Here is a 72,089-nt window from a genome sequence, read left to right as displayed (position 1 = left end):
GCACAAACTGGGATACAAATCGAAAGAGGCGCAGGCCTCCTGCCTGGGATCCTCCTAAACTAGTCCTGGTCGCCGTCAGCGGGCTGCACGTAGTAGTAGGCACCTCCCGAGTAGTAGTAGTCGTCATCGACAGTGGCGTTTGGCTCCTGGGCTCCATCATCTAGTCGCAGCAATCGAGTATAGAAAAAGGGAAAAGAGGGAGCAAAGCAACCGTGAGTACTCATCCAAAGTACTCGCAAGCAAGGAGCTACACTACATATGTATGCATTGGTATCAAATGGATTAATGGTATCATATGTGGACTGAACTACTGAATGCCGGAATAAGAGGGGGATAGCTAGTCCTTTCGAAGACTACGCTTCTGGTAACCTCCATCTTGCAGCAGTAGAAGAGAGTAGATGGTAAGTTCACCAAGTAGCATCGTGTAGCATAATCCTAACCAATGATCCTCCCTTCGTCGCCCTGTGAGAGAGCGATCACCGATTGTATCTGGCACTTGGAAGGGTGTGTTTTATTAAGTATTTGGTTCTAGTTGTCATAAGGTTAAGGTACAACTCCGGGTCGTCCTTTTACCGAGGGACACGGCTATTCGAATAGATCAACTTCCCTGTAGGGGTGCACCACATTTCCCAACACGCTCGATCCCCTTTGTTCGGACACACTTTTCTGGGTCATGCCCGGCCTCGGAAGATCAACACGTCGCAGCCCTACCTAGGCACAACAGAGAGGTCAGCACGCCGGTCTAAATCCTGTGGCGCAAGGGTCTGGGCCCATCGCACATTGCACACCTGCACGTTGCGTACGCAGCCGGAGAGCAGACCTAGCAACCTCCATTACAAAGGAAGTTGCGTTACGCGGTCCAACCCGGCGCGTGCCGCTCAGTCGCTGATGTCGCGAAGGCTTCCACTGATACCACGACGTCGAGTGCCCATAACTGTCCCCGCGTAGATGGTTTTTGCGTATAGGCCAGTAGCCAGACTCAGATCAAATACCAAGATCTCGTTAAGCATGTTATTTTGATATAACCACGGACGCCGACCAGGGCCAGGCCCACCTCTCTCCTAGGTGGTCTCAACCTGCCCTGTCGCTCCGCCACAAAGTAACAGTCGGGGGCCTTTGGGAACTCAGGCCCATCTCTACCGGGATGGAGCCACCTGCCCCTTCAGCCCCCAACATCGGAATCACTCGCGGGTACTCCTACGAGCCAACCCGACTTTAATCACCACCTGTATAGCATGTATATATATGTATAAGTATATACCCGTGATCACCTCCCGAGTGATCACGGCTCGATAGTATAGCATGGCAGACGGACAAGAATGTAGGGCCACTGATGATAAAGTAGCATCCTATACTAAGCATTAGGATTACAGGTAAAGGTAACAACAGTAGTAGCAAGGATAGGCTATGCATCAGGATAGGATTAACGGAAGCAGTAACATGCTACACTACTCTAATGCAAGCAGTATAGAGAAGAGTAGGTGATATCTGGTGATCAAGGGGGGGGGGCTTGCCTGGTTGCTCGGACAAGAAGGAGGGGTCGTCAACACCGTAGTCGTACTGGGTAGCAGTGGCGTCGGTCTCGGTGTCTAGCGAGAGAAGAGGGGGAAGAAACAATAAATATAATGCAAACAAATGCATGAAGATGCATGACATGACAAAGCGTGATGCTAGGTGTGCCCTAATGCGGTACGAGGTGGTACCGGTGAAGGGGAAAACATCCGGGAAAGTATTCCTGGTGTTTTGCATTTTAGGACAGATGAACCGGAGGGGGAAGGTTGCGTGTTTGCTATGCTAGGGATGCGTGGCGGACGAACGGACTGCATATTCAGATTTATCTCATCGATCTGAGTAACTTTCATGTTCAAAGTATTTTCATCCGAGTTACGGTTAATTTTATGAATTTTCAAAGTTTAAAAGATTTCTAGAATTTATTTAACTCGAATTATAAACGGTGAAATACTTTGCCACCTCGCAGTATTCTAGCCACAATGTATGATAGTGGGGCTAGTGGGGCTGGGTTGAACCAGTCAATATTTGACTGGTCAACACATGAATAGTAGAAGTGGATCCCACATGTCATAGGCTATACCTAAACAAATAAATAAATACTAACCTAATTAATGGGGTCCACATGTCATCTATTAGTAGCTAACCTAAATACTAATTAACCCTAAACTAATTGAACATGGGGCCGGCCTCACAAACACAGAACACACACGCACACACACAACTAGGGGTTAATTATGTTCTTTGTTAACAGAAGATAGCCTTTTGTGATTTTCATACGATTTAATCCGTTCATCGAAAGGATTTGGTCCAATGGGATAAAATGAAGTTTTTCAAGTATACTTTCTACTCATAATTTTTCTTGGCCTATTAGTAGTTGTTTACCCGCTGATTAGAGGCTGTGAAGGGGGTTAATCAGCGTAATATTCGCAAAGCTAGCCATAGATACGGTAGCATTCAGCAGCAGTAGTACGTTCAGAGCAGCAGCAGTCTTCCACATGGCACGGAGGCAGCCAGGCAAAGCCGTGCATGGCCGGATACGGCCCGGGCCGCGTTGTCGGATCAAGTGGCAGGCGGAGGCGGAGGCAAGAGTTCCGGCGGGCGCGCGCAGGACTAGCAGGGGCGGCGGCAGCGTCGGCAGCTGCGGCGAGCGCATGTGTAGGAAGCTCGAGCGGCACGGGCGAGCATGGCCAGGCGGATGGGAGAGGCTAGCAGGTGCGGGTGACAGGGCAGCGCGGGACCGTCGGCGGAGCGCCGCAGTAAAGCATTAGTAGCAGTTGGTGCGCGTACATGGAGCTCCGGCCACGGTCGCGGGATGGCGTCAGGCGCAGCAGGGCACGCACGCAGATGGGGACAGCTCCGGCCAAGGTGGGTGACGACCGGTGAACGGGCGGCGCGGGCGCAGACGGCGAGCAGGGGGTCAACATGGCACGCGGCTACGGCAGCAATAGCAGGGCGGTAGCTGTGCAAAGCACCAGCAACTAGCGGAGAAGCTAGCAGGAGTAGCAGCGACAGTATGCATGTATGTACATACGCGGCAACTCGGATGAGCTCGGGGACGGCGGTTACGACGACTAATCGACAACAAGGAGAGGGGGTTTGGAAGAGTGTCTCACAGCGGTGCCGAAGACATGGTCGGGTGGACCGGAGTGATGGCATCGACGGCGAGTTGGTGACAGCCGGTTGAAGAAGTCGATGATGGCGGTGGTTACGCAGCTCCCTGGCTTGAGCTGGTCCCCGGAACGGACGAAGCCGAGCACAACGATCCTCTAGGACATGCCGCCGAGCGACAGCGACAACGGTGGCCGCGGCAACAAGGGCGAGGCAGTGGTGACATCGAAGATATCAAGCTCGATTTCGAGCAGAAGAAGAAGGGGGCAATGGGGGAATGAGGGGGAGATGGACGCGCTCGATCTAGGGTTTTCATTTGGCATAGTGAAAGGGCATTTCCCTACTTTATGTTTTGGATGATGATGACAACCCTTTATGGTCTAATCGTGTGCTATATGTTTCAGGTTCTCGATGCTTAGGCTTACATCGGATTGCTATTGCCTCTCGAAGGAAAAGATCAAAGACGTGTACTCCATGCTTTTATTTTCTTTGGTCGTAGAGTACCCGTACTATCAAGAGGGAATCCTCATTAGGAAGCTCTGGGGAATCAGTTCACGTACACTTTTCTCACCCTCTCTTTTCCTTCCTCAGGTGTGTGTGGGAGAGAGAGTTTTCCTTGCCTCTTCCCCTCTTTTCTGCTCACTGTTTCTGCCCAGCGGTTGTACCGCTCTCTGGAGCGGTTGTACCGCTGGATCTTGTCGCTCACCAGCTTTGCTCGAGCGGTTGTACCGCTGCCTCCGGGCGGTGGTACCGCCACCATGCTCTGCAACAGCTGGGGCGGTGGTTCCGTCCATGCACCGCTCAAGTACCGCTCTCGCTTCTGGTTTGATGCGGTTCTTGGGCGGTAGTGGCCCGGTTGGTCCAGTCGTTCCACGATGACCGGTACCACCGGTGGTCCGAGCGGTTCTTCCGCTCAATACTTAGCCGCCCAAGAGGTCAAGGCCATGCGGTTGTTCCAGCCAGGCACCGCCCAAGTACCGGTCAAGCTCCTGTTTTGATGCGGTGGTTGTGCGGTAGCCAGGTGGTTAGTCCGGTTATTTTCCTTAGCCGGTACTACCGCCCGCCTATCCGGTTGTACCGCTTGGTAGCGTTCTGCAGTTACACCGTGAGTCCCGGTTGTACCGGGACGAGGACCGGTTGTACCGCTGCAGTGCAAAAAACGCAGTAACGGTTGGAAATGTGGGTGACTATTTAAGGGGGCTTCTCCCACCTACCACTCCTACCTTTGAGCTCTCTCACTCCACCATTAATGCCCTTCAAGCTCTCTTGCCCGATCTCTCTCTAGCCACTCAAACTTGTTGATTTGCTAGGGATTGAAGGAGGAGACCTAGATCTACACTTCCGATTGGGCGGGAGACAAAGTGGATAGGAAGTCCACTTCCGGAGGGTGCCAATTCCTTGGTTGCTCTTTGGTAAGTTGGTCTTCCAAAAAGCAAAGTTGTGTGTCTCTCTCGTCCACTGAGGCGGAGTATGTTGCCGCCGGCAGTTGTTGTGCTCAACTCCTATGGATCAGGCAGACTTTAAAGGATTACGGTGTCACTTGTGACAAAGTGCCTCTTTGGTGTGACAATTAAAGTGCCATCAAGATCTCTCTCAATCCGGTGCAACATTTCAAGACGAAGAATATTGAGATCCGGTATCACTTCATCCGGGATCACATTAGACGAGGAGAGATCGAGCTCAACTATGTCAACACTCATGCCAACCTTGCAGATATTTTCATGAAGCCCTTAGATGAAGCAAGATTTCGCGAGTTAAGGCATGAGCTAAATATCATTGATTCGAGCAATGTGGCTTGAACCCTTGCACACCCTACCACGCTCAATTTGTTGTCTAGTTTAGGTGTAGGCATGGACATAGGGGGAGTGTTGTTCTCTCAATGAACTCTCCCTCCCCCATTATGCATAAATTGATTGTGTCTTTCACATTAGCCATATTTGATGGTACTTGTGCTTCAAAGACGAGTTTTGGTCATGGACCCAAGGATAATTCTTCGCGGTGCCATACCAATTGACTCAAACATAGGTGGCCTCGGCCACCGTCCTCTCTTCGGGAGGTTGGAGTTAGCCTTGTTGTTCTCGTGTTGTTTTCTCTCTTTCTCTCTTTGCTCTTTGTGTTAGGTTCTCCTAGGGTGTTGTTTCTCTCCTGTTTTGTGCCCCTTCTTCCTCCCTTCGGACTGCACTCTTTTGATCTTGGCTTGGGCTTAGGTGGTCGGGCGGTACAACCGGTACCACGAGCGGTTCTACCGCTGGTACCGGGTTGTGCCATCCCAAGGGTCTCCGTTCGGTGCTTGGGCGGTTTCACCGCACAAACCCATGGTAACCCACGTCCGGTACTACCGGTCGATGTCGTGCGGTACTACCGCTGCCTCCCAGGCACCGGAAGTACCGCCTCCATCCACCGGTCTGTACCAGACGAGCGGTACAACCACTCCCCTAAGCGGTTCTACCGGGGCGTGTGTACGGGCCTATATATACTCGACGGGGCTGAAGGGTTGTCTTTTTCCCTTCGTCCTCGTTCCTTTTTTTTGCCCTAGCCGCCGGCCATCTCTACCCCTGCCCCAGAGTTCGTCTCGCGCTTCGGATCCTTGGCTCTCCGTGGAGGCCTCCCGATCTCTTCCCATGGATGGTGGTAATGCCTCGTGTTCTTTGCCTCTAGATTTTTTTAGGGTTCTTCCTTGTCTAGGGCTTTTCTTATCTTTCCGCGTTTAGTGTTCGATCTATGGCTTAGAAGAGTTCTTTGTTAGCCTCCTATCTTGTTTGCATCACTTAGAATTCGGAATATTACTTGTGTGATTCGTATGCCTCGGTTAGATCTATCTTCCCTGGTAGTGCCACTGTCAGCGGTTCTACCGCCCCTACGGGCGGTACAACCGCTGGAGCGGTACTACCGGCAGAAGATCCGGTACAACCAGAGTATATCAACCACTAAGCACTGTTCTATCTTCTCTGTTGTTGCAACTTGTTCCTTTTCTGCTAGTGGGTGCAATCCTCTCATCCTTGTTGGGTTTTTGTGTGTTCTTCTCTTGTGTGTGTTTAGGTGGCATTCGCCCTCATGATTTTCCTGAGTCCATGCCTAAGGAGAAGCTTGCCCCTCTGTACATTCGGGGCCGTGGGATTATTGGAGAATCCAAGGATTTGGAGAAGGTCTATGACATCATGCACCGAGTGTTCCGCAATGTGCTCTTGCCCAAGGTGGGCAATCAAGATGAGATTCATGGCTATCTGGTTGATTTGATGGTTGCTATGAAGACCATGGTGGGGACAGGGGCAACGTTTGATGTGTCAAATTGGTTGTGGCATGAGATGTACAACATGGTCATCTACCGTAAAGTCCCAATCTACGCTCCGTTTGTCATGTGCTTTCTGAACTCTGTGTGGGCTGTTCGTCGTCCTGGAGAGCTCCTCACTTCTCCAGACAACCTCACTGTTCATGAGGTCAAGCTCCTTAAGAAGAAGAAGCATGCCGAGCCTCGCTTCCCTGAACATGCTCCTGAGGATGTCTATGCTACTTCTGACGATGAGGACTTTGAGCTGGAGCCAGGGGCCCAGCCTTCGTGGGTGGCTAAACTTACTGCCAAGGTGAAGAAGACCTTTTGTCTCCAGGCTGACATCCAGAAGAAGATGTATGAGGCACATGTCAATGAGAAGCTTGCATGGCGTCGCCAAATTGCAATGATGAAGCACCTCAACATGCAGGTTCAGAGTGGCTCTGAGAAGAGCATCACCCCAGAGGAGTGTTGGATCTCTACCCATAGCACCTGGACTGATGATGAAGCCCCTCCCCAGCCATCATCCTTGTTTGCAGCAGCTGACAATGCCATGGAAGAATCTGATCACGACGACGATGACGACTCTGATGATGAAGATCCAGATGCAACTGAGGAGTCAGAGGAGGACGCCTGAGCTTTGGGTCTCTAGCTTCGCTCTTTTCCTTTTTGGTGTCTTGATGCCAAAGGGGGAGAGGGTTCTATAGGTCTTGGGGATTTTCTTGGGTTTTTTTTCTCGTGTTTTGTGTTTGGTTGTGGACCTGTTTCATGAGACTTGTTACTCTGTTTACCTTTCCATTCGTAGGTCATTATCGTTATTATTGCCTATCCTTTTGAGCTCAGAGTGATGAGTCTATAAAATCTAGGGGGAGTCTAGTCCTGAACGTGTGCCCATGCTTTCTATCAGCTAGTACTTGTTGGGGCACACATTCAGGGGGAGTTCCGTCTAGATTTCATTGACTTATCTCTTGCAAATCGTGTTGTTGTCATCATCCACCAAAAAGGAGGAGATTGAAAGGGCATTTCCCTACTTTATGTTTTGGATGATGATGACAACCCTTTATGGTCTAATCGTGTGCTATATGTTTCAGGTTCTCGATGCTTAGGCTTACATCGGATTGCTATTGCCTCTCGAAGGAAAAGATCGAAGACGTGTCCTCCACGCTTTTATTTTCTTTGGTCGTAGAGTACCCGTACTATCAAGAGGGAATCCTCATTAGGAAGCTCTGGGGGAATCAGTTCACGTACACTTTTCTCACCCTCTCTTTGCCTTCCTCAGGTGTGTGTGGGAGAGAGAGAGTTTTCCTTGCCTCTTCCCCTCTTCTCTACTCACTGTTTCTGCCCAGCGGTTGTACCGCTCTCTGGAGCGGTTGTACCGCTAGGTCTTGTCGCTCACCAGCTTTGCTCGAGCGGTTGTACCGCTGCCTCCGGGCGGTGGTACCGCCACCATGCTCTGCAATAGCTGGGGCGGTGGTTCCGTCCATGCACCGCTCAAGTACCGCTCCCGCTTCTGGTTTGATGCGGTTCTTGGGCGGTAGTAGCCCGGTTGGTCCGGTCGTTCCATGATGACCGGTACCACCGGTGGTCCGAGCGGTTCTTCCGCTCAGTACTTAGCCGCCCAAGAGCTCAAGGCCATGCGGTTGTTCCGGCCAGGCACCGCCCAAGTACCGGTCAAGCTCCTGTTTTGATCGGTGGTAGCCAGGCGGTTAGTCCGGTTATTTTTCTTAGCCGGTACTACCGCCCGCCTGTCCGGTTGTATCGCTTGGTAGGGTTTTGCAGTTACACCATGAGTCCTGGTTGTACCGGGACGAGGACCGGTTGTACCGCTGCAGTGCAAAAAAACGCAGTAACGGTTTGAAATGTGGGGTGACTATTTAAGGGGGCTTCTCCCACCTACCACTCCTACCTTTGAGCTCTCTCACTCCACCATTAATGCCCTTCAAGCTCTCTTGCCCGATCTCTCTCTCTAGCCACTCAAACTTGTTGATTTGCTAGGGATTGAAGGAGGAGACCTAGATCTACACTTCCACCAAAGGATATTTGCTTCCCCCATACTTTCTTGTGTGGATTTTGTTACTCTTGGGTGTTTGAGCACCCTAGACGGTTGAGGTCACCTCGGAGCCACATTCCATTGTGGTGAAGCTTCATGGTTTTTGTTGGGAGCCTCCAATTAAGTTGTGGAGAGAGCCCCAACCTTGTTTGTAAAGGTTCGGTCGCCGCCTTCAAGGGCACCAATAGTGGAATCACGGCATCTCGCATTGTGTGAGGGCGTGAGGAGAATACGGTGGCCCTAGTGGCTTCTTGGGGAGCATTGTGCCTCCACACCGCTCCAACGGAGACGTACTTCCTCTCAAAGGGAAGGAACTTCGGCAACACATCCTCGTCTCCACCGTCTCCACTCTTGGTTATCTCGTGCCTTTATTTGAGCAAGCTTACTTGTTTCATATCTCTTGCTTGCTTGTGTACCTATCCTCGTTGCATCATATAGGTTGCTCACCTAGTTGCATATCTAGACAACCTACTTTGATGCAAAGTTTAAATTGTTAAAGAAAAGCTAAAAAATTTTAGTTGCCTATTCACCCCCCCCTCTAGTCAACCATATCGATACTTTCACATAGTTATAGGACGATGGGGAGGACGTGGAGGCCATCCATGGCCAGGATGCCATGGATGCTCGACACGGAGGCACTCTGTCTCCCTGTGAACAGAACGCTTGAAGAAGAGGCCCTAGGTGGGTTGGGCTCCTACTGTAGCAATGGGCCAAGTGCAAAATTCCACTCCGTGTTTTTCTTTCGCTAAAACAATAAGTAGTTATTGTCTCCTAAATAGTTTAGTGATCAAAAGAATTTTGTTACTTATGAAACTTTGCACAAAAATGGTATGCAATATTCTAGGGTTGCATAAAAAGTTTGAGGGCATTTACAATTATTTACATTTGTGTTTGAATTTTAAACGGCCAACTTAAATGCTGCTGATCCACTTTAATAATTCCCAGGGGCATTTTTGGAATCCAAATGAGGTTGGTTTCATCATGACAAATACGTATGGAATATTTTCTAAAACGTGAACTATTTTTCAGACATGTTTGTGAAACTTTAAATTTCACTTACAATTTGAATCTTGAACTTGACTAGGGTTTGGGAGTTGAATTATTTCTTATGGAAATTTAACTATGATGATCACGATGACATGGCCATTAGCATGGGATTACTATAGCATGATTCTCGGGGTGTTACACATGGCCGGTCCTGACCAACCCAAACCCTCTTCATCACGCGCGCGTGCTTCCCGCCCGAAACGGTGAGTGCCGCATTCATGCCCGGCCAGAGCGGACGCGACCTCTCACTGGCGCCGGCATTGATTGTGGCGCGCCGGCCGAGAGAGCGTCACCCGCGCCACTTCCGGGTGCACGCGGCTGCTCCGCGTTCAAAGGTCGCAATAGCTGGCTACAACATGTGCGATCTCTTCCAGTAGTAAGTTCTTGGGAGTCCGTGCTACAGCTAGCTGTCCTCCCCCAACTCGTCAATCTCTTCTAGTAGTGCTAGTACTCCATGGCGCGATCCATCGACAAGCAGGAGGGAAAGTTATGGTATACTACTCGGTTTGCGGTGAGTGGCATGCCGAGCGACCATGTGGGGTCGAGCCGTGGAGGAGGGTGAGACACGAACACGATAGAAGTGATTTAAATGTTGGTTTTGCTCGATGGCGCGATCCAATGAAACGAAATGTTGGTTTCTCTCCGTTTCCATTTTTTCTCCGGAAAAAACGGAAACTTTTCCACTCCATTTTCATTCCTATTCCAAGGTTGCCCCATTACAACATTCCATCAAATACAAAGTAAAACTAACACGCGTGCTGATGCATCTCAATGATTCATAGATCATAGCCAATATTTACTTCACAACTAAAGAAAAAAATTGTCAGAGCGTGTATGATAGAAAAACTACTGATGGGGTCGCTACGACTTAAACCCTAAACCCTAAACATGATTTAATTTCCTGGCCAGGTAGAACCTATCGAAGGAATGTGCTAGAGGGAGATTCTTTAGTGAGAATGTCAGCAACAATAGAAGCAGCACTCTTTGGTTCTCCACCTTCTGGTACCTCTTGTTCCATAGCACTTTCCTTGTCGGGAAGGAAAGACGGCTGGCACCCTCAGATCATACGATGCTTTTGTGCAGTTCCACTAAAATCGACCTGAGCATCCCTGATGGCAAAGATATTGAAGAAGTGTGATTAGAATAATAGTACTGGCACTAGTTCAGGAGACATAAACTCATCACAAATAGAAGCCGGTAGAAGTAGAGAAAGATCGACATGGAGATGGAGCTACAGCAGTGGAGCAAGCCGGCTCCAAAAGGAAGATGGACTACCTGGGACGTCGGGCTGTAGCTAGAAGGGCGGTTGGGACGCGGCATCAGCCCATACCACGGTGACCCCCGATTGGGACGCACCGACTGTGGGTTTTCTCCCTCGCCGATGTCGACAGCGTCTACGCAGAACATTGTTCCCTTCCCCCAGCTGCAGGATCAGGCCCGTCGTTCTATGTTTGTGAAGAGAGCAACCTAAGCAAGCAGGCTTGTAGCTTAGGCTCCTGCTAGTGTATATATAGTGGTTTCTTTTTCTCTCCATATCGACCATTTTATATTGCGTACGTGTCATTCAAGAGTGAAATGAAGGTTGCTTCTTCTGACTAACTTACTGTGTGATTTGACTGCTCCTTAGTGGCCCCTACACGTACTCCCCCTACGTGTATGCAACAGTCACACATACACATGGACGCAAAAACACGCGCGATGCCCTAATGCATGCATGTACGAGCACATGACGGAACACACACGGTCACGCTCAAGTGCTCAACCTACACGTGCATGCACACACATACTCAGTCAGGGTGAGCTAGTGACCGTATGAACACCGGAAAATATATATATTGAGCGCAATGAGCGTATTATGAAGTCCATTGATCGTATTTTTACAAATATATAGTGACAGACAGTGTATTTATCTCGTTTGAAATTAAGCCATATTAACCGGAGAGGAGGCAGCATGGACTAGCATTACTTTGCTGTGTCCCGTCAACTTGCCGAACGAGGAGAAGGTTGCAGGGCGGGAGAAGCTTGCGCGCGGTGGCTCGCAGGACAAGGAGAAACTTTTGACTAATGCAAGCTCTCCCTCGCTCAGGCGGTGGACGTGCAACAGTTAATTCGGTGTCAGATTGCCAGAAGCATACACTATACTACTAGTGCTATTATTGTTCGACTTCCCGAATAGCCACGCGCAAAGTTTACTAGTACTACTACTGTAGTCCATAAAGGTGCGTACTATACTAGTACTAGGAACCGGATGGAGGAGCGTCTGCACTCTTATTATAATTTTAAAATGTGATAAAGCAATCTTCAACACATTTGGTTCTCTTCGAGGGTTCTTGCATGTGATAATGGAAGTTGATTGCATGGAACACTCGCCACAATTCTCGCTTAATTCTGGCTCATATCCTGTTACAAATAGTAGCACTCGGTAATATTTCCTCTTTTTTTGTTATTCAGCATGTAAACAGGTCAGCAAACCTTGCGGCGCATCTTCGTGCGAACCGTGCTTGCTGCACTTTGAATGTGGCCGAGAGCTGGCTTGATGAAACACCTCGCTTCCTACTTCTTTTTTTGCAGGGTACCTCGCTTCCTAGTGACCAGTGTCTTTGCTGATCGTCCTAAGAATGCTTATATATGAATAAAGCTCTCTCATTTACCCGCAAAAAAGATTAAGCCATATTAACCAGAAAGGAGGGAGTATGGACTAGCACTACTTTTTGGTGTGTCCCGTCAACTCGCAGAACGAGGAGAAGCTTGCAGGACAAGGTGCAGCTCGCTTACGCCTTTTGACTAATGCAACCTACCCTCGGTGGACATGCATCAGTCCATTCGGTGTCAGATTGTCAGAGGCATACACTGTAGTACCCAACATGCGGAGTACCATCATTATTCGACTTCACGAAGGGGCGAAGAGCCAAGCGCAGTAGTACGCGTACTTGGTTTTGCACCTTCATACTACTCCACCCTCCGTCACAGTTTACAGGGCGCGCTTCATTATGATGCATTTCTCTCAATGCATTTCCACCACCAGAGAGACTTTAGACGCGTTTGGTATAATGCTCAATTAATTAGGGCGTCGTAACCGCAATCAAGTCCGCAATTTTCTCTCCATGTACTGTACTACTACGGAGTGCATGCATGTGTGTACCCGGGGTGGAAGCACTGCATGCATGTGTGTACACATTATTCCCTCTAGTAATAGACGCCGTGCTATAACTACCAATGCTATTTTTCAGGCCGATCGCTAGTCGCCTTGGTCCCATAGATTTTTTTCCTTTTTTCTGAAGCGCGCTGTATAAATAGTGACAGATGGAGTAGTACGAGCGGATTCAAAGAAGAGGGTATTGATGGTTGCTTCTTCAGAGCAACTTACAGTGGGAATGGTGGGGCTTATGATTTGACTGCTCATTACTCACTATTAATGCAGCGCAACGACCGGGGTGAGTCTCCCATGCGGTTGTGCACTACCCCCTCGGTTCTTAAATGTACTCCGGAGTATTTGTCTTTCTAGAGATTTCAACAAGTGACTACTCTCTCTCTCAAATATTTGTCTTTTTAGAGATTTCAAATGGACTGGCACATACGGATGTATATAGACATATTTTAGAGTGTAGATTCACTCATTTTGCTCCGTATGTAGTCACTTGTTGAAATCTCTGTTAAGACGAATAGAATATTTAGGAACGGAGGGAGTACACATACGAAGCAAAATGAGTGAATCTACACTCTAAAATATGCCCGTTTGAAATTTGTAAAAAAGACAAATATTTAGGAATGAAGGAGTATAATTTTGTGCATGGCACATGGACCCGGATGATGAAGAGGCTTCTGGCAATGATATCAAGCTTGCATCATTTGTTTACATAATTGACGTACTATACAAATAATTTTCCAACGACATGAAATTGTACAATGGTGTGAGCTTTCAGCTTTTGTTTCGCGTGTCTTGCCAGCGATGCTCTTTCAGAAACAATAAAAAACTAACTTCCTTGCTAATGCATGTCGATTATTAGCAGATCAGAGCTAATAATTACATCACAACTGAAGACAAAGTTGTGAGAAGGTGTTAAATTAAAATTGATCCATGCTTTCATTGGCAGCAATGTCCCCCCAGCTCTGTCTAAATCAACAAGGCATGTTGGGAAAAAAGTAGCTGTCTGGAGCATGCAACATTCCGATCATTTTGTGCAGTTCCACTAAAATAGAGCTGAGCGTCCCTGTTCCAAAGATATCAAGTGTGATTACGATAATAGAGGATTGCTGATGAAATAATAAACACACAAATAGAAGCAGGTCACATTTGCAGTCTCACTTAAGACTAACTAGTTGGAGAAGATTAGGCTCGGAGTTGGATGAGGAGGATAGAGCAAAACCAATCTCCCTTTGTGCAGTTGCACTGAAATGTAGAGACGTTGCCCGTGTGACATTTTCGTACAACTGCACAAAACACTCTTAAGAAAAAAGTGATTTGTGCAGTTCACCAAAAGGTCGCAATAGCAATGACGTGAAACGGATAGCCCTGTTTGCAAAAAGAGGTAGAAAGGAAACAATTACTGGCCAATAACAGTTGATGACACATGCGACGACAAAAAAGAAGCATATTCCTTGTACTAAGGGAAGATAACAACATGGTTGTGTTTGTCTAAAATGGTGTGAAGACGAGAATGCAATATGGAAAGTACACCGGACGAGCGACGTTTTGGGCAAAGAACTATGGAAGATCCACATGCAGCGACGTGGGAAAACGGGCAGTGGAGCAAGGCCGGAGTGGATACCTAGAGGTCGTCGGGATGTAACTAGGTGAGCGGCGGCGGGCGGAATCTGCGAGCAAGTGGCGTAGGCCCTGCCGCGCCGGAGCTTGGTCAGAGAGAACGGCGTGTACCGCAGATTGGGACGTGCTGCCTCGGCGCCGTCGAACGGAGAAACGATGCACTTCCTCCCTTTCCCCCGGCGGACGGGATGCGGCCGGATCAGTGACCAACGGTGAGAGAGAGAGGCCACCGCACTCCCTTTCCCTCGGCGGACGGGATGCGGCCGGATCTGTGACCAACGGTGAGAGAGAGAGGCCACCGCACTCCCTTTCCCCCGGCGGACGGGATGCGGCCGGATCAGTGACCAATGGTGAGAGAGAGAGAGAGAGGCCACTGGAGCCTTGTGTGAGATACTCTGAAGAGCGGACTACCTTTTCCTCCATAAAAATCGTTTTATATTCTGTGTACGTGCCATTGAGCACTATAAATTTATTTAAAAATAACACGGCAACGCGTCAAGTCGAACTTTGTTGCGTGCACGCATGTTACACGACCTCCCTAGGTAAACAACCGCTACAGGCGTTCAAATTAGCACGTGGGCTGCCATTTCGTAAAGAAATGAGCTCCACCGTGTACCCACGCGGGTGTGGCTGGGCATGAAGCATGAGTACGTGCACGGTGCACCTATTCTCTTCTTGTATACGTACACCACCTGCGTGGGGTTGTGTGAGAGAGATACAAACCTAGAGAGATATAGTGTGTGGGTTCTTGAGAGTTTTTTGGGGGGGGGGTCAATCAAAAAATTTAACATATGCAATGTGTGTGAAATAGAGTCCTGGATATAACATATATATAGAGGGGGCGATCCACGAGAAGAGAGTGGAGGTATCATCGGCTTGAGGTGTCCATAGAATTGAAGAGAGGGATGATGTGTGTGTGTGTGCGCGCGCGAGCGATCGATAAAGAGTGCCATCGAATTTGTGTGTGCCCACGTCAAAGATATAGAGTGGTTGGCTTACTGGAACGTGAGATGGAACATGTGCAGTTTGTCTCTGTGGCATGGATACCTACCTGCAGCGCTCGACTATCAGTGTGTGGTGGGGGAAGAGGGAGGCCCAATTAACTATAGAGGTACAATGGCTGGTATATATGTGGAGGAGGAGAGAGGCCTACCTCATGTATTAAGGAGATCGATCTGCCTCATGTATTAAGGGAGATCGATCGACATCCATGCATATGTGCAGGAGATGAATAAGGTTGGGAGAGAGACAGAGCTAGAGTGTTGGAGGGGGTGGTAGTGGAGTTGCTTCTAACAAATGGTGGGATAGGCTTGCTAGACAAACGGAGGGCACGCCTGCAATATCAATAAGAGAGGAGATGGATGCTTGTTGTCTGTGCACGTGCGTGTGAAAGATGGGTCAGGAGGCATGCACGAATGATGAGGGGGGGCGATGTGGCTATGGTAAGCAGACATAACTACATAGGAAGATCAATCGCCCTTTGTAAGAGAAAGGAGAGACATAACTTGTGAGGTACGTCGATCGATGGGGGTAGTTAAAGTCGATCTAGGTATATGTTGGGAGATCGATCGGTATACATGCATGTGTGTGTTAGAAGCAAATGAGGCACGAGGAGAAGGATAAAGGGAGAGGGATGCATGTAGGAGGTGGTACGAGAGGCATACTATATCGAGGGGGAGGAGTGTGTGAGTACGAGAACGATGAAAAGAGTGGTGGGAGTGAGGCATGGACGGTGACAAGAGAAGAGGGGAAGCTTGTGTTTGTGCTAGGCACACCTGGCTAGAGAGGCATATCGATAGATGTGTGCCGTAAAGAAGGAACTGGGGGCCTACACACACCGTGGGTGAACGACCTAAAGTGAAAAGACGAATTTGCGCGATGGAGCTAGAGAATGCCGAGGGAGGGTGAGAGGGATGCGGGCGTGTGCATGCACAAGAGAAAGTTAGCGCTAGCTACAAAGATAAGAGGGTTGTGTGGGTGTAAAAGACGGATAGAGATCATATATACTTCATTATAAAAAGTGAATTCGGATATTTGTAGAATTTATCATAGTGTTTCAAACCGACGGATGTGTGAATATATATAACGGTGATACACATGGTGTGGTTATGAACATGGTATACTACATTTAATATGTTTTATCTCTACTCTTATAAAAAACGGAGTTGTTGATGATGGTGTGCCTGCCATCCTGCATTATAGGCCGTCTGATTTATATCTGGCGGATAGCAAGGAAACTATGATGGTTGAAGTTGGCAACAATCATGATTGTAGATTCTTATTGAAATAGAGAAATGAATTCAAATTTAGTTCGAATTGCAGTGGTAGTATAGACATTTGGAACGCACTAAAATGTTGGTATGAGTAGGTTACATGCATTATACAGCAAGCGGAAAAATTTAATCGGACATAACATGGATTCATACTCCCTCCTTCCATCTATATAGGGCGTAATGAGATTTTTAAGACCGCCTTTGACTATTGACAAGATTAATAGTACATGACATGCACAATGTGAAAATTATATCATTGAAAGAACCTTTCACAGACGAATTTAGCAGTGTGCTTTGTGTAAGTTTCATGTCATATATCATTGCTCTAATATTTGGTCAAAGTTAGCATTGAAAAACGCATTAGGCTCTATATAGATGGAAGGAGGGAGTAGCTTTGAATAGCATTTGTATAGTAAAATGGGACAAGACTCTCTCTTTGTGTGGTGTGAATAGTTTTATTTTTTTGTTTTCTTTTTGGTTGAGGGAAGTGCGAATTGATTTGGTACGTACAAGTACAATATTACTACATGTTAGGCTTGTCCCTGAAATTCAACCCGTGTCTTGTTATATCCCGAAAATTCAGATATCGTGCTCCCAAAACTGGCGCCTTCACAACCCGCACCTTGCTATCCCGAAATTACAGCGCGCGCGAAAACTCCCTCCAGCTGCCAAATCCCGACATGCAAAATCCCCCTTCTAACCCTGAGCCGAAAGGGCCGCTAGTTCAAATCGGTGGGGAGTACTTTTGTAACACACCCTACATTTTGGACAAGCGCGTTCCTAAGTCATGCTTCACCCCCTCCCATCGCCCCCTTTTCGCCATTCGAAATCCCAGGCCGCCATAACCTCTCCAATCCAGCCGCGAAACCCCACCCTCCTCTGTCCGCCACGTCACCGCTGCCCAGCCGGAGCCTCTTCCCCGACGACATCGTCCAGCGCAACAGCACGACGTCCCTCGTCCACCTCCCCGGATGAGGATCCGTCGTCCATCTCGCCGTCACGCCGGTTCAGCCGCCCCGTCCTCCACCTCCAAGGAGCTGCTCCAACGATCGCCTCGTCTATCGCGGCTGCTCCATCCCCACAACGCCGCCTTAACCTGCTCCACTGGAACCGTAGCATCCTCACCGACTCCTCGGACGAAGCCGAGGCCTACTCGGCGCCACCAAAGAGGTTGTACACTCATCGCATCGCACCTTCTCCTTAACTCGACCTCCCGGCGCCGACGGTGCTCCATCCTGCACCACCATGGAGCGGCTACCTTGAAGCCGGCGCCGCGGGCGACATCTCCACGGCGGCTCTCCCCTAGTGCGAGGCCCGTTCAGCGGCGGCGTCCATACCAGCTGGATCTGCTGCTGCTGCTCCGGCTCTCGCTTGATCGCTCGCTCGCCCAGCTGCTGCTGCTGCTCTCCCCCTCGCTCGTGTTGCTACTCTGCTCCAATTAGGCCACACATCAGTCGACTGAATCAACTTTTGGGTCAGTCGATTTTCAGGGGTTGGGGTGCTCGCCGGAGTTAAGGAAGAACCACCCGCAGTGGGAATGGGGGCTCGCCGGAGAGGTACCCCACTATCTATCTTAGGGTTTAGGGTGGGGGCGGGGGGCCTAGAGGGCTGGCCAGGGCGGCGGTGGCGAGTTGTTTCGGGGCGGCGAGGCGGCGCTGGGGCTGGCGGTTCGGCCGGTGGTGGCTGGGGCTCAGGGGGGTGCAGGTTGAAGATGAACTGTAGGCCCTCCCTAAACTACATGTCAAGTGCCTATCTACTACCATTGCGTTCAGTTTTGACAGTAGCATTCAGATTCCACAGTAAATTTCAGTTTCAACAATTAAGTTTAGAGTCAACATTTTTTACCTCATCTGTTGCAGTCAGGTGGTTTTTGGTGATGTTAATTTTACATCCATTTTACATCATCTATTGGAGATGCTATTAGAATCCCACTTGAGATTGACGATGTATGTCTTGTGCTGCTTCAGCCTTGACGTCTTACGGCTCACCGGAGCTGCTCCAACGACAGAACGATCCGTCACAATAGAGCAGTGCCCTGGACGCCGTCTACAGATTCCTCAGATCTTCCTCCACACCTCTGACAGCCACCTCTGCCTCAACTGCTTCAGCGAGCAACCCAATGATGCTGAGGTTGACACGGCTACGGCAAAGAGGTTGTACACTTGTTGCATCACTTATTACTATACATTCACGTCGATCCATTAGGGCTATTTTGGTTCAACGGAAAAACATTGATCCACTGGTTGTTACCATCACTCTAAATTTCTGCATGCTCTCCTTACATAATCACACCATATTTTTTTCGTATGCATGTCAGATATTGTACACAGTTGCTGAACATGTAGAGAAAAAGAGAAGAGTTTTGCGCGGCAATACAATGTCATGCAGACATCGCTCCATGGTGGGTTCAATGGCAAACCCTCCCCACCCCTCTCCAGATTGTAATCCAGAGGAAGATATCTGTTCTAAGGCGGATTCGGACGCCGCTGACCACTCCTATTTACCCCCCAAGGTGTTTGCTCTACCTTGGCATGATGATGTTAGTCATATCATGCATATGTTGTCTTGCAGTGCCTACTTTTGACATCATATATGTCATCTGCTTAGTTTAGACATGTTCTGTATTGCCACCTGTTTAGTTTCTATATCATATATGGGAATTATGCAGTCTCATGTCTTTTAGCCAGCCATAATATATGTGAAATGTGCAATGCCATCCTGTTTAACCAGACATCATATATTTGAATGATATCTTGCCCATCCTTTTCTTCATTACATTTCCATTTGTCGACAATGTTTGTACATTAAACTACTCTTCCTGTGAATCAGCCATTTGGGTGGGAAATGGAAAAATCTGGAGTGAAAACAAGACCTTCAGAGCAGACAGTGCTACCTGTCGAAGCAGATCTCTTGTTGGGTCCCGATAGCTCCTCAGAGATGGATTCAGAGACAGATGAACAGTCCAATTCCCCCACTGAGGTGTATGCTCTAACTTGGCACGGTTATACTGCTCATATCATGCATATGGTGTCTTGCATTGCATAGTTTAGACATCATATACACAATATTCAACACCATGTTCTTAGTTCAGACATGATATTGAATGCCCTCTATTTAGCATACAAATCACATATGTGAATTAAATGATGCGATCCTGATTACTTAGATAACATGTAGGTGAATTATGTCATGCGATCCTGTTTAGTTATTCATCATATCTTTGAATTATGTTATGCTATGCTATCCAGTTTAGATAGACATCATATATGTGAAATTATGTCATGCTATCCGTTTTAATTAAACAATATACATGTCAACTATTTCATGCCCTCTTTTTTCCACACTATCTATTGCATCTGTCTCTCATACAATGTCTGTACATTCAACTATGTTTCCTGTTTATCAGCCATTTGAATTGGAGCGGGTGATGCCAGTATCTAGCGAACTAAAAACACGGTCTTCAAATAAAACAGTGCTACCTCTTGGTGGAGATAGCACCCCGGTTGTACATGCACAAGAACCAGCCCTACCACACATAACCCAAACTCTCGCAGATTGTAGCCCTACTACGATGGACAGAGAACCAGCTTCACCCAATCTAACCCCAACCCCAGCCGATAGTAACCCAGTTCCTGTTGACACATCACCATCTCCACCACAGAGCTCCCAAACAAGAGCAGTTAGTAAGGCAACTCCAGTGCCCATAGGGCCAGTACTATCACGGCGAACCCCAACTCCACCAGTTAGTACGCCTATTCCTGTGGAGGAAGCACAACCAGCTAGTCGTAGTTTAGCATCTATGGCATTTGATGTTGTTAAATTGTATGTGCGTATCTTCCCATCTTGGAAATATTATACTGAAGATGAAGGAAAATGCCAGTTGCAGGTGTTTGTCTAGGAGTTATGTGTAAGTAATGTTATTCATGGCAATTACTTTGCTTCGTCCCATATATCCTACCTCCATGATGGTTATAATACAACAAATTTTCCCATTTTTCTCTATAGAGAAGGACCGATTTGGAAACTCAGGATGAGGTAACCTGTGCTAATACCTCTGCTATCTTCAAGAATGCTTGGTGGCAGTATCGAAATTACCTGAAGAAGACATACTTCACCGGCAAAGAAACTCGTCAAATTCCCTTACGTTCTCCTGAGACACATTTACTGGACGATGACTGGGAACGCCTTGTTCTGTACTGGTCCCGAACCAAGAATGTGGTAAGGTCTATGAGCTCATTTTCTATTTTTAAGTATTATATTCTTGCGTCTTACTGTACTCTGTTCATGTAGAACAAGTGCCTAGACCTGAAGAACAACTGTTCTAATTTAAGATTCCATTGCTACCATAGGACATAGATATATGTTTGTTTGATGCTTTTATTATGTACTAGTACTTGGCAATAGAAGACTTGGTAGTTTAATCCTGTCCACCTTACTAATGAACTGGTTCACCGAAATGAGTTTCATATACTAGTACATGCTAAACTTGTTATGTGTCTGCTTGTTTCTTCTTTTAGAATGCTGACAGAATATTGGGGAAGAGTACCTTATTAAGCAACGGTAAAGGAAGTAATGTAGATAAGGTTCAGGATAGTGACACATCCTGTCTTGGTTTAGTGTTGGAGTTACTGGCCACTACCGCTTGCACAAGCTATTCAAACTCATTGTATGAATCAGTTCGGTTTCTTGAGTCTCCACTACAAGCTGAAAGACATCGATCAGCTGTGCTGCGAAAAGAAGCGGAAGGACTGCGGAAGTCCCTGGAGCATTCAGATGCATACTTTCTGGTGCAACAGAAAGCGTTGGAGGATTTTAGCGCCAAACAGGACAAAGCTAATCAGCTTGCTAAGCTTATTTCCAGCATGGTGGATACCCAGGATAACGTTTCTTGAGCTCTTCTGAAGTTGTTTCAGTTATGCTCTTGTTTTGCTGCCGCGTTTATTTGCACTGGTGGCCAATTTTGACGGCCAGTGTATATGATATGCTGCTTTGTTCCCTATATTTGCACTGGTGGCGAACTTTGATGCCCAGTGGATGTAATATGTGTAATAGCCGTGATAGCCTAGCGTTAGTTGCTTGCTTATTTATTTCCTTGTTGTCTTGTTTCTTTGTTTGCTTGTAGTCATTGCAGTTCTTTTTCCGCGGTTAACTAGTGGCTGCAATAACCTATTTTTTAAAACTAGGCCACAATAACCATGGGCTAATATTTACTGTAGTGACACTGGGCCTCCTACAGGCCGTAGAAACAGTGGGCCTTCTACGGGCCATAGAAACAGTAGGCCTTCTACAGGCCGTAGAAACAATGGGCCTTCTACGGGCCGTATCATCAATGGGCCTTATACGGGCTGTATGATCGATTGGCCAAACATGGGCCAATAACAGGCCGCATTATGGTCGTAAACGGGCTAGAGTTGGAATCGTCCGTTCATGGGCCGACCGTAACGGGCCATCGTTAATAGGTCGTATTTGATGACGCTATGAAAACGGCCCAGCATATTAACGGACCACAAACGGGCTGACTGTAACCACGGGCTGAATTTGACCCACAAGCAGAAAATGACAGTAACGGGCCGTAAGTAAACGAATGCCGAAAATGAGCCCAAGAATAAATGGGCTCTGAGAAGGCCGAAAGATAACATGGGCTGGAAACGGCCCAACGGAATAACGGGCCATTAATGGGTATAAAGTGATACACTGTTCATTACGGGCCAGTTTCACCATGGGCCGTTAATGGGTGTAAAGTGATACACTGTTCATTACGGGCCAGTTTCACCATGGGCCGTTAATAGGCCAAGAGTTACATAGGGCCTCATATGGGCCGAAAGACGTCATGGGCCATACATGGGCCAGAAGTGAAAACGGGCTGGAATCATATTGGATGGCCCAGATGACGCTACTGGGCCTAATTCGGATAGGGCGTAACGGGCCTTGGGTTAGCGGGCTGTAAATGGGCTATATGCGAACAGGCCGTTAATAGGCTTTCCATGGGCCGGCCCGCCACCTTTTGACCAAGTCAAACGGGCCGGCCTTTTCACAGGAATGGGCCTCTGTTGGGCCGTGCCACGTGTCGACATATCATAGGCGCCTCCCGTCCAATGAGTGGTTGACATCTGTCCCAACGATGAGCCGACACGTGTTTCCTCCAGCCAATGATGATTTTACACATGGAAAATCCCCATTGGTCGGGGCTGTTAATGGGTTATCGGATCCAAAACCCGACCCGATAGCTTAATGGTGTTCCGTTATGGTGGATGCCACGTGTCGGTCACCCTTGACGAAAGCACTTCTGTGACGCACGATTTATCATCATGGAAGTGGACACTTCCGTGATGATAATTTTGGTAATGTCATGGAACACTTCTATGACAGCACAGGTATGACTATCTTGATTCTGTCATAAATTTGTCATGGATGTACATGCATGACAAAAAAGCGACCTACTGTGACAAACACGTATCATCACGGAAGTGTATTTTTTTTGTAGTGCCTACACCATGTGTTAATGCTTTGATCTGGTTCTCTATTAAAATGAGGCATTAATTACCCTTGGATTTCCTTATGGACCCCGCTGCCATGGGAGGGTAGGACAAAAGATGTCATGCAAGTTCTTATTATAAGCACGTATGACTATATATGGAATACATGCCTACATTGAATTGATGAATTGGCTATTGTGTATCGCTCTAGATTGTGACTGTTACATGATGAATGTCATCCATACAAATAGCCATCGCTGATCCAATGCCTACGCTTTGCTCATATTGACTTTTGCTAAGTTATTACTATTCTTGCTACGGTTACAGTTACTACAAAACTACTACTATCATTGTCACTATTACTATTGCTACCGCTACTATCAAAACTATCATACTACTATGTAACTAAACATTTTACTGCAGAGAATTAACTTTTCAGGTGTGGTTCAATTCACAACTCGACTGCTAGGGCTTATAAATATTCTTTGGCTCCCCTTGTGTCTTTGCTGAAATACTACCCTCGAAGACTGTTGCGATCCCCTATACTTGTGGGTCATCAATGACATCCTCCAGGCCTTTCGGACCACTTGCTCAACCTTTCTGATGAAATTCCTCAGGCTGCCCCTTTCGGTCACGCAGTTCAAGTTGATTCATTTCCAACCGCTTAAGGACAATGTTGCGGGCAAGCTCACTCCATGGCTTGGGAAGCATCTTGCATTGGATGATCGTGTTGTTCTTATTAAGATGGTTCTCACTATGATTGCTATTTACCACATGACACCGCTCGAGCTTCGGGTGGATATTTTGGATTTTATTGACAAGCTTCTTCAAACATACTTGTGGGGTGGTTGCAACAAGGTGTCGGGCGGCAAGTGCAAGGTCAACTTGGAACAGGTGTGTAAGCCTCAATCTCCCGAGGGTCTGGGTATTCTCAACCTTCGCAAGTTTGCAACCACCCTTAGACTCCAATGGATTTGGTTTGCTTGGGCAGAGCTGGTCAAAGCTTGGGCTATGTCATCAACCGATTGCGAAGGGGGGCCCGAATCTCAGCACTTTCTATGCTAGTCCATGGATCAATAGCTGACATGCAAAACTGATGATGAAATACCAAGAATACAACACATGTCATAGTATTACATCGTAGATCAAGTGCTTTACAATACACACTTGCTTAGCTCATGGGCTAGCTTAGTATACAATCATGTAGCGAGATAATATTCTAGTATTTTGGCGTCCGTCCACTCACAGGCAAGAGTTGAGTATAGCATCGTAACCCTAGTTCATACCTCTCCTTCGATACAGTAAGCTTGTTGTAACATGATACGTTGCAGCCGCAAGGGTTAATACATTGAATGTATTAGCAAGCTGCACCAGGATTGGCTTGTTGGGACATTAAACATGCAATTTGGTGTGACTATGTTTTATTATGTGTGAAAATAGCTTTCCTACCTTTGTAATAGTGGTCTATTCTAATAGATAGACACACCGCATCACACAGTGGTCCTGAACAGATTGTATCATGCGATCATCCAAAAATAAGCATTTGAGTATGTGGGCCTCCACATCACACAACCACCCTAAACCACTCCCAGATGATCCCTCCGGTATCCCGTTACGCATTTGAGTTGGTCCATACTCCCCTTTTGTCCATCTCATCAATTTTATTAGAAGAGGTGATGAGATCAAGCTGACAATTCTCCAATGAGTTACTCAAAAGTAGTCTGTAACCAGGGACATGACTAATCATGATTAGTTTTATACACTATAGATGTTTGTGTACTTTACCCATGATTCCAATCACACCCTTCCGCTACTAAACTTCACTCGTGAAGTATCTAGGTAGATCAAGACAAGACTTTTGGGAAGTAGTAGCCCTCTCAGAAACGGCAAACCCTGTCCAATTTCCCTACATGCAAAATCTACACCTGCTGGTCATGCCCAGGAGAGTTCCCACAACTTACTTGGTCCAGACAAAGCCCATATTGTCTCATGGTTACACATGGAAGGTACTCAACTTTGAACTCGTACAATCCCTTTGATACCTGGGTGGCATTCCCCATCACTGAATACACTCCGGTGACCCAATCAAAACTAGTCCACCCAGATCGATTCATTAATTAAGTGGTAGTTAACTAGTCAAGCATATAGTAACCTTTTGTATGTTGATCCCAATCCACGTAATAGCAGCTAAGCAACTACTCGTTGGTTACAAGGTCAAGACATAATGGACCTACATTTCTTCTATTGGGTTCTGTCAAGCATAAAGTAAAGTCCTACAGGGGATTCCTAGTTCAAGATGACTACAATGCATGAAAAACATGGGTTATTGTCTTGGACTTGACATGGCAGATGTCCTAGTGCAAGGACTTAGTCGTGGAGCCATCGCAACTAGGTTAGCTTGAAGGGGTTAAGCGTGACAAAGGACACAGAGAGTTTACCCAAGTTCGGCCCCTCTCAACAAGGTAAAAGCCTATTGCGGCTTTGTGTTGTCTTACTAGGGGTTCGATTACCAGGGAGCGAATACGCTTGACCTAGCTCTCGATTGTTTGTTATCTGTCCCTAAACCGTTGTCGGGTCATCCCTTTATATACACAGGAAGACGCCCGGCGGCTCACGGAGTCCCGGCCGGCTCGTACACAGCGTGTCTGGCTCAGTGACTAACTATGCTTGCCTTATAAAATAAGTTGTACACATATGGATGTTCATCCTCTTCGGCCTCAAGTCGCCTCTGGGTGTTGGGCCGTCAATGGGCTGGTATGAGCTGCCATCTTCATTGATGAATCGCCAGTGGTATGACCCGGCCCCTCCTGGGCGGTTCATACCCGGTAGTTATATCCCCAACATTAGGCCCCAGGTTGATTTGAACTTGTTCATATCAATCTTCAATACATGACATGTCAAAATCTTGCATCGCTTGTTTAATAAACTTGTTGTAACCCGCCATGACGTCAGCTCACAGAATCTTCTTAAACCATCGTGACGTCATTTCGCATTAATTTCACACGAGGCCCAGAATATCTTTAATTGGTCCTTATCTTAATGACCATCCCGAAAATCGAGGCATCCATATAGCCATATGATGATTTTGGCTTCCTCGATTCCCGTGCATGCCTTGTATCCACCCTCTTATAAATTGGGACGGGGGTCTTTTTAATTTTTCCCTTGCCTCATCGCCTTCGTCTTCCTCTGCCGCCCGAGCTTCGCCACCGCGATCTCCGACCGCTGCACTAACTCAGGCCGCTGCATCAACCTGACCTGACCAGAGAACTCCGGTGCGCCACCGCTGTCCTTCGTCGCGTGTAAGTGCTTCTCTCGTTTTACCTCAGATCTGCATTAGGGTTTCCTCTGTTCATCGATGTTCTTCGTCGTTCTTCGTTTTCTCCTTCAACTCAAGAAGCTTTTAATCTAAATAGGTCATGAAACTTGTGCAGTAGTAGTTTAGCATTTATTTTTATCATTAGAATAACTTCTTTCCATAGAAGATCTCGTTGGAGCACCCAAACTTTCTGCTACCACCACCTTAGGCTTTAGAATTTTACTGTATTTTCTAAATTGTTGTAGATACAAAATCATAGCCTCAGTATATGAAATCTGTTTGTCCATCATTTAGAAAAAAATTCACTGATAGATCTGAAGTACCATAACTGCCATGGCGGCTCATATCATAAACTGTGACCCACCATGCAACACTAAGCCATGTTTAAACCACCATCATATGCTTCATAGCTTGTATAAAACGGTAATACTTCTCCAGTTTAACCATGCTCGCTTATTTATCCTCATAATTTGGCTCTACACAATGCACTTGATTTTTAAACTCTATCCAGCTTAACAACAGAAAACATAACCCAGCAGGTACCATTAGCCCCCTTTTAAGCCGCGAATATGAATATCCGCGTACTTCAATGTTGCTCATCCGGCTTAACCTTCCAGCCATTTATAGCACCTTACCTTTGAATTTATGGTCCCCTTTCAAAACCGGTAATGTTTCTTTCTTTTAGGATTTCAATCTTCAAATGGGTAAAACTATCACTGCATGCAATTGGGTCATTTCCCGGGTCACCGATGAAGACTTGAACGAATATGTTCAGACAGGTGTCCTGGCCAAAAAGGACGTCATCCATTGGAGGGTCCCAGGCACCGAAACTCCTCCTGAGCCTAAGGATGGGGACGTAGTTGTCTTTATTGATCATATGCTTCGGGCTTCAACCCTCCCGGCTCAAAATTCTTTCGCGACGTGTTGCATTTCTTCAAGCTCCATCCACAAGATATTGGCCCAAACTCCATTTCAAACATTTGCAACTTCCAAGTATTCTGCGAGGTCTACCTTCAACTGGAGCCCACCGTAGAATTATTCAGGGAGTTTTATTATTTAAACCGGCAGAACGAATTCACGGATGGGCCCAGCTACAGCTAGGCAGCATTTTCATACAACGGCGGAAAGAAGCCACTTTACCAGCTGCCACCTTGCCCAGTCATCCCAAAGACTGGAACCAGACTTGCTTTCATTGCAAGAACACTTCTCCCGAAGAGGAAAATCCTCTGCCGGGTTATCACGCCAACTGACTTAGCAACAGGCATCCCCACCCATATCACATCAGTACAGCAGAGCAAAAGAAGTACATGCCAATTTTTTCAAATATCCGGGCCTTGATGGCCAATGGCTTGACTGGAATTGATCTGGTTTGATGTTGGGTCGCCTGGAGAGTATTATCTCTAAGCCGCCGTCCCGGTTTAATGCATGAATATACCGGCGAGTTATCATATCCTCAACGCCACTATCAAATTGAACTGACTGATGAAGACATCAATGAGATGACCAAGTCTCTATTAAATGAGAGCTTGGAAGATTGCAGTAAGGTCAGATTAAGTCCTTTCTGCGTTCTGAACAAATCGCCGGCTGTAAGCTTTTAATCAGGTTCACACTTGAATCATGTGTTTCACTTGTACTATCTGTTCACCCTCATTCAATTTTTGTAGGCTGGTTCACCTTTTTGGACCAAGAAACTACAGGATAAACCGGTCAAGAAGACCCGGACAAAGAGCAAGGCTATCAAAAAGCCTGCAAGAAGAAAGCCAACCCTGTCGAGTTATTTAACTTGGACGATCATGAAAATTATGAGTCGGAGGTAGAACTCGATTCACTTGGCTCATTCTTTGTACATCTTATTGACAATGACCATTATCAGGATGATGCAGATGCCAGCCGTGCAGATGATGAAGAGGTAATTACTCTTTCCTCTGGCTCAGACCCTCTGCCAACACGGAAAACCCGACAAGCAAGCCGGAAAGTAAGATTTTCTCATCATTTAGCTTACTTGGATCCCAACTTTCTTTTGAATAAGTAGCAACATGAAGCTCGCCGCACAACCCAGAACAGTGGCGGTGGAGTTTTATCCTCCGGCTTACCGAACACCCCAGCACCTCGCAAACGTTGATCGGAGGTTTCAACCATTTCTTACTTATCTTATCCAAAGGCGGGTCTTTTTCTACAACCTCTTAACCCATCTGATTAAAACTATCAGGGAACGTCTCATTCCTCCTCCGGCGACTCAACTGGGACTCAAATCCCGGCCTTCAAAACTGTGCCTGGGTGAGAACATTAAATCTTACCCACTTTTGAATTATGCACTTAAATGCCATATTAACTGTGTCTCATGCTTCCTTTTCAGCGCTATGGCCAAGCCTAGCAAGAAGCAGAAAATCAACAAGCCGACTGAAGATCCCAAGACTGTTGAACCGGCACAATATGCCACCACTGAGACCTTGCATCAACAATCAGAAGCTGTTATGGATGATCCCCCTCCAGAAGATCACCCCGTCACTCAAGACGCCATGGACACTCATCAAAAAAATGATAAGCCACCCAGTCCTGCTCAGCCGACTCATGAATCTGATGATGTAATGATTACTGGAACGGCTTATCAAGCCCCAGGCAATCCCATTGCCCTTTCCAAACACGGCGCCAAGGAGGAGTTCTCTGTTGTTGACAAAGGCAAATGGAAGGTTGATTTGGAAGGCTATTCTCAATTTAGCGCTCAAGAGATTCACTCTGGTTATCTGAACCGCCTTCACACCAGCCATGATTTCGAAGCCGGCTTGGTCAACTTGATGAAGGAGCGCTTCGAGGTAATCTAGCACAATCCTCTTCATAAATATATTACTATCAACCGCCAAGTCTATAGAATATGATAGAATCAAATATACTGTAGACTTTCAGATAGCCACAAATAGATGAACATCATCACTAGTTGGCCCCAAGGGCCGGCTTAAACTATCAAGCTAAGCCGGGACTTCAATTAGTAGTGATTAACTTTGCATCTGTAGCCCCCAAGGGCCAGCTTAATCAGTATGAATAAACCGGGACTTATCACCATGGTTGAAACCAATATCCCAACATGTAGCCTTTATAAACTGGATCATATCATTTTTCCCGGGTCATCAGATAAACTTGTCTTGAAAATAGCAATAGGCATTAGCCCCCAAGTGCCAAGGAAAATACTTGTATTGTGCTTGGGACTTCAGAAATAATCATGATCATAATACCTTCCATGTTTGTTCATGTCGCAAGCTGAACTAACTGAGAAGGATTCGCAAATCAATGATCTAAGGGCCAATATTAAAAATCAGCAATCTGAGACATCCAAGGCCAAGTCAGAACTGAAGACTACATTATAAAACATTGAGCAGTTGAAACAAAGCTTCAGCGCTGATAAAACCGGCTGGGAGACCGAGAAGGCGACTCTATTAAAGAGAGCAGAGGATGTCGGGGTAGCTCTTAAACCGGTGACTGACGAGTTGTCTGGTTTAAAGCATCAGATAAATAGCATGACATCAGCCATCTTCGGTAAGTAGTAAAAATGACTTCTTTACCTCAGCAGGCATATCATAATCATGTGTTGGTTTATCAATAACTTTACTATACAGGCTCCCGGAGCGTCAAGTTGGGCTTAGACATGCGCATCAACCTTAAGGTTGTCTATACCTTGTAGAACAGCTATACACTGGTGCTCAACGGACCATTGATGTTGCTATTCATAAGAAACATCCACCCACCCTCATCAAGGAAACATTGGAGAGATTATCGATGCTGCCCAAAAGGATCGACGATTTAAAGTGAGCATTTGCCAGAGCCGGCGCCTTGACTGCCTTAAGCTGGGCAAAGGCGTGGCAAGCAGATCTTGATCCAGAAGACTTGGCCAATGGTTGCCTGAGTGTAAAAGAAGACGGGTCTCCCTTCAGCGCTGATGACTTTGCAGAAATAGCAAGAGCAATGCGTCCGTTAGCGAGCAAGCTGGCTAAAGAGACCAACCTATCCCAATACCAAGCGGCTTATGATGCTGAACAAGAAGATGAAGGCGTCGGTTCATCAAGAAGTGGATCTCATCCCACCAACGCGTAAGCACACCTTCACTCCTGACATTGATCCATCCAACCTTATTGATGATGAAGCTGTATTTAGAGCTTTGATCGGTATCAACTGGGCTACGCCTGACTTCCAGCCAATGTATAATCAAGGAGCTTAAGAAGAAAAAACGCAGGATGATCTAGAGGCTTCAACCCGCCAGGAGTAGAAATCTTAATTCATGAGCTGGTTTACCAGACATAGCATATGGATGCTATTTCTTCAAAAACACTTATCCTTTTTGGCAGTCAGATGCCTTGTAATAGGCTAGCCAAAAAACAATGATCTGTCGTGCCATCGTGCACGCTTTATTTGTATAACACTGTCGGTCCATCATTTGAAGATCTGCCTCTTACGCTGATTAATATCATCAATTATACAGACCATGTTTATCAATTTTTCTGCATGTAAACAGATAACAGGTGCCCTGGCGGTTTACCCCAGGGTGGGTCACAATACCCCATATAAAAACCTCTGATGACTAAATAGTCCATAACCAGGGCCGTTTTATCAAAACCTCATATAATCATAACAAAATAAATATCATACCTATGATATTTGTTTAATATTGTTGGCTAATCATACACCGTGCAGTAAGGGTTACAACCCAAAGATTGAGAGCACAACGCCCTGTTCAATTTATTCATACCGCCGGCTTACAACGCCATATGCAGCAAGGGGTAACATCCCAAAACTTAGAGCCAGTGCTCCAAGCACATAATCATCATATGCCGGCGACTTAAAGTCCAAAAGCCGGGCCAAGTTAATAAAACTCTGGGTAGATTCATATATGGACCATAAGGCAAACATGGCATTTATCAGTTTTAAACCATGTATCAACACGGTACAAAAGATCAATCTCAAAAAAACAAATAAAAACCAGAAAAACAGAAAACAAGGCATTCATAGGCTGCCAAGCCTGCATGTCAAGCATTACTCAAGGGCCATGTAGCCACTGAGTTAAACGTTAATTCAAACCCGTAAGTTGGACCTCACATGACCAGTCGATGTTTTAACTTTGACAATTTCAAGGTCTATATAAGATTTATTGTCAAGAGTACAATGAGTCATTCCAGGATTACCTGGTCGGAGTGGCAGACAAACAAAGGTAGGATAACCCAGATTTTTTGGTGAATACACCCAGCGTCCAAGCCTATTACCAGTGACAACAAATCTCTGTTCATTAGCAAGGAGCCCCCAAGTAATATTTCATTCCAGGCGTATAAGCCGGATCATAGGGTAGTCATAGCTATGCTCAATGAGCAGGAAGCCCCCAAGTATTTTGTAATCATGTCGTACAAGCCGGATCAAGAGAGTAGTCATAGCTATGCTCAATAAGCAGGAATCCCCCAAGTGATCATATGAAGGGACAATAAAGACTTGTATTCTCAGAGATGAAACGACAAAGGCCCTGAATTATCAGGGATGCTGGCTTTATTATATTCATCATAATATATACATGGAAAAAGTATGTACATAACAAGAGCATGTGGCTCAGGTGTAATAAGGCCGAAGATGAGCAATATTCCACGGCATGTGGGTCTCCTCCTCCGACGTGCGTGAGTCCTTCTGGTCTCGAACATCGATAAGGTAGTATGACCCATTGTTCAGATTTTTGCTGATCACAAAGGGCCCTTCCCAAGATGGGGATAGCTTGTGCATGTCAGTTTGATCCTGGATGAGCCGGAGCACCAAATCTCCTTCTTGAAAGGTCCTGGTTTAACCCGGCGGCTATGATAACGATGCAGATCTTGCTGGTAAATCGCCAAACGAGCCGTCACACGATCGTGCTCCTCACCCAACAGGTCAAGAGCATCCTGACGTGCTTTTTCATAATCAGCTTCAACATAAGCTGCCACACGGGGCGAATCGCGATGAATGTCACTAGGGAGAACCGCCTCTGCTCCGTAAACCATGAAGAAAGGCGTGTAAACCGTAGATCTGTTGGGGGTAGTATTGATACTCGATAACACTTAGGGTAATTCCTCCACCCAACAACCCGGCGTCCTCTGCAAAGGGACCATAAGCCGAGGCTTGATGCCTCTCAAAATCTCTTGATTGGCTCTTTCAACTTGGCTATTGGACTGGGGGTGAGCCACTGATGATACATCAAGACAAATATGCTCTCGTTGACAGAACTCTTTCATAGCACCCTTGGACAGGTTAGTGCCCTTATCAGTTATAATGCTGTGAGGAAAGCCAAACCGGAAAATCACATTTTTGGTGAACTGAACTGATGTTGCCACATCACACTTACTGACTGGCTCTGCCTCAACCCACTTTGTGAATTTGTCAACCGCCACCAAAAGGTGAGTCTTTTTGTCTTTGGACCTTTTGAAAGGTCCAACCATATCTAACCCCCAGGCTGCAAACGGCCAAGTAATTGGAATCATCCGCAATTCTTGAGCTAGCACATGAGCTCGTCTTGAAAATTTCTGACAGCCATCACATTTACTGACCAAATCCTCCGCATCAGCATGAGTCGTCAGCCAATAAAACCCATGACAGAAAGCCCTGGCTACAAGAAACTTAGAGCCGGCATGATGACCACAATCTCCTTCATGAATCTCTCGTAGGATCTCACAGCCTTCTTCAGGAGAAACACAACATTGGAACGCCCTTGAGACACTGCAATGTTGCAACTCTCCATTGACAATAGTCATTGAGTTAGATCGCCGGGTTATCTGCCTGGCTAAAGTTTCATCTTCAGGTAACTCACCCAGGGTCATATAAGCCAAATATAGAACTGTCCAGTCAGGAATAGCATGAAGAGCCGCCACCAATTGTGCCTCCGGGTCAAGAATAGCAAGATCTTCCACCATAGGCAATTTGACTGAAGGGTTATGAAGAATATCAAGGAAAATGTTAGGTGGCACCGGCTTATGCTAGGACCCTAACCGGCTCAAAGCATTAGCCGCCTCATTCTTCCTGCGATTAACATGTTCCACTTGATAACCATTGAAATGACCAGCAATAGCATCAACTTTGCGGCGATAAGCCGCCATGAATGGGTCCTTAGAATCCCAAGTGCCTAAAACTTGTTGAGACACCAAATCTGAGTCACCAAAACAACTCACCCGACTTAGATTCATCTCTTTAGCCATCCGAAGACCATGGAGTAAGGCTTCATACTCAGCTGCATTGTTCTTACAAGGGAACATCAACCTTAAAATATAACAAAATTTATCACCTCGTGGGGAAGTCAAAACAACTCCAGCCCCCGAGCCCTCCAACGCATGGATCCATCGAAGTGAATAGTCCAATATGTGCTATCCGGCTTCTCCTCGGGCATCTGCAGCTTAGTCCAGTCATTGACAAAATCCACAAGTGCTTGAGACTTGATAGCCGTCCGAGGCACATACTTAAAACCATGGGATCCAAGCTCAATGGCCCATTTAGCTACCCAACCTGTGGCCTCTCTGTTCTGAATAATATCCCCTAAAGGAGCAGAACTAACCACAGTGATGGGATGACCTAGGAAATATTGCTTGAGCTTTCGACTAGCCATGAACACCACATATACCAGCTTCTGCCAAGGTGGATATCTCTGCTTGGATTCAATGAGCACCTCACTGATGTAATAAACCGGCCATTGAACCGGATATTCCTTGCCTGATTCCTTCATTTCCACAATAATTGCCACACTGACAGCTCGGCTATTGGTAGCCACATATAACAACAAGGGATCTTTATCAATAGGAGAAGAAAGGATCGGTGGCTCAGCTAACTTTTTCTTCAAGGCTTAAAATGCCTGATCAGCAGCATCACTCCAGACAAAGTGATTTGTTTTCTTCATCATATGGTACAGAGGGAGAGCTTTTTCTCCCAACCGGCTTATGAACCGACTTAAGGCTGCGATATGACCTGCCAGACGCTGAACATCATTAATACACGCTGGTTTAGCCAAGGAAGTGATGGCCTTGATTTTCTCCTGGTTAGCTTCAATGCCCCGTTCAGAAACCAAAAAGCCCAAGAGCTTGCATGCTGGTACACCAAAGACACACTTGGCCGGGTTAAGCATCATCTAGTAGACCCGGAGATTGTTAAAGGTCTCTTTCAAATCATCTATCAAGGTTTCCTTCTTCTTGGATTTTAAAACTATATCATCCACATAAGTATGAACATTGCGTCCAATCTAACCATGAAGGCAATTTTGAACACATCGCTGGTACGTCGCTTGGGCACTCTTGAGCCCAAAGGGCATAGACACATAGCAGAAGGCTCCAAAGGGAGTGATGAAGGCTGTCTTCTCCTGGTCCTTAACTGCCATATTGATCTTATGATACCCAAAATAAGCATCCAAAAACCTCAAACACTCACAACCCGTCGTAGCATCAACAATCTGATCAATACGGGGAAGAGCAAAAGGATCAGTTGGGCAGGCTTTATTAAGGTCGGTGTAATCCCCAAACATGTGCCAAGTACCATTTTCTTAAGCACCAGCACTGGGTTAGCCAACCATCCAGGATGAAAAACTTCAAAAATGTACCTAGCTGCTAAGAGTAGGGCCACTTCTTCACCGATGGCCTTGTGCCTCTCTCCATTGAAGCGATGAAGGAATTGCTTGACCGGTTTAAACTTCGGATCAATATTGAGAGTGTGCTCAGCGAATTCCCTCGGTACACCTGGCATGTATGAAGGCTTCTGATGACCCACAAGTATAGGGGATCAATTGTAGCTCTTTTCGATAAGTAAGAGTGTCGAACCCAACGAGGAGTAGAAGGAAATGACAAGTAGTTTTCAGTAAGGTAGTGTTTGCAAGTGCTAAAATTGTAAGTAGCATAGTAGTTTGCTAGCAAGATAATTGTTAATGAGCAAGTAACGATAGTAGTAATAGAAGTGCAGCAAGGTAGATGAATAATTTTGAGGCAAAGGACACGCCAAAACGGTCTCTTATGATAAGCAAAGCGTTCTTGAGGGTACACATGAATTTCATCTAGTCACTTCCATCATGTTGGTTCGATTTGTGTTCGCTACTTTGATAATTTGATATATGGGTGGACCGGTACTTAGGTGTTGTTCTTACTTGTACAAACCTCCTACTTATGATTAACCCTCCCGCAAGCATCCACAACTATGAGAAAAGTATTAAGAATAAATTCTAACCATAGCATTAAACTTTTGGATACAATCGGTCCCTTACGGAATAGCGCATAAACTGGGGTTTAACCTTCTGTCACTCTTGCAACCCATCATCTAATTTCTACTCCCCAATGCATTCCCTTAGGCCCAAATGTGGTGAAGTGTCATGTAGTCGACGTTCGCATGACACCACTAAGGGAATCACAACATACATACTATCAAAATATCGAACACATATCAAATTCACATGATTACTTGCAACATGATTTCTCCCGTGACCTCAAGAACAAAGGTAACTACTCACAAATAATAATCATGCTCAAATCAGAGGGGTATTAAATATCATATTGGATCTGAACATATAATCTTCCACCAAATAAACCATATAGTAATCAACTACAAGATGTAATCAACACTACTAGTCACCCACAAGTACCAATCCATAGTTTCGGCAACAAGATTGCACACAAGAGATGAACTAGGGTTTGAGAGGAGATGGTGTTGTTGAAGATGTTGATGGAGATTGCCCTCCCCAAGATGAGAGAGTTGTTGGTGATGATGATGACGATGATTTTCCCCTTCGGGGGGGGGGGGGAAGTTACCCCTACGGAATCGCTCCGCCGGAGGGCAAAAGTTCTCCTGCCCAAGTTCTGCCTCGAGGTGGCGGCGCTTCGTCCCGAAAGTCCACCCCCCTATTTTTTCTAAGTCAAAATGACTTATATACCAAAAGATGGGCACCGGAGGTGGGCCGAGGAGGGCACAACCCACCAGGGCGCGCCTGGGCTCCCTGGCGCGCCCAGGTGGGTTGTGCCCACCTGGTGGGCCCCTCTGGTAGTTATTTGCTCCAATAATTCTTAAATAATCCATAAAAAATCTCCGTGAAGTTTCAGCTTGTTTGGAGTTGTGCAGAATAGGTGGCCTGACGTAGCTTTTCCAGGTCCAGATTTCCAGCTGCCAGAATTCTCCCTCTTGGTGTGTACCTTGCAAATTATGAGGGAAAAGGCATTAGAATTACTCCAAAAAGCATTATTATGGATAAAAACATTATAAATAACAGTAAGAAAACATGATGCAAAATGGACGTGTCAACTCCCCCAAGCTTAGACCTCGCTTGTCCTCAAGCGAAAACCGAAATCGAAAAACATGTCCACATGCTTTGAGAGAGAGGTGTCGATAAAAAAATACACACATAGAAGCATCATGTTGATTATTATAACAACAACAAAATTAAACATAGGACTTTTATCATATAACTTTCATCACATACTTCTCATGAATAAGTAATAGTTCATCACACAATCGAAGTATAAAGCAAAAACTCTATTAGAAACCAACAAACTATGTTCTTAGTCAACTTTGCAACTACAATTCATCATCTTTTCAGGAAGGGTCATGTGTCGGAGCCTTTAGGCAAGTCCACATACTCAACCATCATATAGTCTTCTATGATTGCTAACACTCATCGCGTACCCATGAGAAAAACGTTTCGACCGGACACATAGAAAGATAGGGGCTTATGGTTTTGCCTCCCAACATACTCACCTCAAGGGTGATGTCAACAATAATAGCTCATGCTTCCCATATTCAACTGGACATATGTGCCTAGATCTTTCCTCACCACATGATGCTTGCCTGTAACATCCCAATTTTCAATTTGGATGTTATACATATGTCATCATATGTATACCATATTTTATTTGCATTTTGGTTGTGATCCTAGAAATCTTAAGAAACTCAAGGACCCAAGGAGAGAGTTCGGGATTTCGTTTATTTTAATATTTGATTTTTTTCTCAAATTTGAAAAGAGGATCAATTTGGTTTTAATATTTTTCTCTCCAATTAATTCCAAAATTTAAATTAAAAGAGAGAAGATAATAGGACTTCTTCAAAAAGAGTGGAATATTGGAGGAAATTTTTTAAAATCAAATAAATATTTTATTTGGATTTTATTTGCTATTTTATTTGAATTACAAAAATATGCATTTTTGAAAATTTCATTTTAGGTCAGAAAAATGTTCACTTTGTTCTAAATATTTTATATAGACGGTGAAAATTGTTTTTGACATTTTTAGAATTTTATTTATATTCATTAGGATTTTTATTCGGGTGAAATTCATTTAAAAAAAGTTCTCCGCCCGATTGGGCCAAAGGCCCAGCCGTGCCCGCCTGAAGCCCGCGTCGCCGTCGCCTTCCTCCCACCGTGCGCCGCACGGACGTCGAGGAGAGTCCGAGTCGGACTCTCGCTCGCATCGCCCCCTCCTCCAAGCCGCGAGGCCGCCCCGCCCCTTTAAAGCCCGACCCCGCTGCCCCCTCTCCACCCCAAGCCGCCGCACGCTGCCGCCGCCCTCCGCCGCCCGCAGGCCGCCGCCGCTACTCCGTCGCTGACGCCGCCCGCCAGCCCGCGCCGCCGCTCGCCGACGCCGCGCGCCGCCCCGCCTCGCCGGTTCTCGCCTCGCCGCCGTCATCCCGGTTTTCTTCGAAGAATCGGTAAAAACTGAAAAAAAAAATTGTCGCCTCGGTTTTTTTCGTTAGATCGGTTTAGTTTGGTTTTTTTCGGTTTCGCTAATTAGCGAACGTTCGCCCGAATGTCTCTGTTAGCAAACGTTTTCGCCCATTTTTCCCTGATAGCGAACGTTCATTCGATATTCTTTTTCTTTTATTTTATTTTCTGCCAGGGACCTATCCGCGATTATTTTTATCGCAGATTAGCCCCTGATCTTCAAACGCTCGCAACTTTTTGGTCGCTTGTCCAAATCCAGTGAAGCCAACGCCAAAATCTTCGTCTGAGACCCCTCTTTCCAGTTAACCAACTTGAACATGATTTTGACAATTTAAAATTTGGTTGCAAGAAGATTTGAATTTGAAATTTTTTGACCGCAGTTTGAGTTTCGTAGCTCCAATTTGATTGATTCTTTTTGCAAATCGAAGCTCTTCTCTTGTACTATCAATTTGGATCTTTTCTCTTGAGTTTTACCCTTGCATCTATTGCCTGAGTGCTTATGTATGCTATTGTTTGTCTGCGATAGAGTTTCCAGAGTGGGAAGCATACTACTACGAGTCACTAGGGTTTTCAGATCGTCGGCAAGGCAAGTAACACTTTGAACATACCCCTTTATTACCCAGTTTTTATGCATTAGTTTCAAACCCTCAAACATTGCATGAGTAGGAACTGTTTAACATGTGGGTTTTGGGAAGTAGTTGTTGAGGTAGTGCCCATGACACTTTTCAATTAAACCCTGGGAGTTACTTCTACGTTATGCTTATACTGCGATGCTATGTTCATAGACGTGGTTTGGTTTGAGTGATTCATGACAGTTGTGAGCATTATTATGAACTACGGGTTTATTTAAGGTGGCTACTTTAACACACATCTAGGTGGATTGTTTGTGGGCACCTGGGGTAATCTAGTGTTGTCCAAGGAGATCCCGGGGAACCTGTGTGATCATCCTATGGTCCGCCACCCAGGCTCAAAGGGATCATAAAATTATTCATGCTGGAAACTTCCGTGTGCAACCACAAGCCATTATGGGCTCTGGCATAGTTGATTATGTTGCGTGACCTCTTTCAGTGGTAAACTAGCAGATGTAGGGGATTGTAGGTGGTACGGTTTTCCCGTTGAAAGGGCGAATGCTTCTGAAAGACTGTGTCTCGGTCATCCGTTTCTCAAACATCATGCAGTGCGAGTAATCAATTGGAGGAGATCGAGTCTTGTGGGGAAAAGTGTGCAAACCTCTGCAGAGTATACAAACTAATCATGGTTAGCCGTGTCCCCGGTTACGGACATCTTGAGTATCTGGTGCTTGAATTATTATGTTGATCTCATCACTTTACTTAATTAATTTGTTCGTTAATGATTATTAATTTTGGGATTGAGATGGGGTTACCATTCTCAATGTTTTCAACAAACTTGTAGTTAAATAAAATATATTGCTTTGTTGTAGGGAAAAACTAGCTTTCTGCAAAAATAACCATAGAGCCTCCACCAGCCAAATATGCCTATAGTTATAGCTGCTACTTGTTCATTGCTCTACAGTGTTATTTTGCCAACATATTTCATGTGCTGACCCGTTTAGGGCTGCAACGTATTATGTTGCAGACTTTTCAGACGAAGAGTAAGGTGCGCTAGGTCATTGTCTTGCACTCAGCTATGCCGTTGGAGTTTATGGACTCATTTTACCTACGAAGCCTTCCGATGTTATCTTCATTAGATGGCCTTCAGCCATATTTTTGTAATAATTATTCTCTTTTGAGATACTCGATGTAATAAGTGTGTGATTGAACTTTGTTATAAATCCTTCAAGTATTGTGTGTGTCAGCATTACCGATCCAGGGATGACACTTATGCATAGAGAGTTGACCGCTTCAGGTTGGATCGCTACAAGATGGTATCAGAGCACACGCTGACTATAGGACGCGACCACTAAGATAAACCTTATGTCACTCTTCTGTGCTCATTTCTGACTCTTCTCCACTTTCCACTCTATAGATGGCGGATTAAAGGAACAAGTTTGCTCAACCGTATGAAGACACCCCTTTTGGACGACACTTGAAGAAGGCCACTAGATACCTGAACATCGGAATACCAAGCTTCACCGGGACCTACACCGCCACTCTACCAGAAGAAGAGCACTGGACCATTCAAGTACATGTCCCAGGAAGGACATTCATACCAGTTACTGAGCCCATAGAGTTTTCCTTTGATGCACCAACCTGAAGTCTAGGAAAGAGCATGGCAGCTCACATCGCCATGGGACGCATCGGCAAAGTTTACCGCAAGGATCTTAAGGACACCATCTACCAGATATGTGGACGCCGAGATGAGCAATGGGAGATGATCAGCACCAGGAGGGACAAGTCCATTGCAGCCTACATCCAGGAGTTAGACCAACACATTCGTCGTCGGGAGAACCAGATGTGCGCCACCATGATAGACCTGAAGAAGGTGATGACCAGGAACATGGAGCTAGAAGAGGAACTCAAGTCTACGCGCGATGGATATGAAGAGGAAATTGCAGTTCTACTAGAGAAGAATGAAGATCTGAAGAAGAAGCTAGGAGTATTCATGGGAGACCCCGCGCCAGGAGGTGACGACCATCCCGAAGACTACATCATCATCGACGACACTAACTCCGACCCTGACAGTGATGATGACTGAAGACAAAGTTGGAGCGGATATAATGGAATCTTCTTCCGATGAAAATTTCTAGTTGACCACCATATTATCGGTAGTATTCCCCCATGTATATAGCATAGTCCGAGTATTTTGTAACGGTATAGATTGATTGTATGCCCTTTTTTGAATTGAGTCATATGATATGATTGTGTTTGTCTAATGTGCATATGGGTAGTGATCTTCTCCTTAGACCTCACTCTATTCTAATCTCTCCCCTCTAAAACCCATCAGATGCCTCTGAGACGTGACCCCGGATTTGTCTTCCCGCCGGAGCTCACTCAGTTGATCCAGCAGCAGAATGCCTTGATGCAGCTACTAGTCCAGAACCAAGGCAACAACAACAACAACAACAACAATAATAACAACAACCCACCACCACCACCTCTAGTTGACAACTTAGCCCGTTTTCTGAGGTTGAATCCACCGGTGTTTTCCAGTAGCACTGAGCCAATTGTTGCTGATGACTGGTTCCGCAGAATTGGAAGGGAGCTGAACACCGCAGGTTGCACAGATGCAGGGACGGTGTGCTTCACCGCACATCAATTGGATGGACCAACAGCCTCATGGTGGGAGAATTACACAGCCACTTTTCCCATAGCCAATGTCACATGGGATCAGTTTCAGCAAGCTTTCCGTACCGCCCATGTCTCAACTGGAGCAATGAGTATGAAGAAGCGTGAGTTCTGCAACTTACGCCAGGGAAATCGTAATGTGGGGCAGTACGTGGATAAGTTTAGTAAGTTAGCTCGTTATGCCCCGGATGATGTGGCCACAAATGTCGCGAAGCAGGAAAAGTTTATGGAAGGGCTGAATTATGAGCTGAGCATGTAGTTGATGGTGGCAACATTCAATAACTACCAGGATTTGGAAGATAGGGCCCTTATGGTTGAAAGCAAACAACAGCAGATAGAAAGCCGCAAACGGAAGTATGGACAGGGGAAGTACAATTCTGGAGCTCAGCAGAAGCCTCGCTTTACCCCTAACTCCGAAGGTTACACCCATAACCATGGAGGTCATACCCACAATGGAGGAAGCTCACATAACCACAGTGGGCCAAAGAATGGAAACGGGAATGGAGCAAGCAGCAACCAGAACCGTCCCAACCCAGTAACACCCGCCAAGAAGGACCTGAGCCATGTTACCTGTTATAAGTGCGGGAAGACTGGACATTATGCCAATGATTGCTCAGAATTGAAGATTGGCAACGGAAATGGAAAATTTGGCAAGAAGCCCAATCCCTTCACCAGAGGTCAGGTGAACCACATCAACATGGAGGAGGTTGAAGATCAGCCTGATGCGGTGATCGGTAAGTTTTTCATTAAGTCATTTACCGCACTCGTTCTTTTTTGACACTGGTGCATCGCATTCATACATATCAAGGGGATTTGTGGACAAGTTTAAATTGCCAACCTTAGCCCTTAGGTCACCCATGTTAGTAAGCTTGCCAGGAGCAGAGTATATGGCTAGCCGATGGTGTGATCGGTTACCCTTAACCATTGGTAGCCATATTTTCCCCTCAGGCCTAATAATTTTGGAGTCCCAAGGATTGGATATAATATTAGGCATGGATTGGTTATCAAAGTATGGAGGAAACATCGATTGTGCTAGTAAGTCAATTTTTCTTACCACCCCGGAGGGAAAAAGGATCAAGTATGTGTCTAGGCATGCGCCAAGGAGGACCCAGGTAAATTCTCTCTCGGGAGTTGTTCGGGAAGAAGTGCCTGTTGTGAAGGATTACCCGGATGTATTTCCAGAGGAACTACCAGGCATGCCGCCAAACCGGGACATAGAATTTCTGTTTGAGCTGTTGCCAGGCACCAGACCAATAACGAAGAGACCGTATCGGATGCTGGCAAATGATCCAGAGGAAATTAAGAAGTAGATTAAGGATTTATTGGAGAGAGGTTACATCCGACCAAGTTCATCACCGTGGGGAGCCCCAGTGCTCTTATGTAACATCCCAAATTTTCAATTTGGAATGTTATACATTAGATCATCATTGCATATCATATTTTATTGCATTTTGGCTGATCCTAGAAATTTCACGCAACTCAAGGACCCTCGGAGAGAGTTGGGGATTTCGTCATTTTCATTTTTGAGTTTTCTCAAATTTTGAAAAAAATAGGATCATTTGATTTTATTTATTTTATCCTCAATTATTTCTATTACAAAAATATGAGAGGGGGAATAAAATGACTTTCCCCAAATAAAGAAATAATGAGGATTTAATAATAAAATCAAATATGTTTTATTTTGGTTTTATTTGCTATTTTATTTGAATTTAGGAAAAATTGCACGTTTTCAAAAATTGCATTTAGGGCCAAGAAAATGTTCATCATGTCCTAAATATTTTAGTTAGATGGTGAAAATATGTTTTGGCACTTTTAGACTTTTATTTATTTTTCTACAATTTTTCTTACTTTCGGCAAAATTTAAAAAAAAACCCGCGCCCGACTGGGCCAAAGGCCCAGCCGCGCCAGGCCGGCCCGCCAGGAGCCGCCGCCTCCTGCACCGTGCCGTCGTCGGACTCAGAGTCCGAGCCGGAGCCGCCCGCGCCGCCCGACCCCCTCCCCAAGCCAGGCCCCCCTTCCCCCTTGAAATAGCCACCCGGGGCACCCCCTGGAGCCCCGAGCCGCGGCGCCCCGCCCACGCAGCCCCGCCGCCCGCGCCGCCTGCCGCCGCCTGCAGCCCGCGCCGCCGCCGCCACCGCCAGGAGCCGCCGCCCCACCCACGCAACCCCGCCCGCCCGCCTCCTGCACCGTGCTGCCGCCGGACTCAGAGTCCGAGCCGGAGCCGCCCCCGCCCCCCACCCCCTCCCCATGCCAGCCCCCCTTCCCCCTTTAAATAGCCACCCGGGCCCCTCCTGGAGCCCCGAGCGGAGCCGCGCCGCCCCGCCCCAACCACGCAGCCCCAACGCCCGCGCCGCCGCCCCGCTCACATAGCCCCGCCGCCCGCCTCGCCGGAGTCCGAGCCGAGTTAGCCGCGGCCACCCGGTTTTCTGAGAAAAACCGATTCAGTTTTTTTAGAAAACCCTAGTTTTCGTTTTTTAAATAGATCGGTTCTTTTTTCCGGTTTATTTATTTAGCGAGCGTTTGCTCGTTCGTTCGTTTTAACGAACGCGTTCATCGTTAAGTTCCAGAAAACGAACGTTCGTTCGTTATTCTGTTCGTCATTTTTCTTTTTCTCGGATTTTCCGCGATTATTTCTGATCGCGATTTCTGATCCGATTTTTGTTCTAGTATAACTTTTCGCTTGTTTATCGAAATCAGGCGAATCAAGCGCCTGGAGTTTCGTCTTGAAACCCTCTTTCCGTTTAACCAACTCAAACAAGTTTTGCCTCAGTAAAATTTGACCTAGATTCAGATTAGTAAATAGAGTTTGTTTCTTTTGCCGTTTGTCTTTCGTTGCTTCATTCGATTTGATTCTTTTTGCCAACCGGAGTTCTTAAGTTGAACTATCTGGTTAGATCTCTTATTTGAGTTTTACCTGTGCATTAGATGAGTACTTATTGTATGCTTGTTTGTTTGCGATAGAGTACCCGGAGTGCGCCGCTTGCTACTTCGAATCGCTAGGTTTCACGGATCATCAGCAAGGCAAGTAACACTTTGATCATACTTCCTATTACCCAGTTTTATTGCATTATATCAATCCTCACACATTGCATGTTTAGGATCTAATTAAATTGTGGGTTTTGGGAAGTAGATGAGGTAGTACATATTACCTTTTTTTATTATCAAACCTTTGGGAGTTACTTCTACGTTGCTTATCGCTATGCTATGCTAGTAGACGTGGATTGGGTGAGTGAATCCATGACAGATGTGAGATTGTTAAATTAATGGTTTATCTAAGGTGGCAACTTAAATACACATCCGGGTGGATTGAGGCACCTGGGTATTCCAGCGATTGCCTGTTTTCTTTTGGACCGCCACCCAGGCTCAAAGGGATCATGAGATTATTCATACTAGAAACTTCCGTGTGCAGCCACAAGCTACTATGGGCTCTAGCATAGTTGACTAAGTCGTGCGAACTCTTACAGTGGTAGACTAGCAGATGTAGGGGATGTAGGTCGGTACGGTCTACCCGTTCTTAAGGTGCAAGCGCTTCTGAAAGACTATGTCTCGGTCATCCGTTTCTCCAACACCATGAAGTGCGAGAAATCTAACGGAGGAGATTGAGTCTTGTGGGGAAAAGTGCGCAAACCTTTGCAGAGTGTATAAACTAATCATGGTTAGCCGTGTCCCCGGTTAAGGACATCTTGAGTATCTAGTACTTGGATTATCATGTGAATCTCATCATGTTACTCTAATTAATTTTGTTGGGTTAATGCTGATGCTTAATTGGGATTGAGAGGGTGTCTACACTCTCAATGTTTAACAACTACCATGATAGTTAAATAAAATGTATTCCTTTGCAGTAGGGAAAAATTGGCTTTACGCAAAACTGTAACCATAGAGCTTTCCACCAGCCAAATATGCATGTAGTATAGCCATATTCGTTCATTGCTCTCTATGTGTTACTTTGCCAGCATATTCCATGTGCTGACCTATTTTCGGGCTGCAACGTTCATGTTGTAGACTTTTCAGACGACGAGTAAGGTGCCTTAGGTCGTGGTTCTATACTCAGTGATGCCGTTGGAGTTGATGGACTCACTTATCTTCCAAGCCTTCCGCTGTTATCGTTATTAGATGGCCTTAAGCCATATTTATTGTAATAAGTTCTCTTTTGAGACACTCGATGTGATAAGTGTGTGATTGCTACTCTATTATAAATCCGTCAAGTACTGTGTGGTGTCAGCATTACTGATCCAGGGATGACACCGGAGCACAGAGATCAGACTGGTTGAGGTCTGGTCGGTACAAGATGCAATCAGAGCACACGCTGACTGTAGGACACGACCACTAAGCTAAAAGCCCTAGATCACTACTCACTCTTCTCATTCTGACTCCTCATCTTTTCTACTCTTTTAGGATGGCAGATGCAAGGAACAAGTTCACGCAACCGGATGAAGATACACCCTTTGGACGCCACTTGAAGGAAGTCACTAGATATCTAAACATCGGAGTACCAAGCTTCACCGGAACCTACAACGCCACTTTACCTGAAGAGGAGCACTAGATGATTCAAGTTCAAGTTCCAGGAAGGACGTTCATGCTAGTCACCGAGCCCATAGAGTTTTCCTTTAACGCACCAACCTGGAGTCTAGGAAAGAGCATGGTAGCTCACATCACCATGGGACGTATTGGAGAAGTTTACCACAATGATCTCAAGGATACTATTTACCAGATTTGTGGGCGCCGAGATGAGCACTGGGAGATGATCAACACCAAGAAGGATAGATCAATTGCAGCTTTTATCCAGAAGTTGAACCAGCACATTCGACGTCAGGAGAACCAGATGTGCGCAGACATGATAGATCTGAAGAAGGCAAGAACAAGAATCAAGGAACTGGGGGAAGAACTAAACGCTACACGTGAATATTATGAAGAGGAAATCAAAGTATTAGTGGAGAAGAATGACGATCTGATCAAGAAGATCGGAATATACATGGGAGGCCCTACACCAGTAGAAGAAGACGAAGAACCCAAGGAGATTCGCTCGGAAGACTACATCATCACCGACGACACCGACTCGGATCCAGATGATAGTGATGATGACAATGTTGATGAAGCTGGAGCAGATATCATGGAGTCTGCAACCGAGGAATATTTCTAGTAGACCACCCAACAGTAGTAGTAGTCCACCATGTAAATATAGTAGTCTGAGCACTTTTGCGATAGTTAGACCGATTGTATGCCCTTGTTTGATTGAATGAAGTGAATTGTTTGCTTTTGCCTCATGTGCATAAGGGTAGTGTTTCTCTTTAGACCCCTCTCTATTCTTAAATCTCATCTTTTCTAAACCCATCAGATGCCTCCGAGACGTGACCCCGGATTTACCTTCCCACCGGAGCTCACCCAGTTGATCCAACAGCAGAATACATTGATGTAGTTGCTAGTCCAGAAACAGAATCAGGGGAACAATAACAACAACCCACCACCACCACCTGTTGACCACTTGGCCCGTTTTCTTAGGCTGAACCCGCCAGTGTTTTCCAGTAGCACCGAGCCTATAGTAGCAGATGATTGGCTCCGCAAGACAGTAAGGGAGCTGACCACGGCAGGATGCACAGATGCGGAAAAGGTGAAGTTTGCCGCACATCAGCTTGACGGACCCGCAGCATCATGGTGGGAGAATTTCACAGCCACTTTCCCTATCGACACTGTCACATGGGACCAGTTTCAGCAGGCTTTCCGTACTGCCCATGTTTCAGCAGGAGCTATGGCCATGAAGAAGCGTGAGCTTCACAACTTGCGCCAAGGAGGACGGACAGTTGGCTAGTATGTGGAGGACTTTAGTAAGCTAGCACGTTATGCCCCAGATGACGTTGCTACGGATGCAGCTAAGCAGGAGAAGTTTCTGGAAGGACTGAATGATGAGTTGAGCATGCAGTTGATGGTAGAAACCTTCAACAACTACCAGGAGTTGGTAGATCGTGCTCTTATGATTGAAGGGAAGCAGCAACAGATTGAGAACCGCAAGAGGAAGTATGGACAAGGGAAGTACAATTCTGGAGCTCAGCAGAAGCCGCGCTTTACCCCTAGACCGGGAGGACTTTTTCAGCATACACATGGAGGAGGTAGCTCACACAATCATAATGGCCCCAAGAATGGTAATGGGAATGGAGGAAACAACGGCCAGAACCATACCAACCCATCAACCCCAGCCAAGAGAGACCTGAGCCAAGTCACTTGCTTTAAGTGCCAGAAGACTGGACATTACGCTAATGAATGTCCTGAAGCCCAGAATGTAAATGGCAATGGAAGCTCTTGGAAGAAGCCGAACCCTTTCAACAGGGGACAGGTGAACCACGTAAACGTGGAGGAGGTTGAAGCCCAGCCCGATGCAGTAATAGGTAAGATTTTGGTTAAGTCATTTACTGCACTCATTCTTTTTTATACTGGTGCATTGCATTCATACATCTCAAGGGGATTTGTGGATAAGTATAAACTGCCAACCCAAGCCCTTAGGTCACCCATGTTAGTAACCTCTCCTGGAGCAGAGTATATGGCTAGTCTATGGTGTGATCGGTTACCATTAAATGTTGGTAACTATGTGTTTCCCTCGGACCTAATAGTATTGGAATCTCAAGGATTGGATGTGATATTAGGCATGGATTGGTTATCGAAGTATGAACGGAACATTGAATGCGCCAGTAAGTCAATCTTGCTTACAACGCCAGAAGGAAGAAGGATCAAGTATGTATCCCGACATGTGCCGAAGAGGACTCAAGTAAATTGCTTAACAGGAGTTGTGCAGGAGGAAATACCAGTAGTGAAGGATTTCCCTGACGTATTTCCAGAGGAGTTGCCAGGCATGCCACCGGATAGAGATATTGAGTTTTTGATTAAGCTTTTGCCAGGCACAGGGCCAATATATAAGAGACCATATAGGATGCCCGCAAAGGATTTGGAGGAAATTAAGAAGCAGATTAAGGAGTTACTGGATAAAGGTTATATTCGCCCAAGTTCTTCACCTTGGGGATTGCCAGTACTTTTAGTGGAGAAGAAGGATGGATCGTTAAGGATGGTTGTTGATTATCGAGGAATAAATGAAGTAACCATCAAGAACAAGTACCCACCACCGATGATTAATGATCTGTTTGATCGATTGCAAGGACCTAAGGTATTTTTCAAGACCGATCTGTGATCAGGATACCATCAGTTGAAGATTCAAGAACAGGATATACCTAAGATGGCTTTTACCACCAGGTATGGGCTGTACGAGTATACTGTTATGTCATTTGGCCTGACTAACGCACCGGCATATTTTATGAACATGATGAACAAAGTGTTTATGGAGTTTTTGGATAAGTTCGTCGTAGTGTTCATTGATGATATTCTGGTTTACTCGAAGAATGAAGAGGAGCATAAGGAGCATTTGCGTCTGGTACTTGAGAAGCTCAGACAACATCAGCTATATGCCAAGTTTAGCAAATGTGAATTTTGGTTGAAGGAAGTTGGATTCCTAGGACACGTTATATCTGGAGAAGGTATAGCAGTAGATCCCACCAAGGTTGACACTGTGAAAAATTGGAAAGCCCCAACAACAGTTGGAGAGATCCGGAGTTTTCTGGGACTCGCAGGATACTACCGGAGATTTATTAAAAATTTCTCAAAGATTGCAAAACCTATGACGGAGCTGTTGAAGAAGGATACCAAGTTCAAATGGACTGAAGAATGTGAGACCAGTTTCCAGGAGTTGAAGAAACGTTTGGTTACATCACCTATGTTGATTTTGCCGGATCAAAACAAGGATTATGAGGTGTATTGCGACGCTTCATGTCAAGGACTTGGAGCAGTGCTTATGCAGGAAGGAAGAGTTGTTTCATATGCCTCACGACAGCTTAAGCCTCATGAGTTGAATTATGCCACGCATGATTTGGAGTTAGCAGCCGTAGTGCATGTATTAAAAATTTGGAGACACTTTCTCATTGGAAACCATTGTGAGGTGTACACGGATCACAAGAGTTTGAAGTATATTTTCACGCAGAAGGAGTTGAATCTCAGGCAAAGGAGATGGTTGGAGCTCATCAAGGATTATGATATGAGATTGCATTATCACCCCGGAAATGCTAACGTAGTAGCCGACGCGTTGAGCCGTAAAAGCCACGTCAATACCCTAATGACGGGAGATTTACCAAGGGAGTTAGCCGAAAATCTTCGTGAGCTATGTTTGGAGATAGTTCCGAGAGGCTATGTAGCAGCATTGGAGATTCAATCTACTTTGATGGATAAGATCAGAGAAGCTCAGAAGACTGATAAGGAGATTGCTTCTATTAAGGAGAAAATGAGCAAAGGAAAAGCTAAGGGGTTTCGTGAGGATGAGCACGATACCCTATGGTTTGAAGACCAGGTTTACGTGCCCAATGACCCGGAGATCAGGAAGTTGATACTGCAAGAGGCCCATGATTCACCATATTTGATTCACCCAGGGAATACCAAGATGTATTTGGATTTGAAGAATACTTTCTGGTGGACCGGAATGAAGAAGGATATTGCGGAGTATGTAGCAGTTTGTGATGTATGTCAGAGAGTAAAGGCAGAGCATCAGAAGCCAGAGGGATTGTTACAGCCATTGCCAATACCGAATGGAAGTGGGATAAGTTAGGCATGGATTTTATTACGGGTTTACCCAGAACTCGTTCAGGCTATGACTCGATTTGGGTAGTAATCAGTCGTTTAACAAAGGTAGCTCATTTCATCCCAGTGAAGACTACCTACACCAGTGCTAAGTTGGCAAAAATATACATGACCAGGATCGTATGTCTGCATGGAGTTCCAAGGAGCATTGTATCAGATAGAGGAACCCAGTTTACCTCAAAGTTCTGGAATCAATTGCATGAGACTTTAGGTACCAGGCTAGAGTTCAGTACAGCTTTCCATCCGCAGACAGATGGCCAGACCGAGAGAGTCAATCAGATTTTGGAGGATATGCTGAGAGCTTGTGCGCTAGATTATGGATCTAGTTGGGACGACAATTTGCCGTACGCGGAGTTCTCTTACAACAACAGTTATCAAACCAGTTCGAAGATGGCCCCTTTCGAAGCCTTGTACTGAAGGAGGTGCAGGACCCCATTGTCGTGGGATGAAGTTGGAGACCGCCAGTTGTTTGGACCGGATTTGATTAAGGAGTCTGAACAGAAAGTGAAAGTGATTCGCGATAGACTCAAGGTAGCCCAGTCCAGGCAGAAGAGCTACGCAGATTCTAAACGCAAGGAGACAGTTTACGAAGTCAGAGACCGAGTCTATCTTCGAGTATCTCCACTTCGAGGAGTTAAACGTTTTGGAGCTAAGGGAAAGTTAGCGCCATGTTTTGTAGGACCATACAAGGTTTTGGAGCATATGGGAGAAGTAGCCTATAAGTTGGAATTACCCAAAGGATTGTCAGGAGTTCACGATGTATTCCACATTTCCCAGTTGAAGAAGTGCCACGCAGAGATGGCTGATATACCGCTGAGAGATACAGTGCCGCTGGAAGCGATTCAGTTGGACAGTGATTTGACCTATGAGGAGAAACCAGTCAATATCCTTGAGTATGCCAGCCGAGTCACCCGCAGTAAGGTCATCAAGTTTTGCAAAGTTCAATGGAGCCACCACACTGAGGATGAAGCCACCTAGGAGCGAGAGGAAGATCTGCTGAAGGACCACCCTCACCTATTTTCTAGCCAACCAGAATCTCGAGGGCGAGATTCATCTTAAGGGGGTAGGTTTGTAACATCCCAAATTTTCAATTTGGAATGTTATACATTAGATCATCATTGCATATCATATTTTATTGCATTTTGGCTGATCCTAGAAATTTTACGCAACTCAAGGACCCTCGGAGAGAGTTGGGGATTTCGTTATTTTCATATTTGAGTTTTCTCAAATTTTGAAAAAAAATAGGATCATTTGATTTTATTTATTTTATCTTCAGTTATTTCTATTACAAAAATATGAGAGAGGGAATAAAATGACTTTCCCAAAATAAAGAAATATTGAGGATTTAATAATAAAATCAAATAAGTTTTATTTTGGTTTTATTTGCTATTTTATGTGAATTTAGGAAAAATTGCACGTTTACAAAAATTGCATTTAGGGCCAAGAAAATGTTCATCCTGTTCTAAATATTTTATTTAGATGGTGAAAATTTGTTTTGGCACTTTTAGATTTTTATTTATTTTTCTAGATTTTTTCTTAGTTTCGGCGAAATTTAAAAAAAACCGCGCCCGACTAGGCCAAAGGCCCAGCCGAGCCAGGCCGGCCCGCCAGGAGCCGCCGCCTCCTGCGTCGTGCTGCCGCCGGACTCAGAGTCCGAGCCGGAGCCGCCCACGCCGCCCGACCCCCTCCCCAAGCCAGGCCCCCCTTCCCCCTTTAAATAGCCACCCGACCCCCCCCCCCCCCCCCCCCGTCCCTGGAGCCCCGAGCCGAGCCGCGCCGCCCCGCCCACGCAGCCCCGCCGCCTCGCGCCGCCGCCTCGCCCACACAGCCCCGCCGCCCACCTCGCCAGAGTCCGAGCCGAGGTAGCCGCCGCCGCCCGGTTTTCTGAGAAAAACCGATTCGGTTTTTTTAGAAAACCCTAGTTTTCATTTTTTTAAATAGATCGGTTGTTTTTTCCGGTTTATTTATTTAGCGAGCGTTCACTCGTTCGTTCGTTTTAACGAATGCGTTCATCATTAAGTTCTAGAAAACGAACGAACGTTTGTTCGTTATTCTGTTCGTCGTTTTTCTTTTTCTCGGATTTTCCATGATTATTTCTGATCGCGATTTCTGATCCGATTTTCGTTCTAGTATAACTTTTCGCTCGTTTATCGGAATCAGACGATTCAAGCACCTGGAGTTTCGTCTCGAAACCCTCTTTCCGTTTAACCAACTCAAACAAGTTTTGCCTCAGTAAAATTTGACCTAGATTAAGATTAGTAAATGGAGTTTGTTTCTTTTTTCGTTTGTCTTTTGTTGCTTCGTTCGATTTTATTCTTTTTACCAACCGGAGTTCTTAAGTTGAACTATCTGGGTAGATCTCTTATCTGAGTTTTACCTGTGCATTAGATGAGTACTTATTGTATGCTTGTTTGTTTGCGATAGAGTACCGGAGTGTGCCGCTTGCTACTTCGAATCGCTAGGTTTCACGGATCATCAGCAAGGCAAGTAACACTTTGATCATACTTCCTACTACCCAGTTTTATTGCATTAGATCAATCCTCACACATTGCACGTTTAGGATCTAATTAAATTGTGGGTTTTAGGAAGTAGATGAGGTAGTACCTATTACCTGTTTTATTATCAAACCTTCGGGAGTTACTTCTACGTTGCTTATCGCTATGCTATGCTAGTAGACGTGGATTGGGTGAGTGAATCCATGACAGATGTGAGATTGTTAAATTAATGGTTTATCTAAGGTGGCAACTTAAATACACATCTGGGTGGATTGAGGCACCTGGGTATTCCAGCGATTGCCTGTTTTCTTTTGGACCGCCACCCAGGCTCAAAGGGATCATGAGATTATTCATACTAGAAACTTCCGTGTGCAGCCACAAGCTACTATGGGCTCTAGCATATTTGACTAAGTCGTGCGAACTCTTACAGTGGTAGACTAGCAGATGTAGGGGATGTAGGTTGGTACGGTGTACCCATTCGTAAGGTGCAAGCGCTTCTGAAAGACTATGTCTCGGTCATCCGTTTCTCAAACACCATGAAGTGCGAGAAATCTAATGGAGGAGATCGAGTCTTGTGGGGAAAAGTGCGCAAACCTCTATAGAGTGTATAAACTAATCATGGTTAGACGTGTCCCCGGTTAAGGACATCTTGAGTATCTAGTACTTGGATTATCATGTGAATCTCATCATGTTACTCTAATTAATTCTGTTGGGTTAATGTTGATGCCTAATTGGGATTGAGAGGCTGTCTACACTCTCAATGTTTAACAACTACCATGATAGTTAAATAAAATTTATTCCTTTGCAGTAGGGAAAAATTGGCTTTACGCAAAACTGTAACCATAGAGCTTTCCACCAGCCAAATATGCATGTAATATAGCCATATTCGTTCATTGCTCTCTATGTGTTACTTTGCCAGCATATTCCATGTGCTGACCCGTTTTCGGGCTGCAACGTTCATGTTGCAGACTTTTTAGACGACGAGTAAGGTGCCTTAGGTCGTGGTTCTATACTCAGTGATGCCGTTGGAGTTGATGGACTGACTTATCTTCCAAGCCTTCCGCTGTTATTGTTATTAGATGGCCTTAAGCCTTATTTACTGTAATAAGTCCTCTTTTAAGACACTCGATGTAATAAGTGTGTGATTGCTACTCTGTTATAAATCCTTCAAGTACTGTGTGGTGTCAGCATTACTGATCCAGGGATGACACAGGAGCACAGAGATCAGACTGGTTGAGGTCTGGTCGCTACATCTTATTTGAGAAGAAGGATGGATCTTTGAGAATGTTTGTTGATTATCGGGCCTTAAATCAAGTGACTATCAAGAACAAGTACCCACTACCAATGATCAATGATCTATTTGACCAGTTGCAAGGAGCTAAAGTATTCTCCAAGATCGATCTGCGATCAGGATACCACCAACTGAAGATCTGAGAACAGGATATACCTAAGTCAGCTTTTACCACAAGGTACGGGCTATATGAGTACACGGTCATGTCATTTGGACTGACTAATGTCCCTGCCTATTTTATGAGCATGATGAACAAGGTGTTCATGGAGTTTTTGGATAAGTTTGTAGTGGTGTTCATTGATGATATTTTGGTGTACTCAAAGAATGAAGAGGAACACTTGCGCTTAGTTCTTGAGAAGCTCAGGGAACATCAGTTGTATGCCAAGTTTAGCAAGTGTGAGTTTTGGTTGAAGGAAGTTGGATTTCTTGGACATGTTATATTAGGAGAAGGTATAGTTGTAGACCCCACCAAGGTTCAGTCTGTCACTGAGTGGTTGGCACCCACCTCAGTTGGAGAGATCCGCAGTTTTCTGGGACTCGCATGATATTACAGGAGGTTCATTGAGAATTTCTCCAAGATTGCGAAACCCATGACCGACTTGTTGAAGAAGGACACCAAGTTCAAATGGACTGAAGATTGTGAGGCCAGTTTTCAGGAGTTGAAGAAACATTTGGTTACAGCCCCAGTGCTGATTCTTCCGGATATACACAAGGATTTCCAAGTGTATTGCGATGCTTCTCGCTTAGGACTTGGAGGAGTACTGATGCAGGACGGAAGAGTTGTTTCATACCTCATGTCAGCTTCGACCTCATGAGTTGAATTATGCCACACATGATTTGGAGTTAGCAGCCGTAGTGCATGCGCTCAAGACCTGGAGACATTTTCTGATTAGAAATAGATGTGATGTGTACAGGGATCACAAGAGTTTGAAGTACATTTTCACGCAAAAGGAGTTGAATCTCAGGTAGAGGAGATGGTTGGAGCTCATAAAGGATTATGGTATGAAGTTGCACTATCACCTAGGGAAGGCCAATGTCGTAGCAGACGCTTTGAGCCGCAAGAGTTATGCCAATACCCTCGTAAGCGAAGGATTACCGTAGGAATTAGTTGATGATCTCAAGGAACTTCGTTTGGAGATAGTTCCAAGAGGTTTTGTTGTAGCAATGGAGGTTCAGTCTACATTATTGGGAAAGATTCGAGAAGCTCAGAAGGGTGACAAGGAAATCGCTGAGATAAAGGAGAAGATGAGCAAAGGAAAAGCCAAGGGTTTCCGTGAGGATGAGCACGAGACTTTATGGTTTGAGGATTGTATATATGTGCCCAATAATGCAGAGATCAGGAAGTTAATACTTCAGGAAGCTCATGACTCGCCATACTCGATTCACCCCAGAAACACCAAGATGTATTCGGATTTGAAGGAGCGTTTCTGGTGGACAGGTATGAAGAAGGATAATTCCGAGTATGTAGAAGTATGTGATGTATGTCAGAGAGTGAAGGCAGAACATCAGAAGCCGGCAGGATTGCTTCAGCCTATGCCGATACCCGAATGGAAGTGGGACAAGTTTGGCATGGATTTCATCACCGGATTACCCAGGACCCGATCGGAATATGATTCAATCTGGGTAGTAGTTGATCGCTTGACCAAGGGAGCCCACTTTATCCTAGTGAAAACCACCTATACAAGCGCGAAGTTGGCCAAGATATATATGACCAGGATCGTATGTTTGCACGCAGTTCTGAGGACTATCGTATCAGATAGAGGTACACAGTTTACTTCAAAGTTTTGGAATCAATGGCACCAGACTTTGGGTACTAGGCTAGAGTTCAACACAACCTTTCATCCGCAGACCAATGGACAGACTGAGAGAGTCAATCAGATTCTGGAGGACATGTTGAGAGCTTGTGCACCAGATTATGGATCTCATTGGGATGACAATTTGCCATGCGCAGAGTTCTCTTACAACAACAGTTATCAGGCTAGTTTGAAGATGGCACCTTTTGAAGCCTTGTATGGAAGGAGATGTAGGACACCGTTGATGTGGGATGAAGTTGGAGACCGTCAATTGTTTGGACCAGATTTGATCAAAGAATCCGAAGAGGAGGTTAAGTTGATTCGAGATAGACTGAAGGTAGCTCAGTCTAGGCAGAAGAGTTATGCCAATACTAAACGCAAGGAGGTAGTCTATGAAATTGGAGACCGACCATATCTTCATGTGTCACCACTGTGAGGAGTTAAACGATTTGGAGTTAAAGGAAAGTTAGCCCCAAGATTTGTAGGACCGTACCGAGTTCTGGAACGTATGGGAGAAGTTGCCTACAAGTTGGAGTTACCCGAAGGTTTGTCAGGAGTTCATGATGTGTTTCACGTTTCCCAGTTGAAAAGGTGTCATGCAGAGATGGCCGATATACCTCTAAGAGATACAGTGCCCCTGGAAGCAATTCAGTTGGATAGTGATCTAACCTATGAGGAGAAACCCGTCTAGATTCTTGAGTTTGCCATCCAAGTTACGTGCAGCAAGGTTATCAAGTTTTGCAAAGTTCAGTGGAGCCACCATACCGAGGATGAAGCCACCTGGGAGCGAGAGGAAGACCTACGGAAAGACCACCCACACCTATTTTCTAGCCAACCTGAATCTCGAGGGCGAGATTCATCTTAAGGGGGTAGGTTTGTAACATCCCAATTTTCAATTTGGATGTTATACATAGGTCATCATATGCATACCATATTTTATTTGCATTTTGGTTGTGATCCTAGAAATCTTAAGCAACTCAAGGACCCAAGGAGAGAGTTGGGGATTTCATTCATTTTCATATTTGATTTTTTCTCAAATTTGAAAAGAGGATCAATTTGGTTTTAATATTTTTCTCTATAATTATTTCCAAAATTTAAATTAAAGGAGAGAAGAGAATAGGACTTCTTCAAAAAGAGAGGAACATTGGAGGAAAATTTTTAAAATCAAATAAATATTTTATTTGGTATTTTATTTGAATTAGAAAAAATATGCATTTTTGAAAATTGCATTTTAGGCCAGAAAAATGTTCACTTTGTTCTAAATATTTTATTTAGACGATGAAAATTGTTTTTGGCATTTTTAGAATTTGTTTATATTCATTAGGATTTTTTCGGGTGAAATTCATTTAAAAAAGTTCTTCGCCCGACTGGGCCAAAGGCCCAACTGAGTCGGGCCGAAGCCCGCATCGCCGCCGCCTTCCTCCCGTCGTGCGCTACACGGACGTCGAGGAGAGTCCGAGCTGGACTCTCGCTCGCGCCGCCGCCTCCTCCAAGCCGCGACGCCGCCCCGCCCCTTTAAAGCCCGACCCCGTCGCCCCCTCTCCACCCCAAGCCGCGGCCTGCAGCCGCCCACACCACCAGCCCGCATGCCGCCGCCTGCTGTCGCCGCTGCTCCGCCGCCGACGCCGCCCGCCAGGCCACGCTGCCGCTCGCCGAGGCCGTGCGCCGCCCCGCCTCGCCCTATCTCGCCTCGCCGCCGTCGTCCCGGTTTTCTTTGAAGAATCGGTCAAAACCGACAAAACTGTCGCCCCGGTTTTTTTTCGTTAGATCGGTTTAGTTTGGTTTTTTCGGTTTCGCTAATTAGCGAATGTTTGCCCGAACGTCTCTGTTAGCGAACATTTTCGCCCTTTTGTCCATGATAGCGAACATTCGTTCGATAGTCCTTTTCTTTTATTTAATTTTCTGCTAGGGACCTATCCGTGATTATTTTTATCGCTGATTAGCCCCTAAGCTTCAAACGCTCGCAATTTTTTGCTCGCTTGTCCAAATCCAGTGAAACCAACGCCAAAATCTTTGTATTAGACCCCTCTTTCCAATTAACCAACTTGAACATGATTTTGACAATTTAAAATTTGGTTGCAAGCAGATTTGAATTTGAATTTCTTTTGACCGTAGTTTGAGTTTCGTAGCTCCGATTTGATTGATTCTTTTTGCAAATCGAAGCTCTTCTCTTGTACTTTCGATTTGGATCTTTTCTCTTGAGTTTTACCCATGAATCTATTGCTTGAGTGCTTATGTGTGCTATTGTTTGTTTGCGATAGAGTTTCCGGAGTGCGAAGCATGCTACTACGAGTCACTAGGGTTTTCAGATCGTCAGCAAGGCAAGTAACACTTTGATCATACCCCTTTATTACCCGGTTTTTATGAATTAGTTTCAAACCCTCAAACATTGCATGAGTAGGAACTGTTTAACATGTGGGTTTGGGGAAGTAGTTGTTGAGGTAGTACCTATTGCCCTTTTCAATTAAACCTTGGAGTTACTTCTACGTTATGCTTATACTGCGATGCTATGCTCGTAGACGTGGTTTGGTTTGAGTGATTCATGATAGTTGTGAGCATTATTATGAACTAAGGGTTTATTTAAGGTGGCTACTTTAACACACATCTGGGTGGATTGTTTGTGGGCACCTGGGGTAATCTAGAATTGTCCAAGGAGATCCCGGGGAATCCGTGTGATCATCCTATGGTCCGCAACCCAGGCTCAAAGGGATCGTAAAATTATTCATGGTGGAAACTTCCGTGTGCAGCCACAAGCCATTATGGGCTCTAGCATAGTTGAGTATGTTGCGTGACCTCTTTCAATGGTAAACTAGCAGATGTTGGGGATTGTAGGTGGTACGGTTTACCCGTCGAAAGGGCTAATGCTTCTGAAAGACTGTGTCTCGGTCATCCATTTCTCAAACATCATGCAGTGCGAGAAATCAGATGGAGGAGATCGAGTCTTGTGGGGAAAAGTGTGCAAACCTCTGCAGAGTGTACAAACTAATCATGGTTAGCCGTGTCCCCGGTTACGGACATCTTGAGTATCTGGTGCTTGAATTATTATGTTGATCTCATCACTTTACTTAATTAATTTGTTGGGTTAATCATTATTAATTTTGGGATTGAGATGAGGTTACCATTCTCAATGTTTTCAACAAACTTGTAGTTAAATAAAAATATATTCCTTTGTTGTAGGGAAAAACTAGCTTTCTGTAAAAATAATCATAGAGCCTCCAGCAACAAAATATGCATATAGTTATAGCTGCTACTTGTTCATTGCTCTACAGTGTTATTTTGCTGGCATATTCCATGTGCTGGCCCATTTCGGGCTGTAACGCAGTATGTTGCAGACTTTTCAGACGAAGAGTAAGGTGCGCTAGGTCGTTGTCTTGCACTCAACTATGTCGTTGGAGTTGATGGACTCATTTTACCTTCGAAGCCTTCCTTTGTTATCTTCATTAGATGGCCTTCAGGCATATTTTTGTAGTAAGTATTCTCTTTTGAGATATTCGATGTAATAAGTGTGTGATTGAACTCTGTTATAAATCCTTCAAGTATTGTGTGTGTCAGCATTAAAGATCCAAGGATGACACTTATGCACAGAGATTTGACCATTTGAGGTCGGATCGCTACATTGCCAAAACAGAAAAATAAAAGGAATAGAGAGAAAAACTTTGACTCTTTGCATAAAGGTAAAAGAAAGGCCCTTCGCAGAGGGAAGCATAGGTTGCCATGCACTTATTTGTTTGTATGCTCAATCCCTTAGTGCAAAAGAACGTCACGTTACATTTCCACTTGTGATAGCGACCTTTATTATGCAGTTTATCACTTTTATTCTTCACCATCACAAGTTCGTGCGACGCTCAAATTTCTCTTACACTAAATGATCTCACACTTTTAGAAGCAATTTTTATTGCCGTTTTGCACCGATGACAACTTACTTGAGGGATCTTGCTCAATCCCTAGGTAGGTATGGTGGACACTTGAAAATAAGATTTGGGTTTAAGGGTTTTTGGATGCACAAGTAGTATCTCTACTTAGTGCGGAATTTTTGGCTAGCAAAGATAGGGGGCAAGAACCACATGTTAAAGGATCTATGACAATATGACTTCTATGTGAATATGAACAAACATAAATCATTAAGTTGTGTTCCTTGTCCAACGTCAACAATTTTGGCATATAATATTTTGATGAGGGCTCACAATCACAAAAGATTTCTAGGATAGTATATTTATATGTGAATCTTATCTTCCCTTATTAATTCTTTCATGAGTTGCATCATTGACTAATGCTATGTTTGTCAATCTCTAATAAAATTTTCTACTTATACTTTTCCTTATGTGGTGCCATCACCTACCATAGGATTAGTATATAATCTTTTTCTTATTTATTTTCTTTATTTTATTTGTTTCCTTTCTTATTTCTTTTCTTTTATTTGCAACATGAAAGTAAAGAAAGCAAAAACTCGTACTAAAGTTTATTATATAACTTGCACAAGATTACAAGGATAGATCAATAAGAAAACTCTCAAATAAGATAGGATCAAACTAAACTTTTATTCAACTAAAGCAAAAGGATCGAACTAAAATAAGTAAAATCAGAAAGATAGTGGGATGATACGATACCGGGGCACCTCCCCCAAGCTTGGCGGAAGCCAAGAGGAGTGCCCGTACCCGATACTCAATTCTCCTTTGGTGGTGAAGAAGGTGATGGTGATGAAGAAGAAGACATCTTGTCCTCGGATTTCCATGGCAGTGGTCCACCATCGTGAGAGGAGGAGTGAGTCTCACGAGTCCTGCAACTAGCAGCCAAACTCATACCTTTAAACCTCGCTTCATATTCAAAGATTTGGTTTTGAAGATCATAGATCTGGCTCTGGAGGAAGTTGATTTGCTCGATGAAGGTGAAGATGATGTCCTTCATGGGCTTGCCATCCACCTTGAGATCACGAGAAAGGTCCGTGATCATGAGGTGATTGGCATTGAGCACACGCTCCACCATCCCCTGGCCTCCATGGTTCCCGTCCCCTTGGGACATGGCACATCGCGGAGGTGAAGCACCCCTGTCGGTGTCAAAACTGCCTGATCTCGGGTAGGGGGTCCCAAACTATGCGTCTGAGGATCAAAGGTAACAGGAGACAAGAGACACGATGTTTACCCATGTTCGGGCCCTCTTAATGGAGGTAATACCCTACTTCCTGCTTGATTGACTTTGATAAGTATAGGGGTTACAAGAGTTGATCTACCTCGAGATCGTAATGGCTAAACCCTAGATGTCTAGCATGTATGATTATGATTGCCTCTACAGACTAAACCCTCCGGTTTATATAGACACCAGAGGGGCCTAGGGTTGTACAGAGTCGGTTTACAGAGAAAGGAATCTTCACATCCGAACGCCAAGCTTGCCATCCACGCAAAGGAGAGTCCCATCCGGACACGGGGGAAGGCCTTCTATCTGGTATCTTCACAACCCATCAGTCCGGCCCATATCACATAGCCCCGACGCCCCGAGGACCCCCTAATCCAGGACTCCCTTAGTAGCCCCTGAACCAGGCTTTAATGACGATGTGTCCGGCGCAGAAATTGTCTTCAGCATTGCAAGGCGGGTTCCTCCTCCAAATACTTTAAAGTAGTTGAACAAAAGAACTATATCCGGCTCTGTATAATAGTCTGAACCACAAGGGTGAAATACTTAAGCAAAATAAGCCATGTCTGCTGAAAGCTTTTTCGGCGAGACGTTATGTTCTGGCCTTATTATTTTTTTGAACCGTTTTTTAGCCTCCCGCTTCGTATTTCGAGGTGCGGTCCTCACTGACACGTCTTGTCAAAGCAAAGATCGTGTCCCCTTATTGCGGGATTCTCATCAATACGAGTTTGGGTAATCCAACCATGCTGTTTTGCACGACCCCCTAGGAGTAGGTGAGTTTTAAGGCTCATGGGGGGCGCTTGATATTCACTGCCTTTATAAGAGGATAAGAATCCATCTCTTCTCCCCACGCCTTCTCCTTCCTCAGTCCATCTGTCCTCGAGCTTCGGCCCCCAAGTCCCAATCTTTCCCACCGCCACCAAATACTCCGGACATGTCCGGATCCAGCTCACAAGGCAAGTGGATGGCCTCCTCCGTGACGGAGAAGGGCATCAAGGAGCTCCAGGTGGCGAGGTATCTGACAGTGGAAATCAGACACAGACTCCCTGCCAAAGAGCAAGTTACCCCCACTCCAGAGCCCGGTGAGAGGGTTGTCTTCCTCCCTCACTTTCTCCGTGGCCTAGGGTTTCCCCTCCACCCCTTTGTTCGTGGTCTCATGTTCTATTATGGGCTGGATTTTCATGATCTGGCCCAGAACTCCTTCCTCCACATCTCGGAATTTATCGTCGTGTGTGAGGCATTCCTCCGCATCCCTCCACACTTCGGTCTATGGCTCAAGATTTTCAATGTGAAGCCGAAGGTGGTTAACGGGTAACACGCGGATTGTGGCGGTGCCATGGTGAGCAAGGTTCCCAAAGTTATCTGGCCCAAAGGGGGCTTTGTGGAGACTGTCGGTGTCAAAACCGGTAGATCTCGGGGTAGGGGGTCCCGAGCTGTGGATTCTTGGATCGATGGTAACAGGAACGAGGAGAAGATGTTTTACCCAGGTTCGGGCCCTCTTGATGGAGGTAAAACCCTACGTCCTGCTCTTGTTTATATTGATGGAGTATCAAGTATAGAGTTGATCTACCGTGAGATCATATGTTGTGGTCTAAAACCTAAGGGTATGATGAATAATGTCATAGTCATATAATAACTAGCCTGGCCTCAGCTTATATAATGTACCGGAGGCCTAGGATAACAAGACTCCTAGTCGAATACGTTGGTGGAGAGGAGTCCTTGTCTTGATCATCAAGTCTTGTGGAATATTCCTTGAATGTGGCATGGGCTGCCCGAAGTGGCCCATGAGTAAACCGCCATGGGGGTCCTCAGCCTGATCCACCTGGTCGGGAGACGACGTGGTGAGTACCCCCTTGTCCAGGACACCATCAGTAGCCCCCTGAACCGGTCTTCAAGTTGGGGATGCTCCTTGATTCTTCTGAACTACTCTTCATCTTTAGTCGTCGGTCTTGAAAACTGGTTCAACAACTCTTCCCATCTTCGATCTTGAGGATCACCAAAGTGAGTCCGAAGAGTTTACATGTCGGGTATCCGAGGAGCCCCTTTAAGTTATTGGCCGTTATCAATGCCTTGTTATTTTTACGCCCACCTCGGGTTTGAAGTGATTCCCGTGCGGTGGTGTCCTCTCCCGTCCGAGCTCCAATGCCAGATTGCATTCGAGGTATGTTTTGCAGCCGAGCACCAACACTGGACCGCTTCCGAGCTTCAACGCCAGAATGTATCTGAGCTCCAATGTTGGACTGTATCCAAGGTGTCATAGATTACTTTGGTCTTGAAAAAGTTAAAAGGGTTCAAACGAGCTTAATGTCGGAGATGCCCTCTATGGAGCCATCCACTTGCAACCGAGCTTTATGCTTGACTGCTTCCGAGGTATCTTTTGCGGTCAAGCACCAACGTCGGACTGTATCCGACATGGTGCACCATCCCGTCCATGGGCTGATTGTTATGAATTTGATTCCGAATTGTGCAATGTATTCTCGGCCGAGATGTATAGCCAGTAGCCCTCAAGGTGCATGTTGGCCTAATATCCGGGATGCACCTAAAGGATAAAATCAAACTGCTTACCCTAGTAGCCCCTGAGACTCAAGTCGATTCGTAAAACCAGCCTGAGGATCAATTCCCAACTCGGCGGCATACTTAGGAATAGAAACGCGGTGTAATATATTACTGGAAATAGTGATTGGAGAACGGGCCCTTGAGAGAGGGTTTTGAGAAGTCACCGTAATATATTAGCTTGATGCCGGATAAGTCCCAGATGGCACCTATTGTTGTCCAAAGACGTGTTTGCGCATAGTCTGGTCTAGCCAAACACTGAGCACTTTGAATTTTCTGCATTGAATAGGCAATGCAGTAGCCCCCGAGACACTGGTCCGGTGGCAACACCAGATGAGGGGATCGATGTGCCCCTTTAATATTAGTGAATGATAAGCCCGAATCCCAGTACCCCCGAGCCTTAATGCGGGCACGGGTGGCCGAATTAAGGATCGATATACAGGGTAAAATCAAAAATTATGTGTAATGATTCTATGTATCCAAGTACTTTACATCATTAATGCTCATATCTGCACTGTACAAAACTTTGTTGACTGACCATCGGCTTCAACCTCCTCAGCCAGAAGCCAGGGAGTGTTTGTCCATCTTTGTAAAGTCATTATAAGGGCAAAGATTTATGGAAAACAAGGCAATCTGGCCATACGGTTTTATAAACAAAGGTACACAGAGAGATATGAAACATCTTCCAAAGAAAATAATCCCGCTCTCGGTTCCTTTCTTTGGGTTGTCATGCTGATCATGATCATGAAACCTCGCCTCCAATCAATGTGGGAGGAAAATATTGAGGATTTAGTTCGGGGAAAGTTCCTGAACTCTATGGTATTAATGAACCAAAATTTTCACTTCCGTCGTTGCCGGCCAATTATATCCTTTAAGATCGCTAGCTTTCAGCTTCACCCAGTCTGAGGTACTACCTCGGATGACACGGTAGTAACAATCACAGAGGTGCTCCCTTTACTACCTAGCCGAACAATCGGGAACGTAGGGGTAAGCACAGGAGCTAGGCAACCCAGCTTGGCCAAAATCTTATGTCAAATTGATGCATATTTGTGGCTTTATAACAATGATTGTGGAAGGCACCCTCGTATATTAAATATAAACGTCGATGATATGTTTATTTTGACTCCATTGCGACCGTTTATCAGTTCAAAGTTTCCCATCATCGGCTTCCACCCCCTTGTAGATGCTACGCAGGATGTTTTCACAATAACAAAACAACCCTTAGCTGGCGTCTCGGTGCCCGAAGGCGGTTGTGTTAGCGGAAACGAGGCAATCAGATATGCGGGCTTTATAACTTTCACTTAGTCATAGGAGCTTAAAGTTGGGAGGCCAGTAACTAGCCCCTGGTTAGTGTTCAAAGACAGTCGAGGTCAAGCCATAAACACTTCGGCCAATGTTATGAACGTCGTCATTTAACACAGGGTGACCTCTATCGGTCTTATAGTTTAATACAGTCATCGGATCGCTGACCAGTTTACACTTAGTGTGATAGTCAGTTTTCGGCTTTCTCCACTGAGGTGCTTAACCATGCTAGCTGGAAGCACAATCGCAGTGGTTCTCCCTTTGCACACCTAGTCGGATAAAGCGGAACGTACGAGGCAAGCATAGGAGACGGGCAACCAAACTATTGACCGAAGACACAATTCGAAAATGATGCATATAAAGCAATATCCGAGAACATTTTGCTGAGGACTCCTCGGAGTACCTTGGCTTTTGGTGGGTTCGGCTCAAGTCGCAGCCCCCTGTTGATATTGTCCAGGCTTAAAAAGTGTCTTACAGTGTACTGCGGGATTTATGCTCGGACCCAACACCGAGGTGCAGGTCGGCAGAAAAATGTCGAACTATGGGTCAAAAAATATTTACCAAGCTAGATTATTACGCAGGGTACTGTCGGTGTCAAAACCGACAGATCTCGGGTAGGGGGTCCCGAACTGTGCATCTAAGGTCGATGGTAACAGGAGACAAGGGACACGATATTTACCCAGGTTCGGGCCCTCTCTATGGAGGTAATACCCTAGGTCCTGCTTGATTGATATTGATCAATATGAGTGTTACAAGAGTTGATCTACCTCGAGATCATAATGGCTAAACCCTAGAGGTCTAGCGTATATGGCTATGATAATCAGTATCCTCTATCCGGACTAAGTCCTCCAGTTTATATAGACACCGGGAGAATCTAGGGTTACACAAGGTCAGTTACAAAGAAATGAATCTACATATCCGGTCGCCAAGCTTGCCTTCCACGCCAAGGAGAGTCCCATCCAGACACGGGTGCAGTCTTCGGTCTTCATATCTTCACAGCCCATCAGTCCGGCCCATGGCTAACAGGCCGGACGCCCGAGGACCCCTTAGTCCAGGACTCCCTCGGTAGCCCCTGAACCTGGCTTTAATGATGAGGTGCTCGGCGCGTAGTGTTGTCTTTGGCATTGCAAGGCGGGTTCCTCCTTCCGAACTCCAAAATAGTCTTCAGATGATTTGATCGTGTCCGGTCCTGTAACACACAACCGTAGAGAGTATAGTATTCCATGAATCCAATCCGCTGACAATTTTGGTAACGTGACGTCATGCTTCTCGGTCATTATTTCGAACCGTTTCTTGTCCCGCCGTTCCACGTTTCAGGGTGCGATTTTTATTGACACGTCTTGTCGAAGCAGAGATTGTGTCCCCTTATTACGGGATTTTCATCAATACGAGCATGGGTAACCCAACCGTCCTGCAGGAAAGATCCCTTAGGAATAGGTAGGTTCTTAGGCTTGGGAGGAGGCGTTCAATACCCGTGGCCTTTATAAAGGAACCAAGGGTCGTCCTTCTATGCCAAACCTCTCATCAGCCTTCCCAACCTTGAGCTCTAGCACCCAAGGTTCGACTTCATTGTCTCAAGCCTCCCCATCATGTCCAGACCCAGCTCTCAAGGCCAATGGGCGGCTTCCTCCATTACAGAGGAGGATATCGCAAAGCTTCGGGCAGCCAGATATTTGACTGCGGAGGTCCACCACAGGCTTCCTGCTCAAGGACAGGTTATTCCGACCCCCAGATCCGGCGAGAGGGTCGTATTCATCTCCCACTTCCTCCGGGGGCTAGGGTTTGCTCTTCACCCCTTCGTCCGGGGGCTAATGTTTTATTACAGACTAGATTTTCATGACCTAGCCCCGGACTCTATCCTCCAAGTCTCGGCATTTATCATTACATGTGAGGCCTTCCTCCAAATCCCCCACACTTCGGCTTATGGCTCAAGACCTTTAGTGTGAAGCCAAAGGTAGTCGACAGGGAACAGGTGGAGTGCGGCGGTGCTACGATCAGCCAACTCACCAGCACTCCTTGGCCAAAAGGTTCTTTTACCGAAACTTCCAATCACTGGCAGCGGAAGTGGTTTTATGTTACGGAGCCCCGCAGCACCAAGTGGGTAGCTGCACCCACATTCCGTCCTGGCCCACCGTTACAGGTTGCATCATGGGTCAACAAGGGGCTGGACTGGGGATTAGTTGATGAAGTGCAGACTTACAGAGCTGCATTCGAACCCTCCTCAAGAGAGACATCGATCTTGTCAACGTGATCCAAGTGATGTTAGTTCGCCGAATCCTGCCATGCCAGCGCAGGTCTCGCTGCATGTGGGAGCTTAATCCAGAAGGACCACAAACCCTCCAACACTTCTTTGTCACCATACATGAAGGGATGTGGAAATTATTTTTTGGGAAGTGGAAACATTGGCCGGATACCACCGAGGACGCTGGCCTCAACTGCAACCGTCCAGATGCCCCGGTAAGCACTTGGCTCCCGAACACTTTGTAATTATGTATACCGTAATATGGTACTGAGCAGGCTATCTTCTTCCAGGGCTGGACAAAGAAGGCGCAACTAATTATGTGTTCAGCCCCTCTGCCCGAGGGCCCAGTGAATCCTGTTCTAACAAGGATGCTGGCCCTGGCACCATACCAGATGCCTATGAAGGAGGGTGAGGCGGAGAGTGAGAGCACCAAAGATGGCCCCTATTCCAAGGGTGCATCAGACTTTGTACCCGAGGGATCAAAATCCCCTCATCCGAAGACAAAAGTGAAGGGGGGCCACTGTCTCCCTCCCTCCTAGGAAGAAAAGGGTAGCCTCTAAAGATTGCGAGAAACAGGCTCCTAAGAGAGGCAAGATGCCTCAGGTGGGTGGCTCGGGTTGGAGGACGTTGAAGCGCAGTCTCATGACGAGGACAAGCGTCGGGCCAAATCGTAAGTGAACAAGGCCGTTTTAAACATGTCCCGTTCTTTTCTTATAATGCCTGGGATATATTATTTTTGCTGCTCAACACGCAGTCTTCCTCAACAATCCTCTTCCTCGAGGGACCTATTCCCAGAGATGATGGAAAGCGAGACACCTCCACCGGCCTCTCCGTCCAATAGGGCAGACGACTTCGAGGTGTCATCGCGGATGGTCTGCCCCGACCAACAAGTGGTGCAAGGGATGATGAAGATGCTACCCGAAGGCGATACTTCGGTGGCCCAGGGTCCGGGGAACAACAACGAGGGTTGATACGTCTCCGTCATATCTATAATTTTTTATTGTTCCTAGCCAATATTCTACAACTTTCATATACTTTTGGCAACTTTTTATACTATTTTTGGGGACTAACATATTGATCCAGTGCCCAGTGCCAGTACCTGTTTGTTGCATGTTTTTTGTTTTGCAGAAAATCCATATCAAACGGAGTCCAAACGGGATAAAAACGGACGGAGATTATTTTTGGAATATATGTGAAATATGGGAAGAAAATCAATGCGAGACGGTGCCCGAGGGAGCCACGAGGCAGGGGGGCGCGCCCCACCCCCCTGGGCGCGCCCCTGACCCTCGTGGGCCCCTTGTAAGGCGGTTACTGCCATTCTTTTTCCGAAAGTAAGCTAATATCCAGATAGAGATCGTGTTAAAATTTCCGCCCAATCAGAGTTACGAATCTCCGGGAATATAAGAAACGGTGAAAGGGCAGAATCTGAGACTGCAGAAACAGAGAGAGACAGATCTAATCTCGGAGGGGCTCTCGCCCCTCCCATGCCATGGAGGCCAAGGACTAGAGGGGAAACCCTTCTACCATCTAGGGAGCAGGTCAAGGAAGAAGAAGAAGGGGCCCCCTCTCCCCTTCTCTTCCGGTGGCGCTGGAACGCTGTTGTGGCCACCATCATCATCACCGCGATCTTCACCAACATCTCCATCACCTTCCGCCCTCTATCTACAGCGGTCCACTCTCCCGCAACCCGAGGTACCCTCTATTTGAACATGGTGCTTTATGTTTCATATTATTATCCAATGATGTGTTGCCATCCTATGATGTCTAAGTAGATTTTCGTTGTCCTATCGGTGGTTGATGAATTGCTATGATTGATTTAATTTGCTTGTGGTTATGTTGTTGTCCTTTGGTGCCCATCATATGAGCGCGCGCATGGATCACACCATAGGGTTAGTTGTATGTTGATAGGACTATGTATTGGAGGGCAAGAGTGACAGAAGCTTCAACCTAGCATAAAAATTTATGCATACAGGATTGAAGGGGGACCAATATATCTTAATGCTATGGTTGGGTTTTACCTTAATGAACGTTAGTAGTTGCGGATGCTTGCTAATAGTTCCAATCATAAGTGCATAGAATTCCAAGTCAGGGATGACATGCTAGCGGTGGCCTCTCCCACATAAAACTTGCTATCGGTCTAGTAAAGTAGTCAGTTGCTTAGGGACAATTTCGCAACTCCTACCACCACTTTTCCACACTCGCTATACTAACTTTATTGTTTCTTTATATAAACAGCCCCTAGTTTTTATTTACGTGCTCTTTATGTTCTTTCAAACCTATCCAACAACACCTACGAAGTACTTCTAGTTTTATACTTGTTCTAGGTAAAGTGAACGTCAAGCGTGCGTAGAGTTGTATCGGTGGTCGATAGAACTTGAGGGAATATTTGTTCTACCTTTAGCTCCTCATTGGTTTCAACACTCTTACTTATCGAAAGAGGCTACAATTGATCCCCTATACTTGTGGGTTATCAAGACCTTTTTCTGGCGCCGTTGCCGGGGAGTCATAGCGTGGGGTGAATATTCTCGTGTATGCTTGTTTGCTTTATCACTAAGTAATTTTTATTTGTTGTTATTAGCTGTTTTCTATCTTTAGTTATGGGTAGGAAAGGCAAAATACCAAAAAATTAGTTGTACCTACTGAACCAATGGTTGAAGAACCACTCAAAATCTATCACACTCCTGAAGCTTATTACTTGGATCATCTTCGATCCCTATGTGCTCGTGCTGAAACCCCAACTAGCTTAGTTGAGGGCAAATCTTTAGATGAGCATGCTTGTTATGTGCGACACCACATATCTGAAAAAGGGAAACGTTTACTGGATCAAATTCATCGTTTGCAATGCTATGCTTGGAATTTATGCGAAATATATGATATTACTTGTTGTTCTGAAGACCCTAAGAAACACCTTCCCTACCAATGTTTGTTTAGTGATAATGGAATCGTATGTTCTTATGCTAAGGGTGTTTATAATTACTATGATGTTCAAAAAATTGAAGAATTTGTTGCTTTTAAGGGTGCTTATGAAATTGCTTCTTTGATTGAGAAGTATGATGCTACTCTTTACAAATCTGAAAATTTTGCCATACTTGAATATTGTTATGAGAATTATGCTTCTAATGCCTATGTTAAACCATATATCAAGGTCTCCTCCACTGTCCAAGAAGAGACTAATATTTTGCAGGAGTCTATAGAAGAAGAAATTGATGAAACTGTGAGTTCATTGGATGAAAAATATGATGAGGAGAACGAAGAACAAAAGGAGGAAGAGCGGATTAGCTACCCGTGCCCACCTTCTAATGAGAGTAACTCTTCAACTCATACATTGTTTAATTTCCCTTCGTGCTTACCAAAGGATGATTGCTATGATGATTGTTATGATCCCGTTGATTCTCTTGAAATATCCCTTTTTGATGATGCTTTCTATGCTTGTGGCCAAGAAGCCAATATAAATTATGCTCATGAAGATGAACTTGCTATAGTTCCTTATGTTAAACATGAAATTGTTGGTATTGCACCCACGCATGATAGTCATATTATCTTTTTGAATTCTCCCGACTACACTATATCGAAGAAGTTTGCACTTATTAAGGATTATATTGATGGGTTGCATTTTACTATTACACATGATGATTTTGATGAATATAATATGCATGTGCTTGCTGCTCCTACTTGCAATTATTATGAGAGAGGAACTATATCTCCGCCTCTCTATGTTTCCAATACGATAAAATTGCAAGAAACTGTTTATACTATGCATTGGCCTTTACTACGTGTGCATGAATTGTTCTTTTATGACATGCCGATGCATAGGAAGAGAGTTAGACTTCGTTGTTGCATGATATATGTTACTTTGTGCTCACTACTAAATTACAAATCATTGTTAATTAAAATTGGCTTTGATATACCTTGGGATCCGGGTGGATTCATTACTTAAGCACTATATGCCTAGCTTAATGGCTTTAAAGAAAGTGCTACCAGGGAGACAACCCAGAAGTTTTAGAGAGTCATTTATTTCTGATGTGTGATTTTATATAGTTTAAAAACAAAAAATAAATATGGGAACCCAAAACTTTTCAAAAAGAAAAGTGAGAGTGAGATAGACGAGCATTGTGAAAGTGGGGGACGTCCTTGAACTTTGTTCATGACCCGGATCATCCACCCCGGGTTGATAATCCGGGTCATCTGGCATTGGTGGTGGCACCTCAGGTTGTGGGGTACAAGTTCACCAAGGTACTCATGGATGGAGGAAGCAGTATCAATATCCTTTATTATGAAACCTTCCGTCGCATGGGGTTGACAGATAAGAATCTTAAACCATCGAACACTATCTTTCATGGCATGGTGCCTGGTAAATCGGCATACCCAGTTGGTAAGATAGCTCTAGAGGTTGATTTTGGAGATGATCATGATTCAAGATCAGAAACATTGAATTTTGAAGTGGTGAAAATCAAGAGCCCATATCATGCCTTGTTTGGACGGCCGGCTTATGCTAAGTTCATGGAAAGGCCCTGTTATGTTTATCTGCAGCTTAAGATGCCGGGTCATAAGGGGACCATCACAGTGCATGGGAGCTGGAAGATTGCTTTGGAATGTGAAGAAGGTGATGCGGCCTATGCTGAGTTGGTTTGTGCAACAGAGGAGTTGAAATTTTACAAAGACAATGTTGATACGGCAGATATGACTTCTCTGAAAAAGCCAACTACAGAGCATGATCCGGCTTTGAATTTTAAATCGGCCAAGGAGACTAAGCTGGTTGACTTTGTCCCTGGCGATTCATCCAGGCAGTTCAGCATCAGCGCTAACCTGGATCCAAAATAGGAAAGCGCGCTCATCGAGTTCATCCGTGAGAACCGGGACATCTTTGCATGGAAGCCTTCTGACATGCCATGTGTACCGAGGGAACTCGCTAAGCACACTGTTAATATAGATCCTAAGTTTAAACCGGTCAGGCAGTTTCTCCGCCACTTTAATGAAGAAAGGTGCAAGCCTATTGGTGAGGAGGTAGCCCAGCTTTTGGCAGCAGGGTTTATTGTGGAGGTATTTCACCCTGAGTGGCTAGCTAATCCGGTGTTGGTACTTAAGAAGAACGGCACTTGGCGTATGTGTGTGGACTACACAGATCTGAACAAGGCATGTCCAGCTGATCCCTTTGCTCTCCCTCGTATTGATCAAATCATTGATGCTACGGCGGGTTGTGACTGTTTGTGTTTTCTGGACGCTTATTCCGGTTATCATCGGATCAAAGTGGCAGTTAAGGACCAGGAGAAGAAAACTTTCATAAATCCCTTTGGAGCCTTCTGCTATGTATCTATGCCTTTTGGGCTCAAGAGTGCCCGGGCGACTTATCAGCGCGGTGTACAGAATTGTCTTCATAATCAGATTCGG

This window comes from Triticum urartu, chromosome 3 (assembly GCF_003073215.2).
Source record: "Triticum urartu cultivar G1812 chromosome 3, Tu2.1, whole genome shotgun sequence".
NCBI classification, from domain to species: domain Eukaryota; kingdom Viridiplantae; phylum Streptophyta; class Magnoliopsida; order Poales; family Poaceae; genus Triticum; species Triticum urartu.
The sequence above is the reverse complement of the archived record's forward strand: the minus strand, read 5'-3'. Positions refer to the sequence as shown.